The sequence below is a fragment of the Labrus mixtus genome, chromosome 16 (assembly GCF_963584025.1).
Source record: "Labrus mixtus chromosome 16, fLabMix1.1, whole genome shotgun sequence".
In the NCBI taxonomy this organism is placed as follows: domain Eukaryota; kingdom Metazoa; phylum Chordata; class Actinopteri; order Labriformes; family Labridae; genus Labrus; species Labrus mixtus.
The window spans coordinates 19,357,102-19,429,190 of record NC_083627.1 but is presented as its reverse complement, the minus strand read 5'-3'; the positions used below and the strand labels follow the sequence as shown (position 1 = coordinate 19,429,190).

At 40.3% G+C, this 72,089-nt stretch overlaps 4 gene segments (V, D, J or C); all 4 read left to right on the top strand.

The window, feature by feature from the left end:
* Positions 1 to 5,551: 5,551 nt before the first annotated feature.
* LOC132991004 (Ig kappa-b4 chain C region-like) lies at positions 5,552 to 5,986 on the top strand. The segment is given in 1 exon segment: positions 5,552 to 5,986. A coding segment is annotated over 1 exon segment (261 nt).
* Positions 5,987 to 22,402: 16,416 nt separating this feature from the next.
* On the top strand, positions 22,403 to 22,892 carry LOC132990866 (Ig kappa-b4 chain C region-like). The segment is given in 1 exon segment: positions 22,403 to 22,892. A coding segment is annotated over 1 exon segment (261 nt).
* Positions 22,893 to 27,116: 4,224 nt separating this feature from the next.
* LOC132991354 (Ig kappa-b4 chain C region-like) lies at positions 27,117 to 27,635 on the top strand. The segment is given in 1 exon segment: positions 27,117 to 27,635. A coding segment is annotated over 1 exon segment (255 nt).
* Positions 27,636 to 45,401: 17,766 nt separating this feature from the next.
* On the top strand, positions 45,402 to 45,950 carry LOC132990939 (Ig kappa-b4 chain C region-like). The segment is given in 1 exon segment: positions 45,402 to 45,950. A coding segment is annotated over 1 exon segment (261 nt).
* The last annotated feature ends 26,139 nt before the right edge of the window (positions 45,951 to 72,089 follow it).

Genomic DNA, 72,089 nt, shown 5'->3' with positions numbered 1-72,089 from the left:
AACCCCTCTATTTCAGCCCTGCTCAGAACAGGCTGTTTCTGTGTCTGTACCTTTAAATATGTAAATGAGCTGTGTCTGACCATCATGGTGAGGAAAGAGGGGGGAGAAGTGGGCTGAAAATGTTTGATATTTAAAAGATGGTGTGTTTATTCTCTTCACAGTGTGTGTGTGTGTGTGTGTGTGTGTGTGTGTGTGTGTGTGTGTGTGTGTGTGTGTGTGTGTGTGTGTGTGTGTCCTCAGTGAAGTGTGTCAGTCTCTGCAGAAACTTCCAGCTGCAACAGTCAGTTCAGTTTCTGTTCAGTCTGACTGAGGGAGGTTTTTGTACGATGCTTTTTCACTGTGTGAACACAGGTCCGCTGTGATAACTCTGACAGTAGTAAACTGCTGCATCTTCAGTCTGGACTCCACTGATGGTCAGAGTGAAGGCAGAGTTTGATCCACTGCCTGAAAAACGATCTGGAATCCCTGATGCTCGAGTGCTAGCATAGTAAATGAGGAGTTTAGGAGTTCCTCCATCTTTCTGTTGGTACCAGGCTAAATAGTGGTAGCTGCTATAATAAACATTCTGACTGGTCCTACATGAGATGGAGACGGAGGCTCCCAGAGCAGAGGTCACTGCTGCAGGCTGAGTCACTGTGACCTGTCCTCTGGACTCTGAGGATACAGAGACAAAAACAGAAAGCAGCATCAGGGTTTAGTGGGCTTCATTTCAGAGGGACGGATGTTCATAGAGGAGAGGAGTTTGATTCTCTGGACTTTACCTGTGAAGCAGCAGCAGAGGAGGAGAGTCCAGATGAGGACGCAGATCAAAGTCATGTTTTTGATGATGAGGACGAGGATTTCTGTTGTGATGAAGGACAGCAGTCAGTCATCCAGTGTTCAACTGTCAGGACTATAAACTCTCCCAGAGCACTGGAGCATGGTGCTGCTGATGCAAAGTGGCTCTCTATGGAAATGTTCTGAGAAAATGGCTGATTTTTAGCTCATTCAAAATGTGCTGAAAACAAATTTGAAAATGAGAAGTTTTTAGGTCATTCGAAACATACTGCAGAGATTTGTCAGCATACAAAGTCATTGTGTGTTTTCATACAAAGTTTTATCAATGTTACACTCATTTATTTAAGAAGTAGACAAATTACCGACTTTTATTTATATTCTACTCCACTTCTCATTCATTGTGTTCATCATTGATTTTAGATCATTCCTACACCTGCTGTTTAGACATCCTGCTAAAATATTTTTTTGCAAGAATGTGCTAAATGTTTGTTAATGTCACTTCTAAAGAGAGTTGTGTTTTTGCAGGTTTAAGGTCCTTTTAAAGGAAGCTTTCTGTGTTTCTCATCAGAGTAACATCATATGAGTTCACTGGAAGCCTCACAACAGTTATTGAAGGCTTTAAAGTTAGAGGAACATAGTTTAATGATTTATTTTGTCTTTCTATTATTTCAGGTCATGCTAGGCACTTCCTTCCATAATAATACATTTTATCTAAAGGCCCCTTTCAAGGCACTCAAGGTCACCTTAGAAAACAGAGATAAAAACAACAAAGTAACACTACATCGATAAAATGAACATTAAAAATAACATTTTACAGGATGTAGAAAATCATTGTGAGGAGGATTCATGAGACTGGATGGAGAATGATCAGACTGAATATGCCAGTTTAAAAAGATGTGTTTTCAGATTAGATTTAAAAATGGACAGAAAGTGAATATTACGGATGTGTGGTGGGAGGGAGTTCCAGAGGCTGGGACCAGAACGGCTGAATTCTCTGGACTCCAAGGTGGAGAGGCAGGCGGTTGTTGTGGTGGGTTGAATTGAAGAAGAAGACCTGAGAGTGCGGGTGGGTGCGTTGATGTGCAGGAGTTCAGAGAGGAACAGAGGAGCGAGGTTATGGATGGCCATAAAGGTGAGGGGTAGAATTTTGAAGTCAATGCGATATTTAACTGAAAGTCAATGAAGCTGCTGAAGGACAGGAGTGATGTGATTAACAGAGGGCGTTCTGGTGATGATGCGAGCGGCAGAGTTCTGGACCAGTTGAAGTTTGTGGATGGACCTGAGAGGGAAACCAAAGAGAAGGGAGTTGCAGAAGTCAATGCAGGATGTAACCAGGGTGATGACATGGATGGCAGTACTGTTGGGTGTGAGGGACGGGCGGAGGCGATTAATGTTACGAAGATGGAAATAACCAGACCGAGACATTATTGATGTGAGCTTGGAATCATAGTGTGCTGTTGAGGATGACACCCAGACTCTTAAACTGAGGGGAGGGAGAAACTGAGGAGTGGTCAATCGTGAGAGAAAACTGTCAGGTTTTGAAATTGTGGATTTGGTGTAAATGAGGAGAACCTCTGTGTTGTCACTGTTTCATTTGAGGTTTCAGAATAACCAGGATTTAATTTCTTGTAGGCAATCAGACAGGGAAGTAAACGGGAGGGAGGAGGTCGGTTTGGTGGACAAATAGAGCTGGGTGTCATCCGAATAGCAATGGAACTGGATGTTATATTTACAGAAGATATGGGCAAGAGGAAGGAGATAGTTGATAAACAGAAGAGGTCCCAGGACAGAACTCTGAGGACCACCTGTAGTGACTGGAAATGGCTGAGATTTGAAGTTTTTTTTTTTAAAGATTTATTTTTGGGCTTTTTTGTGCCTTTAATTGAGAGATAGGACAGTGGATAGAGTCGGAAATAAGGGAGAGAGAATGGGGAATAACATGCGGGAAAGGAGCCACAGGCCAGACACGAACCTGGGCCACCCACCTGGAAGACCACAGCCCCCACACATGGGGCGCGCGCACCAACCACTGCGCCACCAGCGCCCCAGGATTTGAAGGTTTTGAGTTGAATAAACTGAGCGCGACCAGAGAGTTAGGATCTAAACCAGTGCATGGGTGTGTTAGTCATTCCATTGGAGGCTATGTTTTAAGAGTTTTAGATAAAGTTTAGATTTCTTAAGGGGTATGTAGGGGTACATTTGGACCACCTTTGATGTTACAATCACGTGCGTATGTGTGTGTTAATGTCTGTGTGTGTGTGTGTGTGTGTGTGTGTGTGTGTGTATGTGTATATGTGTGTGCACGCGTGTGTGTGTGTGTTAATGTCTATGTGTGTGTGTGTCCTCAGTGAAGTGTGTCAGTCTCTGCAGAAACTTCCAGCTGCAGCAGTCAGTTCAGTTTCTGTTCAGTCTGACTGAGGGAGGTTTTTGTACGACGCTTTTTCACTGTGTGAACACCCACTGACTGTTGATATAGTGTGAACTCTGACAGTAGTAAACTGCTGCATCTTCAGTCTGGACTCCACTGATGGTCAGAGTGAAGGCAGAGTTTGATCCACTGCCTGAAAAACGATCTGGAATCCCTGATGCTCGAGTGCTAGCACGGTAAATGAGGAGTTTAGGAGTTCCTCCATCTTTCTGTTGGTACCAGGCTAAGAAGTCATTATTATAAACATTCTGACTGGTCCTACAAGAGATGGAGACGGAGGCTCCCAGAGCAGAGGTCACTGCTGCAGGCTGAGTCACTGTGACCTGTCCTCTGGACTCTGAGGATACAGAGACAAAAACAGAAAGCAGCATCAGGGTTTAGTGGGCTTCATTTCAGAGGGACGGATGTTCATAGAGGAGAGGAGTTTGATTCTCTGGACTTTACCTGTGAAGCAGCAGCAGAGGAGGAGAGTCCAGATGAGGACGCAGATCAAAGTCATGTTTTTGATGATGAGGACGAGGATTTCTGTTGTGATGAAGGACAGCTGTGAGTCATCCAGTGTTCAACTGTCAGGACTATAAACTCTCCCAGAGCACTGGAGCATGGTGCTGCTGATGCAAAGTGGCTCTCTATGGAAATGTTCTGACTGACTCCAACAGGGATCACTGTCATTACTCTGTTTATCAATCAATCAATTAATCATACAATTAATTAGAAAACTTTCAAAACAAATTTAATATGATTTCATGTTCACGCTTCTAGAAACATTTATTCTGATATAAATCACGATAATTAATAATATTCTTGAGAAAATTATTTAAAAATAATTTTAATATCTCAAAGAAAGACTTTCTTTAATTTGTTATAATCTTTTTAAATTCTGTTTTCTTTTGGTCTCAGAGGTCTTGCAGGCAGAGACTCATTCAGGTGTCTGTGTTTGTGTCAGAGTCAGAGAGCCGTGTGTCTCTACAGCGAGAGGTTTTTGTACGACGACTCCATCAGTTTGTATCACTGTGGTACACGTTCGGTGGAGGAACCAGACTGGATATTGGAAGTAAGTCACATATTCATCTTTTTATTCAATCAGTAAGTTATTCTGGTGTCTTTTGTCTTCATATTCAAGCCTGGAGGAAAAGAAAATACTGACCTTTAACTTTTAAATCGATTGTTTTAGAAAGAATAAAGACAACATTTGACTTTAAAGGATTTCAGTTTAAAACAGAAACAGACTGAATTTAAATGAAGGTAAAATGTTTGAAGCCAGAGTTTTTATTTGTTGGGAAATAGATTATTTTCACTCTCATGGTAAGGTGACATGTGGCGTTGTGGTAGTTTGAGTTCAGTGTGTTAAAGTCAGAGAGCCATGTGTCTCTACAGTGAGAGGTTTTTGTACGGCCGCTCAATGACTTTGTACCACTGTGGTGGACTTTTGGTGGAGGAACCAGACTGGATGTTGGAAGTAAGTTTCTGTATGAATATTAAACCTAATGTTAAAATACAGATTTTTATATTTGATCCACATAAATCACAATTTGACAACCTCAAAGACAGCTGCTAAATGATGTTCTATTCATGAGGTTTTTCTAACAATCGATATGGACGCCTTAATGACTGAAACAACTGAATGAAATTTATTTGTCATTAACATTTATTGAAAATGTTAAAGCAGCTGTCTCTCTGTTTATTTGTAATATTTGTCATCGTGAAACTCTAACTCTAATGAAATCGTGTTTTTATCAGTCCTGCTTTACCGTGAAGGTTCACTCAGGACAGTTTGATTTCTGTCACACTGAAACATAAACAGGTTGATATTTAACAAAGAGAAGTGTTTTAAATGTTTTCCTGAGATTCATTTTCTGACAACTCTTTAAGGTATTTATCTGAGTCAGTTGTTTGAATGAACCGAACAAAACAAACATAAAGAACGGTGTTTTAAAATGCATGTAATCTCTGATCTCTTTATGCGTCTAATTTAGACATTTTTCTGATTTGAATTCACATGAAGAACATTTGATTGTGTTCAGTTGATTCTCTGTTTTAGTTTGTTTTTTTTCTTCACCTACAAACTGTTTTAAAAATGTGTTGCAAAGTTTTTGGATTATTTTGATGGGGAATGTTTGTAATGTTTTTAATTTGATTCAGATGTAGTTTAAATATATTTCAGGTCGTTCTGTGTGATTCTCTCTCTGTGTGCTGATGTGCATGAGAGGCTTCTTAAAGGGAAGTGAAACAATGTGTGAGTGAGTGACCGGTGGAGCAGAAAGAAACATCTGACAGAAACTCCTAAAAAAAGAAAATCAACTCTCAGACATTAAAGGTGTCCTATAGGGTTTGGTGTTTGATTGACAGTTGTGTGCTCCCTGTCCTCTAATCTGATTGGTGTCTCCTATAGGTGATGTGCGTCCCACCCTGACGGTGCTGCCCCCCTCCAATGAGGAGCTGGAGCAGGGGAAGGCCACGCTCATGTGCCTGGCCAACAAGGGCTTCCCCTCAGGCTGGAGTCTGGCCTGGAAGGTGGACGGCAGCAGCAGCAGCAGCAGCAGCAGCTGGGAGGAGAGCAGGAGCCCTGCGGTGCTGGAGAAGGACGCTCTCTACAGCTGGAGCAGCACCCTGAGGCTCTCTGCAGACCAGTGGAGGAAGGTGGGCTCTGTGACCTGTGAGGCCACCCAGGGCGCCCAGGCTCGAGTCACAGAAAGTCTGAGTAGAGACCAGTGTTCCCAGTAATGACTCACTGGGACTCTGCTGCTGGTTTTACTGTGATACTGCTCTCACTCTGCACCTCTCTCTCTCATTATTTCATGTTTCTAAAGAATAAATATTAGCTTGTTGCTTCAGATGTGTGTGTATTGTTTCCTGATAATAAAAATATGTTCATTAAATCAATGAGAAATACACTTTTTGTCTTTTTTTTAATTTTTTCAAAGTTGTTAAAATGACTTTTCTTTAATCACAAACTGTCTTAAGATACTTCATCATAATGGAGCCAGTGACTACATTAAGAAATGCAGTTTCTCCATGATAACTTTACAAAGGACGAGTAAAAACACATCATGATGAGACATAAACACTGTTTTTAAAGTCAGATTGAGCTCCTCAATATGTTTGATGAGTGCCATCAGTGATCACAGAACTTCAAACGATATCATTTTTCATAATTTATATAAATTCCCAAATGACAGTAAACTTGTTTTGTGCTTTAGTCTCTACAATAGTCGGTAATAATGAACAAAACCCATGATAGCCAGCATGACAAGCCAAGACCAGAGTGCTCAGAGACCGAGATAAGATCAAGACCAAGGCAGGACAAGAATGAGACAAGACCAGGACAATGAATTTCACTGAAAAATCATCAACTTGTGTGCAGCTGGCGTGTCACTCACTCAGACTGTAACACCAGGAAGGTTGCAGCCGTAACTGGGGGATAAAAGTCAAACTACAAATGAATTGAAGTTAATCGTTGTTTCAAAAAGGGGCTTTTCTTTCTACCACAATCAATTAAGGAACAGGACTAGCACACAACCATCACCATCTCCTCACCTCTGGCATCCTGGTGGAAAACCCATAATATCACCAAGTCATCACTAGCACCATGTAGATTTTTTTATTTTACCAGGTAGTCTCATTGAGATTTTGTAATCTATTTTTCAAGAGAGACCTGGGTACATCAGTGGCAAATAAAATAATTAAAAAGAAAGAAGTAACAGACATCAAAAACACAAAGTAGATGCATGGCCAATACGCACAAAAACATCATACAAACACATTTAAAGTCAAGTCAGGTGTCCAAAGCAAGGCTATTAACATAGACAACTCCCAATTGATTTAAATTTGTGCTCTTTCAGCATCCCTTTAAATGCCACTAGAGCAGGGATGTCAGACATACCGTATCCGGCCCGACAGCAGGTTTCATCCGGCCCGCGAGACGTTTTGGGAAGGAGGAGGAAATGTATTGAAAAATATTTTGAGATTTTTTATAAATTAAATATTTGTAATACGTATTTCTCCCGAATTGTATTAAAACCTATGTATAATGAGCAACTTAAAGGTTGATATCATGATATGAAAATTAATTAAATGGGGCACTTTGAACTATCTTCTCAGCAGGGAGTATCATAAAAAAGACGAGTCGAGCGCACAAGCTGCTCCTGCATTACGCTAATCAGCAAACAGGCTGAACACCTGAGAGAGGTGACACAGAATGCAGGTTTTCAAGAGAGATCGAAGGAGCGATATTTCTTTAGTTTTATTTGGTCACAAGTTGCCAGAATTGTATCAAAGCTACGGGACTTAACGACAGGCACACCTCTGCACTGCGCGCGCATCCTGACAGTCTTCGGTTCTGTGCACACTTCTTTCCAGTTTCTCCTGTCTTCGATGATGAAAAACAAAAGTTTTGGCTGATAATAACAAAGCTTCCTATGGAGGTAGCCACAAAGAGCAGCTCGTGCAAATAAAAAACAATCATCTCCGCCATGCGTAACGGCCCAGACCGTCTCCACACATCCAGACAGAAGTGTAGGTTGCGGTCACCGGCGTTGAGCCTGATGCATCTCCCGACTAGTTTTACCTCTGGTTATTGTAAAAACAGTAAATTAAAATGAATATTAACTGATTTTTAATTACAGATGGTTCATTTTTAGGTCACCCAGAGGTGAACATGTTTTGTTGGTCACCTAAAAGTTTCAGCTCGACATCACTTCTAAATGCAGTAGCCTGCTGTTGCGACTTTATCACCAGCTTTCATCAGACCGTAAAAATATAACTATTACTGAACATTTCATTCTTATCCAAATACGATATCACACACAAGCTGCCCGAACATACAGAGGTCCGCGGGTTTAACCGTGGAGCAGCGCTAAAATGCTTCCTCGAATTGTGCACAGAGATGGCACAGATTCATGGTGCATAAAGTCAGTGACAGAGTTAGATTACGATAGTGCGGACACGTAGAAGAACGGACTGCCAGACTCATCAAAAGTCGTTTAACTGAGTTTACTTAGTTGAAAAACGTGCACTCCACACGGAGCTGATCAGACTGCAGTGCGCAACGCTGAAGGATAAATTCAAGTCTGTTCGTTTGGAAACATGTTATCATTTTATAATGCCTAACACTAAAATGCATGAAGATGACTTCGGTCTTTGCATCAAAGACACTCTGTGTGTTTGTGATAACTTATTCATGTGAGCAGGTTTAATCTGTAATGAACCTTAAGGAGTGTAAACTGTGCTGTGGCCTGACACACACATATCTAAAGTCTCTCTCTCTCCCTCTCCCTCTCTCTCTCTCTCTCTCTCTTTCTCTCTCTCTCTCTCTCTCTCTAATGCACTGATCCCAGGGCAGGTAGAATAACCTGTGTCAAAGTTTCTATAACCTTGAACAGCAATATTAAAACATAAAATAATAATCTCAAACAAAACATAATTATTGATGTTTGTGTTATGTGGTACATTTAAATATTTCCATGTGTCAACATGCAGTTTGCAATGACAGAGTTAACCCCTGCTTAATGTACTTTTACATTTTCTGCGTTAACATGCAGTTTTCTATACAAGTACCTTTTTTTGTCTTTTTTTCTAATCATACATTAGTCTATAAATCCATGTGTCAAGTTATAGTGATGTCTGCAAAATTAGTCCGGCCCACTTGAGTTCTCATTTGAACAAATCCGGCCCCCGACCCAATAGAACTTTGACACCCCTGCACTAGAGTGACCAGATCACTTCGACACAAGTCAGCCTGTAGTGCAGGGCTTTTGAATTAGTTTTTACTGAGGGCCAGATACCAAAAATGGATACCAAATGAGGGGCCTGAGGCTCGAAATATGGGTAATAATTTTTGAAGCTTTTTGAATACCATTGGGAACAACAACATATTGGAAAGTGCATACTGTATTTTTAAATGCACAACAGCAACATTGCATTGCATCATGACACAACATAAAAAAAAGTAATGTCTACATTCAAATGGCCATATAGCTTGAGCAATAGTCCGAGTGAGCAATACCAGACATTTAGAAATTTAGCCATTTCATTAACAGACAAGATGGGCTTAAGTGCACTCAATCTTAGCAACAAAAAGTTTTTGAGTCACAATCCATTATAACAATAAAGGTGCAAACTATCAAGGCAAATATTGCATCATCAGACACCTCAATAAACAGTCCATGTGAGCCATACCACATCTATGGCTAGATTATGTGCATAATATAACATTAAGTGAATATTAAGACACCTGAGTAACATTTAAATTGTAACAAACAACCTGCAAAACTTAATCCTAAATAGTAACAATACTGCTGCCTAGAAAAGTCTGCTCAGCCAGCAGTTGCTAACTATGGATAGAAATCCAACAATGACAGTGCAGAGTTTTTTTTTACGAGGAAAATCCTTCAGTATTGAAAATGCACCATTTATCAAAAATCTGTCCACACCAGTGGCCACATTAAGTGCATAATATTGCATTATTGATATAAAAGATTCAGCAGTAATATTCAAACTGGTGCAAACAACCTGCAAATATCAAAACGTGTAACTTACAACTGTTGTTTATCATGGAGCCAACATTTAATGAGAGAAATTAAAATTTTTTGATTTAGCAAGAGCACTGAAGTCAGGAGTGTAGGTTGTCAGAGCAATGCGCAGACAGTGGTGCAGATGCTGGGCAGTGAGTGATGCACGGTTAGTAGTCTTAATGGCATTCATGTGTGAGAATGAGGATTCACATGTGTAAGTTGAGCCAAACATAGTGAGGATGAAAAGCGCCAGACTCCTTGAATGAGGGAATTTTTCCTTGCTCACTGCATGAGTCCAGAACTTTTGAAAACTTGTCAGCTGGAATGACTGGCGCAGGTCATCAGATGACTGAATGTCAATCAGTTCAAGTTGCAAAGATGCCTCATCCAGTGAGGTGACCAGTTCCTTTGCATTAAATGCAAACTCTCTCTCGACATCCACACAGAAAGGGTCCTTCACAAATGTCATTACTTCTGTGGGGGATACTGAAATGTTCGAATGTTGAGGCAAAGTTTATTTTCAAAGCATCTATAAATCTCGTCATTGCCTCTGTGATAGGTAGGCCTGATTTACACAGTGTGGGGAAATGAAGCATTTTGCCTGCACATAGATCAGCAGAAAAAAGAGAGAGCTTTCTCTGAAAAGCATTAAGTCTCTCCACAAGCTGAATCGCTGTTTTATCCCTGCCTTGCAGCTCCGTGTTAAGGTGGTTCATGTGATGGACAATGTCGCACAAAAAGCAAACAGTAGCACAAAAGTCCTCGTTCTCCATAAGACACAGAAAAGTATTGGTCTTTTTCTGCTTTGAATTACGGAGAAACACCAGTATCTCCTCTCTGAGTTCACAAACTCTGCTGTAAGCTGGAGGTACAATGAATAAAATTAATTACTGCCATGATAGAGTCCATGGTTTCTTTTAACTCACCGCTTAGTTTAGCACACAGGAGACTTTGGTGGATCAAACAATGTAGTGATCTCAGCTGTGGAGAAACAACCGCCAACCTTGCTGACAGTCCCTGAGTCCTGCCCGCCATCGCGGTTTCCCCGTCCGTTACTAGCATGTTAATACGTCCCAAGTCTAAATTGTTCTCTTCAAAGAATGAGATAATTTTTTAAAATAATATCTCACCAGTCGTCTGACCTTCCAAAGGAATTAATCCAAGTAGATCATCCCGAAAACATTCACTGTCATAGAATCTGACATGAATACACAGTTGTGCTATATCACTGTTGTCCGTTGATTCATCCACAGCTAGCGACATCACCTCCGCTTTCCTCAGTTTGTCCAAAAAAAAAACTCGAAGACGTCCGATGCGAGGACCTCCACTCTCCTTATGGCTGAAGTGTCTGATAATGGATTTTTTTTGATTGAATCAATCAAACTGTTTTGAGTTTTCTCATCTGTAACCATCTCCTCAATCGATGCAAGCATAGACTCCTTGACAGTCTCTGCGTGTGTAAATGGCATTTTCTTTTTGCCTAATTTGCCATGCTACTCGTAGCGATGCTGATGAAGCTCTCTCTTGTTCGGTACAAGCCCAAAAAAGTGTGAGACGTCTTTGGTCATAACATGCAGTCAGCCCCGATATCTTCTGGTGGCGAGCATCAGACCCCAGCGGGAAAACCGTGTCAAAGTTTGCATGGGCCATTTTAAAATGTCTTCTCAAGTTGTATTCCTTGCACACCGATACGCACTCGTTGCATAGTAAACACACGGGCCTCATAGAAACAGAAATAAACGGATACTTTATGTCCATTCGGTGTTAAATTGTCTGTTTTCTGAGTCCACTTTTCGTTTTTTTAAAGTAGAAAGAGACATTATGAACAGCGCTAGCAAAAACCGGATCTCTGGTGCTGCTGATGAGTGCATTGAGACCGCGGCGATGAGAGCAGCGCATGCGTCAAGCAGGAACGAGAGCAGGAGATGGATAAACAAGAATTATTGCGACACCATGAGGTGAGTCCAGGGTGAGACACACAAATTGGGAAAAAAATCTGTGCCTCTGTCTCATGGTAATACGGATATCATACACGTCTGCAATTAAACAATAAATAAAACATACAGTGATACATTTTTAAGAGTAAAGACTTCTTAAAGGGCCACTAAAAATGACGTTGCGGGCCGGACTCGGCCCCAGGGCTGCCAATTGAATAGCCCTGCTGTAGTGTGTTCCAAGAAGAGGAGGCGGAGTACCTAAAGGCCATCTTATCTAATTCTTTGTGGACCTTAGGTACACATAGCAATAACAGGTCAGACGAGCGTAGGCTATAGCTACCGATGTTGCGTGAAATTAGAGCGCATAGATATGAGGGGAGTAGACCAAGAATGGTCTATAAATGTAAATAAATGTGAGTCAATGGGTGTGCCTCCACATAGCCAGAGAGGGCCAACCAGGTACAGTGATGTGTCAGAGCTTTGCAGCCAGTCACGGACCTCAATGTGTAATGATACACAGCATCAAGGGGTTTCAAGGCGGTGGGAGAGGCATGCATGTATACAATGTCACCGTAATCAAAAACAGGCATAATTGTAGATTGCACAATGGTTTTCCTACTGGCAGTGGAGAAGCAGGATTTGTTTCTGTATAAGAATCCTATTTTTATTCTAATATTTTCGGAAAGAGAGCCTATTGTCCAGCCAAATCCCTAGGTATTTATAGGATTCTACCCTCTCAATTTGGGAACCCTGAAGTGTGTGAATACCAATAGGAATATTGTTCACATAGGACCTTGAAAATAAAACACATTTTGTTTTATCAGAATTTAAGATATGCTTGTGATTAATGAGAGCTATATGAAAGGCATCAAAAGCTGACTGCAAAGTTTAAATAGCTAATTCACAAGAGGCGCTGGTGGCATACAGGATTGTGTCATCTGCATAAAAATGTACATCACAATGTGGGGAAGAGAGCACCATGTTATTTATATACAAAGAAAATAAAAGTGGACCTAAAATAGACCCTTGTGGGACACCTTAGCTAATTTCAAGAGAGCTCGATCTGATACCTTCAGCAACAACAGCTTGAGTTCTCCCTGAGAGATAATCATAAACAAGTTAACAGAGAGCTCATCAAATCCTATTGAAGATAGCTTATTTATTAAAATGCTGTGGTCGACAGTATCAAAGGCTTTGGATAAATCAATAAAGAGAGCAGCACAATGTTGACAGTTATCGAGATGATTAACTATCTTGTTTATCACAAGTGTTGCTGCTGTGATTGTGCTATGCCCTGTTCTGAAACCTTACTGCTGAGTTTGCAATATGTTGTTGGCCCCCAAGAAGGCCCTTAACTGAGAATGAACTAAATATTCAAGGATTTTGGCTAAGCAGCTTAATTTCTCATTAAGCTCATCCAAGACCAAAACAATGGATTTTTACTGCCAAATTTACAAATGCTTTCTCACTGTATGTCAGAACAGATAACATCATATTCTAAACCTAACTTATAGGCTAAAGCCAACATGAACAGCTGTTCATATTGTAGATTGAAACACAAATATATGATACTATTTTTTTCCATTTCTAATGAGAAACAGCTGATTGAAGTTATGCAAATACCTCGTTGGGCTGAAGGGAAAAGTATATAGAAACACAAAGAAAGTAAGAAAAATGCCTGCACGAGGGAGAGGAAGACAACCAGGACAAGGGAGAGGAAGAGGAGTACCAGGACAAAGGAGAGGAGTGGGACAAGGGAGAGAAGTGGGACAAGGGCAAGGTAGAGGAAGAGGAGTTAGAATGTGTGGTGGCGTTCAAAGAAGGACCAGAGCTAGGGTAACTGATGAAATAAGAGCTGCTATCATAGAGCATGTCATAAACCACAGACTATCATACAGAGAGGCTGGTGAACACATCTCAGCCGGGACCATAGACTGTAAATATTACTGGACAAACCCTGACCCGTCTGTTACATAAGCAGCAAATGAGTCCAATCGAGGGCTGCATCCATATTGGATTTGCAGTCTCAACCTAACTTTGGATCAACCTTGCAACAGCAGTAAGGCGGGACCGGCGGGACTTAACTCCGCCCATTGAGCGCGATGTTAGCAGTCCACTTGACAACATAGCTAACAGCTAGGCTGCTATCATCCCCTATTCCTGCTCGTCCTGAGAAAACTCTATAAACAGTAAGTTAACATTTAACTTTTCTACAACACAGTTAAAACAAATTATATTCAACCCAAATATTTAATTAAAGTCTTAAAACTACACTTTTTTTAAATATACAATTATGGTTATTAGTTATTTGTCAGAGAAGTTAGACTTTGTCAGTGTTAGCAGAGAAATACATTAGCAAAGTTTTATCCATAGACTGTAAATAAATATGTTAGACATCAAGAAGAAATCAATATTACAAAGCATACAGTTCATGTTACTGTTCTGACAAAAAGAGGAATGTCTGTGTCTTATATTTACTGATGTCAACAGCGATGTGGGTGAACATGACAATTGAAAAATAATTATTTAGTATTTATCATAAGACATTTGTTTTCTATAGAACCCTGTGAAGTCATGGAGTCTGTGGACAGTGTCAGCTTCACACCAAAAACTGTAAGTATTAGAAAAAATAGTGTTTAAGACTGGCATCTATTATTATGAGTTGCAGCTATCTTGTTCAATATTATTCCTGTAGATAAGGCTAATAACAAAAAAACACTCTGAGCTGTCACATGTAGTTAACTGTACATTTTGTCTTGTCTGAGGCATTAATTGAACACCTTTGTATTTCTCCTATAGACACAGTGTGGATTATTGGTGACTTGTCCGTCGAGGTGCCCAGAGAGCTGCAGAGACAGAGGAAGAAACCTGGGCCTCAACAACATCTGCATTTGTTGAAGTCTTCTGGGGTGGACTTCGGTTGCTTCTCTTCAACAGCTCGCTGCGAGGGAGGTCTCCCCCGGATGGCCTGAGTGATGACACCCACAGGCTGAAAGCTGGAGCTGAGGCGTGTTTTATGCCTCCTGACAAATCGTTACACCGCACCCGCCTGTCAAGCTGGTCAGCTACACGCCTTATTGTGAATAACTCTTATCCTTCATCAAATCAAACGACCCCCGTACAGTGTGTGTCGATCGAGACATGAGCTAATCAGACCTATTTGTTTGTTTTGTACCAAGCTGTAAACATGTTAATCTCTGCTGCTCGGCTTTTTGAATGTGGTTTTTCAGATTAAATAAATATTTCAATATAAATGCACTCCTTTATGTCTACTCATGAGTATACATTTCAGATTTGAATTGACAAGACTAAAATGTGCATTAATGCTAAACTCAATAGCTTAGTAAGTCTACTTTTACACAACTTTTTATTCTTTTGACATTTTTTTTGACCAAATACTAATGTAGTTCAAAATTTGCCCTTAAACACAGCCCCATTCTCAAATCAAGATACATGGAGAGTAAATAAGATCAATAACTTGTGAATAAAAACAGAGTTAAAAATGATTTAGAAATGTAGTCTTCCCAGATCAATATCACATAATATCAACTTCTCCCATCTAAACTGGACAAAGGGTTTTAAAATGGGAAGAAAATGGTTTGAATGCAAGTTGTTTGGAGGAGATCTATTTTTATTTGAACAGCTGAAGCATGATGCAATGTGCAAACCCTCTTCCTTCTTCTGAAGCCTGTGGATGATGTACTGCTGTCTTATCTGCTGGCCATCTTCTCTCACCAGAACTTCGACTGTTGAAAAGTCAGTCTGAAGAAGCTCGAGCATGTGACATGGATCCAGGAGAACATGGACTTTTAGTGCGGGGTCTTCAGGATCATAGTTTTGTTCTCATCTATTTTTCTGTATTCATCTGAGTATGAGAGCACATTTATAAATTCAACAGTGTACTACCCAGACAACAAAGATACAGTATTCAGGTAATCAACATCTATTCAAAGTTAAGAAGATAAACCTTATTGTAATCATGCTATTTTCAGCTCTCTCACTGACTTGCACAATGATATTCCACATCAAATTGTCTCAGATTTTGTGTGAGGAAACATTAAGCAATTTATTGTGGCTATTACTTCATCTTAACATGAAACAAATATAACCTGAATTATTTAAATCATTAACAGGTCCCAACTCTCTGTGCTTTAGTACAGAACATACAGTAGCTCATCTGTTATTAACATGAGCTCGGTACATGGCTGTATTCTTCAAACTATTTCTTGTACTTATTGCTTTATATCTTATTTTCATTCCATATGTTATTTATATTTTATATTTCTACTGCTATATTCTTTGTAAGAGCATCTGTAACGATTAAGAACTATATTAATAACCATATTAAAATTCCCTGAACTCATTTTTTTTAATTTGGTAACAGTTTGCACAAATCTTAAGACACTACGTCAACCATGTAACATTGATGTCATCCTCTATAACCTACACAGCATATTAGGTTCAGTTGAGTTAAGTTTATGTTAAGTACTGACGGATAATTACTACACAAAGTTTGTTTTTTAATGTCGACATTTACGTGGAGTATAACATTCATCATAACGTCAGATAACCATATTTACAGTCTGCGGTTAACCACCGAGGTGAACCTTTAGCTTCTAACATCACACAAACTCATTATTTTCAACAACAAACATTTCTAAACCATTGACCGTAAATAATGGGCTACACTGAGTACAGTTAGCCGACTGGTTTACAAGCTAACGCTAAACAAGCTAGGTCCGTAAATATGAATACCGACACATGAGTATGCAGTAAATATAACACTACTATATCACTTACCGAAAAAAACTGAAGCATCAACTTGTTGGATGGTCTGTTAACCGCACAGCAAGCCATGTATGTTGTCAGATATGTGTTAAACAAACTCTCCAAATGAAGTAAAAAAGACGAGAAATCAGACGGATCAAGCTGCTACCTAGCCTCCTGACCTGCTGCTGAACTGACAGACAGATGCAGCGTGCAGAGCTGTCAATCAAATCTGCCACATCCCTTATATGGGCATAGCCGTTTTCCTTAATAAAATCAAATCCTACGAGTTATAAAAAAATTCACCCCCCCCCCCCACAGTGGGAGGAGAAGGGGCCGTCAACTTATCAGATATATCTCGTTTTTTGAACCAGGCTGTAAACATGTTAATTCCTGTGGTAAAAACTGGCTTTTTTGGCTGTGGGCTTATGGCACTTCCGGCGCTTCTGCAGCCAGCCTCAAGCGGAACCTCGAGGAACTGCAGTGTTTTGTACTTCCGCATTGGCTTCATTTTTCGAGACCGGAGGTTGCCCCTTGGCCGGGACACAGCGGCATCCATTGTCCGGATTTTTCGACAAGCCAACAGGTTGGATATTTTACAAGGCTTCTCCTACTGCAAAGTGTAAATCAATTTACCATGTATTACAGGAACTGTATGCCTCCGGTCTCTCATATGTAACTGTGTTTTGTCTCTCTAAGGATTCAACATCTACCTCCCTCAGGGGTAAGAAGGAAGCTCCTAAATAAAGAGCAGGAACTTGCCATTGTCAACATGGTGATTTCTGACAATAAAATAAAACTGAAGGACATTCAGTCCAGAGTTGTAGAGGACAACCTTGTCTTAGGAACATTGTATCAATCAGCATAAATCCATTTCTCAGACTCTAGCTAATCACAGAAGCCATTTTCACATATGCACTCCGGATAATATCTAGATAATTACAGGAGGAACACTCCTGAGATTCTCCCGACCTAGCCGTTCACATGTGCTCCTCACAGCGGGGGACTATCCCTGTCAGAGGGGAGGGGGTGCGGGGGATTTCCCGAGGTGAGACGTGACGTAAATAAACAACGCGGAAGTAGCGGCCGTAGTAACAGAGTCCGCTACACGATGTTATAATGAGAATATTTGCCTTTATATCAATGCTATGTGTAATCCAATGGAATGACAACATCCACAACAGAGAGGAGAACAACATACTGACGAACAGAAAACATAATGCAGCCGTTTAATTACGTGCACGGAGATCGTAGTGGTGGCGTGCAGACACTTTAGGCAGTGACTGTATATAAACGTCATTCTCTTTCTATTGGCTCAAATTGAAATCTCTGGAGTATATGCTGATGCGTTCAGACATCAGCTCACTCGGACTTTCTGCGGATAAAATACTAGGAGTCTGGCCGGAGAAACTCCAGGTAAAGCCCGCGCGAAAAATGCGGCTGTTTGCTTTCACACATAGCCTAAAGAACCTCCGGGTAGCCAAATCTCCAGAGTTTTTCAGGAGTTTTCTGTATGTGTGAAAAGGGTTAGAGTCTGCAGTGTTTCCCCTAGGTTTAGAGCTCTGGGGGGGCGGGGTCCTGCGAGTTGTTCCTGCAACTCCCGTTTCTGAGCGCACCTGAATGCATCTCTCATTGTCTGAGTACCCCTGAAAGCAGCATGCTAACAGCACATCCCCTGAGTAACGGCAGAGAGAGAGACATGCCCAGAAAAGTCCAAAGTCAACTAAGCAGACTACTTTATTTTCTGATGCTTCTTACAGACTTTTTATTATTGCGTGTGTGTGTCTGTGTGTGTGTGTCTGTGTGTGTGTGTGTGTTCTATATGAAAGGTATCCTTATGACTTCTGTTGTGATCTCTCGCTATATAGAAAATAAAATGAACTTGACCATCATGGGGGGCGGGGGGTGCCGTTGGTTGGGCGGGCCGCCTCCCTAATATAACGGTAGGGGAAACACTGGTCTGAATGAAACAACTATACAAAGTTCATTTTGAAATAAACAGTGAGCGCATCAAAGAACTCTGTCGCCAGTACATCCAGGTAAGGTTATGCAATACAGTCATTACTGTACTATACATAGTGTGTTTGCAGTAACCTACTCTATAAACCTGGAGTACAGTAGGTCTACAGCAAAGCATTTACACACACTGTGTCTGATTACTTTCAGAGAGTCATGGAGAAGGAGGCCAATCAAGTCCCACATGAAATGATCTACATTGACGAGGCTGGCTTCAACTTGGCGAAAAGGCGTCGGCGTGGAAGAAACATAATTGGCAAAAGGGCCACAGTAACCGTCCTGGGCCAGAGAGGAGCCAACATCACCATGTGCGCTGCAATCTCCAAAAATGGTGCACTCCTGCATAAATGTGAGATTGGCCCCTGACCACCTTCTCCTGTTTTTAGACGACCTGCACAAAAGACTGGTGGCAGAGGCAGAAAGGGGACAGGTGGGAGACCAGTTGCCAATATATGTGATCACATGGGACAATGTGGTATTCCACCATTCCTGTGCATTCACAGCCGGGTTTGACACCCATCCGAGGACGATGTCCCTTTTCCTTGCCACTTACTCTCCTTTCCTCAACCCCATTGAGGAGTTTTTCTCAGCCTGGAGATGGAAGGTTTTTGACTGTCGCCCACAGGACCAAATGTCCCTCCTGGATGCAATGGATGCTGCATGTCAAGACATCACAGCTGAACACTGCCAGGGGTGGATAAGGCATGCCAGAAGATTCTTCCGAAGATGCCTTGCCAGAGAATATATCAGGTGTGATGTGGATGAGAACATGTGGCCAAATGCAGAAGACCGGGCAGATTTTTTTTCTTTCTTTATTCTTCTGTGGCTTTTTCTGTTTGTATATTTTGTATTTTCACATACAGTAATACAATATATGGCAGCTATATTGTATATTTTTGTTATTTTGCAGTAATGTCCTGTTGCAGATAAAGCCTTTACTGTAGCAATTCTGTCTCTGTCTTCTTTTCTTCATAAACAGTACATTCTATAAAGCTACTCTGAGATGGGTCATTCCTTTTTTGTATTACATTTCTGCAGCCAAAGAAACAAAATGCATGCATTTACTAAACCCAACAATACAAAATGTAAAGAGGCTTTAAAAGAAACTGCAGTGCTAAGCACAATCTATGATCAAATATGTCTATTGTATAAGGGCAGATCTGACACATGTAAAGTAATGTAGTTCCTGTAATTCCATCTGATGTTCATGTTGTTATGACATTGTGCTGTGATTAAATGTTTATGTTGGAAGAGGACATGTGTTAGTGTTTTGGAAGAATGATTCTATTTTGAGTGTAGTGTTTTGGTGGACATGGTGTAGTGTGTGAGTTTATTATTTTATTTTGAAAATTAGTGTTGGACTTAGTTTACAATGTGTGATTTTGAGCATGAAATGAACTGTTTTGCCATTTGTGTGTTGTAGGTGTGTTGGTGCATTAAGAGTTTAGGAAAGTTGTTAAAGTATTAGAAAAATTATGTGTGTGTGTGTGTGTGTGTGTGTGTGCGTGTGCGTGCGTGCGTGCGCGTGTGTGCGCGTGTGTGTGTGTCCTCAGTGAAGTGTGTCAGTCTCTGCAGAAACTTCCAGCTGCAGCAGTCAGTTCAGTTTCTGTTCAGTCTGACTGAGGGAGGTTTTTGTACGACGCTTTTTCACTGTGTGAACACCCGCTGACTGTTGATTTCATGATAACTCTGACAGTAGTAAACGGCTGCATCTTCAGTCTGGACTCCACTGATGGTCAGAGTGAAGGCAGAGTTTGATCCACTGCCTGAAAAACGACCTGGAATCCCTGATGCTCGAGTGCTAGCATAGTAAATGAGGAGTTTAGGAGTTCCTCCATCTTTCTGTTGGTACCAGGCTAAATAGCTACTAACATAAACATTCTGACTGGTCCTACATGAGATGGAGACGGAGGCTCCCAGAGCAGAGGTCACTGCTGCAGGCTGAGTCACTGTGACCTGTCCTCTGGACTCTGAGGATACAGAGACAAAAACAGAAAGCAGCATCAGGGTTTAGTGGGCTTCATTTCAGAGGGACGGATGTTCATAGAGGAGAGGAGTTTGATTCTCTGGACTTTACCTGTGAAGCAGCAGCAGAGGAGGACAGTCCAGATGAGGACGCAGATCAAAGTCATGTTTTTGATGATGAGGACGAGGATTTCTGTTGCGATGAAGGACAGCTGTCAGTCATCCAGTGTTCAACTGTCAGGACTATAAACTCTCCCAGAGCACTGGAGCATGGTGCTGCTGATGCAAAGTGGCTCTCTATGGAAATGTTCTGACTGACTCCAACAGGGATCACTCTCATTACTCTGTTTATCAATCAATCAATTAATTATACAATTAATTAGAAAACTTTCAAAACAAATTTAATATGATTTCATGTTCATGCTTCTAGAAACATTTATTCTGATATAAATCACGATAATTAATAATATTCTTGAGAAAATGATTTAAAAATAATTTTAATATCTCAAAAAAAGACATTCTTTAATTTGTTATAATCTTTTTAAATTCTGTTTTCTTTTGGTCTCAGAGGTCTTGCAGGCAGAGACTCATTCAGGTGTCTGTGTTTGTGTCAGAGTCAGAGAGCCGTGTGTCTCTACAGCGAGAGGTTTTTGTACGACGACTCCATCAGTTTGTATCACTGTGGTACACGTTCGGTGGAGGAACCAGACTGGATATTGGAAGTAAGTCACATATTCATCTTTTTATTCAATCAGTAAGTTATTCTGGTGTCTTTTGTCTTCATATTCAAGCCTGGAGGAAAAGAAAATACTGACCTTTAACTTTTAAATAGATTGTTTTAGAAAGAATAAAGACAACATTTGACTTTAAAGGATTTCAATTTAAAACAGAAACAGACTGAATTTAAATGAAGGTAAAATGTTTGAAGCCAGAGTTTTTATTTGTTGGGAAATAGATGATTTTCACTCTCATGGTAAGGTGACATGTGGAGTTGTGGTAGTTTGAGTTCAGTGTGTTAAAGTCAGAGAGCCGTGTGTCTCTACAGTGAGAGGTTTTTGTACGGCCGCTCAATGACTTTGTACCACTGTGGTGGACTTTTGGTGGAGGAACCAGACTGGATGTTGGAAGTAAGTTTCTGTATGAATATTAAACCTAATGTTAAAATACAGATTTTTATATTTGATCCACATAAATCACAATTTGACAACCTCAAAGACAGCTGCTAAATGATGTTCTATTCATGAGGTTTTTCTAACAATCGATATGGACGCCTTAATGACTGAAACAACTGAATTAAATTTATTTGTCATTAACATTTATTGAAAATGTTAAAGCAGCGGTCTCTCTGTTTATTTGTAATATTTGTCATCGTGAAACTAACTCTAATGAAATCGTGTTTTTATCGGTCCTGCTTTACCGTGAAGGTTCACTCAGGACAGTTTGATTTCTGTCACACTGAAACATAAACAGGTTGATATTTAACAAAGAGAAGTGTTTTAAATGTTTTCCTGAGATTCATTTTCTGACAACTCTTTAAGGTATTTATCTGATTCAGTTGTTTGAAAGAACCGAACAAAACAAACATAAAGAACGGTGTTTTAAAATGCACGTAATCTCTGATCTCTTTATGCGTCTAATTTAGACATTTTTCTGATTTGAATTCACATGAAGAACATTTCAATGTGTTAAGTTGATTCTCTGTTTTAGTTTTTTTTTTTTTAACCTACAAACTGTTTTAAAAATGTGTTGCAAAGTTTTTTGGGGAATGTTTGTAATGTTTTAGATTTGATTCAGATGTAGTTTAAATATATTTCAGGTCGTTCTGTGTGATTCTCTCTCTCTGTGTGCTGATGTGCATGAGAGGCTTCTTAAAGGGAAGTGAAACAATGTGTGAGTGAGTGACCGGTGGAGCAGAAAGAAACATCTGACAGAAACTCCTAAAAAAAGAAAATCAACTCTCAGACATTAAAGGTGTCCTATAGGGTTTGGTGTTTGATTGACAGTTGTGTGCTCCCTGTCCTCTAATCTGATTGGTGTCTCCTATAGGTGATGTGCGTCCCACCCTGACGGTGCTGCCCCCCTCCAATGAGGAGCTGGAGCAGGGGAAGGCCACGCTCATGTGCCTGGCCAACAAGGGCTTCCCCTCAGGCTGGAGTCTGGCCTGGAAGGTGGACGGCAGCAGCAGCAGCAGCAGCAGCAGCTGGGAGGAGAGCAGGAGCCCTGCGGTGCTGGAGAAGGACGCTCTCTACAGCTGGAGCAGCACCCTGAGGCTCTCTGCAGACCAGTGGAGGAAGGTGGGCTCTGTGACCTGTGAGGCCACCCAGGGCGCCCAGGCTCGAGTCACAGAAAGTCTGAGTAGAGACCAGTGTTCCCAGTAATGACTCACTGGGACTCTGCTGCTGGTTTTACTGTGATACTGCTCTCACTCTGCACCTTTCTCTCTCTCTTTATTTCATGTTTCTAAAGAATAAATATTAGCTTGTTGCTTCATATGTGTGTGTATTGTTTCCTGATAATAAAAATATGTTCATTAAATCAATGAGAAATACACTTTTTGTCTTTTTTTAATTTTTTCAAAGTTGTTAAAATAACTTTTCTTTTATCACAAACTGTCTTAAGATACTTCATCATCATGGAGCCAGTGAATACATTAAGAAATGCAGTTTCTCCATGATAACTTTAAAAAGGACGAGTAAAAACACATCATGATGAGACATAAACACTGTTTTTACACTCAGACTGAGCTCCTCAATATGTTTGATGAGTGTCATCAGTGATCACAGAACTTCAAACGATATCATTTTTCATAATTTATATAAATTCCCAAATGACAGTAAACTTGTTTTGTGCTCTAGTCTCTACAATAGTCGGTAATAATGAACAAAACCCATGATAGCCAGCATGACCAGCCGAGACCAGAGTGCTCAGAGACCGAGATAAGATCAAGACCAAGGCAGGACAAGAATGAGACAAGACCAGGACAATGAATTTCACTGAAAAATCATCAACTTGTGTGCAGCTGGCGTGTCACTCACTCAGACTGTAACACCAGGAAGGTTGCAGCCGTAACTGGGGGATAAAAGTCAAACTACAAATGAATTGAAGTTAATCGTTGTTTCAAAAAGGGGCTTTTCCTTTCTACCACAATCAATTAAGGAACAGGACTACCACAAAATCATCACCATCTCCTCACCTCTGGCAGCCTGGTGGAAAACCCATAATATCACCAAGTCATCACTAGCACCATGTAGATACACCCCAGTATGGCACAATCCAGACCTCCAGCTACACAACACCCCCATCCACTTTCCATCATGGCAACAAAAGGAAATCACTCACCTCCATCTCCTTAAAACGACCAATTTATATCATTCAATACATTCATCCAGAAATACGGGTTGGGAGGGACCAGTTCCTCCGATATCAACAATTTAAAAAAAATTGTTAAATCCAAAATTAATATAATCAACAACAATCCACAACCTTCTCAATCAAGTGAAAAAATCTAATCTAACCCGCCCAGTCTGTATCCTGATGTGGCTGTCAGCTGCTGCCGTGGGTCAGGTGGAGGGGGTCTCTTGCCTGACCCCCCGATGTCCCTGTGAGACCCCTCTTTTCAGTTCTTCTCAAATATTGCATGAGTGTGTATGAATGTATATGTATGTGTGTATACCTATGTGCATGTATGGATATAAATATTTTCCTCTTTGTTTCTATGATGGTCACATTAACACTATACCTTTAATTTGATTGTTTTATCATTTTTCTTCATACATATATATATTTTTGATTTATTCTTAGATTGTTTTCTCTTTACTTCCCACCTGACTCCTGACCTTGATGAATGAACTACAACTCACACCAGATCTAAAAATCTCATTTATTACCCTCCATCAACATAAAAAAGTTCAGAAGTCACCATATCTCATTTCAATCTATCGCCTGTATGATTGATGTGTTGTGTCTTTTCTAATGTTTCGCTGTTTTGACTTATTTGTTTCTGTTTTCTTGTTAGTTTGGTTATTGGTTTTTGCTTTTGCTGTTATTTCTATGTGCAAATATTTGTAGGTTTGTTTTTTTGTCCACGATATCACCAATAAAAAAACATGTTAGATTTAAAAAAAATCTTATTACCCATAATCCTCTGCTTGTAAAGAATGTGTAGTGTTTAAGTGCGTTTACAATGAGGTTTATAATCCAAACCAAATATGAGGGCTGATTGATTTTTAAGGTCTTTATCATGTCTGAGCTGCTTCAGTGAAGTGTGTCAGTCTCTGCAGAAACGTCCAGCTGCAGCAGTCAGTTCAGTTTCTGTTCAGTCTGACTGAGGGAGGTTTTTGTACGACGCTTTTTCACTGTGTGAACACATGCTGACTGTTGATATAGTGATAACTCTGACAGTAGTAAACTGCTGCATCTTCAGTCTGGACTCCACTGATGGTCAGAGTGAAGGCAGAGTTTGATCCACTGCCTGAAAAACGACCTGGAATCCCTGATTCTCGAGTGCTAGCATAGTAAATGAGGAGTTTAGGAGTTCCTCCATCTTTCTGTTGGTACCAGGCTAAAAGGTGGTCTGGCCTGCTATAATAAACATCCTGACTGGTCCTACATGAGATGGAGACGGAGGCTCCCAGAGCAGAGCTCACTGCTGCAGGCTGAGTCACTGTGACCTGTCCTCTGGACTCTGAGGATACAGAGACAAAAACAGAAAGCAGCATCAGGGTTTAGTGGGCTTCATTTCAGAGGGACGGATGTTCATAGAGGAGAGGAGTTTGATTCTCTGGACTTTACCTGTGAAGCAGCAGCAGAGGAGGAGAGTCCAGATGAGGACGCAGATCAAAGTCATGTTTTTGATGATGAGGACGAGGATTTCTGTTGTGATGAAGGACAGCTGTCAGTCATCCAGTGTTCAACTGTCAGGACTATAAACTCTCCCAGAGCACTGGAGCATGGTGCTGCTGATGCAAAGTGGCTCTCTATGGAAATGTTCTGACTGACTCCAACAGGGATCACTGTCATTACTCTGTTTATCAATCAATCAATTAATTATACAATTAATTAGAAAACTTTCAAAACAAATTTAATATGATTTCATGTTCATGCTTCTAGAAACATTTATTCTGATATAAATCACGATAATTAATAATATTCTTGACAAAATTATTTAAAAATAATTCAAAGATTTAAATATCTCAAAGAAAGACATTCTTTACTTTGTTATAATCTTTTTAAATTCTGTTTTCTTTTGGTCTCAGAGGTCTTGCAGGCAGAGACTCATTCAGGTGTCTGTGTTTGTGTCAGAGTCAGAGAGCCGTGTGTCTCTACAACGAGAGGTTTTTGTACGACGACTCCATCAGTTTGTATCACTGTGGTACACGTTCGGTGGAGGAACCAGACTGGATATTGGAAGTAAGTCACATATTCATCTTTTTATTCAATCAGTAAGTTATTCTGGTGTCTTTTGTCTTCATATTCAAGCCTGGAGGAAAAGAAAATACTGACCTTTAACTTTTAAATAGATTGTTTTAGAAAGAATACAGACAACATTTGACTTTAAAGGATTTCAGTTTAAAACAGAAACACAGACTGAATTTAAATGAAGGTAAAATGTTTGTAGCCAGAGTTTTTATTTGTTGGGAAATAGATGATTTTCACTCTCATGGTAAGGTGACATGTGGAGTTGTGGTAGTTTGAGTTCAGTGTGTTAAAGTCAGAGAGCCGTGTGTCTCTACAGTGAGAGGTTTTTGTACGGCCGCTCAATGACTTTGTACCACTGTGGTGGACTTTTGGTGGAGGAACCAGACTGGATGTTGGAAGTAAGTTTCTGTATGAATATTAAACCTAATGTTAAAATACAGATTTTTATATTTGATCCATATGAATCACAATTTGACAACCTCAGAGACAGCTGCTAAATGATGTTCTATTCATGAGGTTTTTCTAACAATCGATATGGACGCCTTAATGACTGAAACAACTGAATGAAATTTATTTGATTCATTAAAATTTATTGAAAATGTTAAAGCAGCTGTCTCTCTGTTTATTTGTAATATTTGTCATCGTGAAACTAAATCTAATGAAATCGTGTTTTCATCGGTCCTGCTTTACCGTGAAGGTTCACTCAGGACAGTTTGATTTCTGTCACACTGAAACATAAACAGGTTGATATTTAACAAAGAGAAGTGTTTTAAATGTTTTCCTCAGATTCATTTTCTGACAACTCTTTAAGGTATTTATCTGATTCAGTTGTTTGAATGAACCGAACAAAACAAACATAAAGAACGGTGTTTTAAAATGTAATCTCTGTTTTAAAATGTAATCTCTGATCTCTTTATGCGTCTAATTTAGACATTTATCTGATTTGAATTCACATGAAGAACATTTGATTGTGTTCAGTTGATTCTCTGTTTTAGTTTCTTTTTTTTTTCACCTACAAACTGTTTTAAAAATGTGTTGCAAAGTTTTTGGATCATTTTGATGGGGAATGTTTGTAATGTTTTAGATTTGATTCAGATGTAGTTTAAATATATTTCAGGTCGTTCTGTGTGATTCTCTCTCTGTGTGCTGATGTGCATGAGAGGCTTCTTAAAGGGAAGTGAAACAATGTGTGAGTGAGTGACCGGTGGAGCAGAAAGAAACATCTGACAGAAACTCCTAAAAAAAGAAAATCAACTCTCAGACATTAAAGGTGTCCTATAGGGTTTGGTGGTTGATTGACAGTTGTGTGCTCCCTGTCCTCTAATCTGATTGGTGTCTCCTATAGGTGATGTGCGTCCCACCCTGACGGTGCTGCCCCCCTCCAATGAGGAGCTGGAGCAGGGGAAGGCCACGCTCATGTGCCTGGCCAACAAGGGCTTCCCCTCAGGCTGGAGTCTGGCCTGGAACGTGGACGGCAGCAGCAGCAGCAGCAGCTGGGAGGAGAGCAGGAGCCCTGCGGTGCTGGAGAAGGACGCTCTCTACAGCTGGAGCAGCACCCTGAGGCTCTCTGCAGACCAGTGGAGGAAGGTGGTCTCTGTGACCTGTGAGGCCACCCAGGGCGCCCAGGCTCGAGTCACAGAAAGTCTGAGTAGAGACCAGTGTTCCCAGTAATGCCTCACTGGGACTCTGCTGCTGGTTTTACTGTGATACTGCTCTCACTCTGCACCTTTCTCTCTCTCTTTACTTCATGTTTCTAAAGAATAAATATGAGCTTGTTGCTTCATATGTGTGTGTATTGTTTCCTGATAATAAAAATATGTTCATTAAATCAATGAGAAATACACTTTTTGTCTTTTTTTTTATTTTTTCAAAGTTGTTAAAATGACTTTTCTTTTATCACAAACTGTCTTAAGATACTTCATCATAATAGAGCCAGTGACTACATTAAGAAATGCAGTTTCTCCATGATAACTTTACAAAGGATGCGTAAAACCACATCATGATGAGACATAAACACTGTTTTTAAACTCAGACTGAGCTCCTCAATATGTTTGATGAGTGCCATCAGTGATCACAGAACTTCAAACGATATCATTTTTCATAATTTATATAAATTCCCAAATGACAGTAAACTTGTTTTGTGCTTTAGTCTCCACAATAGTTGGTAATAATGAACAAAACCCATGATAACCAGCATGACTAGCCGAGACCAGAGTGCTCAGAGACCGAGATAAGATCAAGACCAAGGCAGGACAAGAATGAGACAAGACCAGGACAATGAATTTCACTGAAAAATCATCAACTTGTGTGCAGCTGGCGTGTCACTCACTCAGACTGTAACACCAGGAAGGTTGCAGCCGTAACTGGGGGATAAAAGTCAAACTACAAATGAACTGAAGTTAATCGTTGTTTCAAAAAGGGGCTTTTCCTTTCAACCACAATCAATTAAGGAACAGGACTACCACACAACCATCACCATCTCCTCACCTCTGGCAGCCTGGTGGAAAACCCATAATATCACCAAGTCATCACTAGCACCATGTAGATTATTTTATTTTATTTTTTAATTTTACCAGGTAGTCTCATTGAGATTTTGTAATCTCTTTTTCAAGAGAGACCTGGGTACATCAGTGGCAAATAAAATAATAAATAAGAAAGAAGTAACAGACATCAAAAACACAAAGTAGATGCATGGCCAATACGCACAAAAACATCATACAAACACATTTAAAGTCAAGTCAGGTGTCCAAAGCAGGGCTATTAACATAGACAACTCCCAATTGATTTAAATTTGTGCTCTTTCAGCATCCCTTTAAATGCCACTAGAGCAGGGATGTCAGACAATAAAATAAAATATTGAGATTTTTTATCAATTAAATATTTGTAATACGTATTTCTCCCGAATTGTATTAAAACCTATGTATAATGAGCAACTTAAAGGTTGATATCATGATACGAAAATTAATTAAATGGGGCACTTTGAACTATCTTCTCAGCAGGGAGTATCATAAAAAAGACGAGTCGAGCGCACGAGCTGCTCCTGCATTACGCTAATCAGCAAACAGGCTGAACACCTGAGAGAGGTGACACATGTAACGGGTGTGCCTGTCCTGCTGAAGTTCTAAACTTCACTGGATGCACATCTGTTACTGGTCGCGATATCTGCGTTGTGTTCTGGTGTTGCGTTGAAAGAAGAAGTACTCGGACCACGATCTGCTACTGGTTTCTCATTTATTGTGAACCGTGCTGGCTGCTGCATCTGCACAAGTCAAAAAGAAATACAAAAGTCTCAGTAACATGCAGTCTCTCTCACACACGCGGGTCTCCAGTCCCCTGTTAACAGATAAACACAAGGGAAACCCTGTAGCACTTGGAAACATGTGTCTGCTAATAAACTTCATAAAGTTCATTTACAAGTCTACATTTAAAACACAACTCTTCTGCATGTTCACCAACTTAAAGAGTAACCTCCAATTGCAAACTGCTGCACTTTACATTGTCTATAACAAGAAATAGTGCTAAACCATGAGCAGAGCAAACTATCCTTATCTTCTCTCAGTGAGCTTAGCGCGGACTGAGAGAAGCACAACACATGACGTCACGCACACTGCGACCTCTTAAAGTGACAGTACAGGTATTAACAGTTGAACTTCAGTGAGCCACAAAACACACATTAAACATGTTAAAACGAATATTTCTTCAATGTTTATCAGGATTTGGTGAAGTTTCAAATATAAAATAATAATAATAATAATGTTAACCTGGTTACACACAGAATGCAGGTTTTCAAGAGAGATCGAAGGAGCGATATTTCTTTAGTTTTATTTGGTCACAAGTTGCCAGAATTGTATCAAAACTACGGGACTTAACGACAGGCACACCTTTGCACTGCGCGCGCATCCTGACAGTCTTTGGTTCTGTGCACACTTCTTTTAAGTTTCTCCTGTCTTGACTGATGAAAAACAAAAGTTTTGGCTGATAATAACAAAGCTTCCTATGGAGTTATCCACAAAGAGCAGCTCGTGCAAATAAAAAAACAATCATCTCCGCCATGCGTAACGGTCCAGACCGTCTCCACACATCCAGACAGAAGTGTAGGTTGCGGTCACCGGCGTTGAGCCTGATGCATCTCCCGACTAGTTTTACCTCTGGTTATTGTAAAAACAGTAAATTAAAATGAATATTAACTGATTTTTAATTACAGATGGTTCATTTTTAGGTCACCCAGAGGTGAACATGTTTTGTTGGTCACCTAAAAGTTTCAGCACGACATCACTTCTAAATGCAGTAGCCTGCTGTTGCGACTTTATCACCAGCTTTCATCAGACCGTAAAAATATAACTATTACTGAACATTTCATTCTTATCCAAATACGATATCACGCACAAGCTGCCCGAGCATACAGAGGTCCGCGGGTTTAACCGTGGAGCAGCGCTAAAATGCTTCCTCGAATTGCGCACAGAGATGGCAAAGATTCATGGCGCATAAAGTCAGTGACAGAGTTAGATTACGATAGTGCGGACACGTAGAAGAACGGACTGCCAAACTCATATCAAAAGTCGTTTAACTGAGTTTACTTAGTTGAAAAACGTGCACTCCACACGGAGCTGATCAGACTGCAGTGCGCAACGCTGAAGGATAAATTCAAGTCTGTTCGTTTGGAAACATGTTATCATTTTATAATGCCTAACACTAAAATACCTGAAGATGACTTCGGTCTTTGCATCAAAGACACTCTGTGTGTTTGTGATAACTTATTCATGTCTCAAGTCTCTCTCTCTCTCTCTCTCTCTAATGCACTGATCCCAGGGCAGGTAGAATAACCTGTGTCAAAGTTTCTATAACCTTGAACAGCAATATTAAAACTTCACCGCTTAGTTTAGCACACAGGAGACTTTGGTGGATCAAACAATGTAGTGATCTCAGCTGTGGAGAAACAACCGCCAACCTTGCTGACAGTCCCTGAGTCCTGCCCGCCATCGCGGGTGCCCCGTCCGTTACTAGCATGTTAATACGTCCCAAGTCTAAATTGTTCTCTTCAAAGAATGAGATCATTTTTTAAAATAATATCTCAACAGTCGTCTGACCTTCCAAAGGAATTAATCCCAGTAGATCATCCCGAAAACATTCACTGTCATAGAATCTGACATAAATACACAGTTGTGCTATATCACTGTTGTCCGTTGATTCATCCACAGCTAGCGACATCACCTCCGCTTTCCTCAGTTTGTCCAAAAAACCATGAAGACGTCCGATGCGAGGACCTCCACTCTCCTTATGGCTGAAGTGTCTGATAATGTTTTTTTTTTGATTGAATCAATCAAACTGTTTTGAGTTTTCTCATCTGTAACCATCTCCTCAATCGATGCAAGCATAGACTCCTGGACAGTCTCTGCGTGTGTAAATGGCATTTTCTTTTTGCCTAATTGCCATGCTACTCGTAGCGATGCTGATGAAGCTCTCTCTTGTTCGGTACAAGCCCGAAAAAGTGTGCGACGTTTTTTGGTCATAACATGCAGTCAGCCCCAATATCTTCTGGTGGCGAGCATCAGACCCCAGCGGGAAAACGGTGTCAAAGTTTGCATGGGCCATTTTAAAATGTCTTCTCAAGTTGTATTCCTTGCACACCGATACGCACTCGTTGCATAGTAAACACACGGGCCTCATAGAAACAGAAATAAACAGATACTTCTTTGTCCATTCGGTGTTAAATTGTCTGTTTTCTGAGTCCACTTTTGTTTTTTTTAAAGTAGAAAGAGAGATTATGAACGGCGCTAGCAAAAACCGGATCTCTGGTGCTGCTGATGAGTGTATTGAGACCGCGGCGATGAGAGCATGCGTCAAGCAGGAACGAGAGCAGGAGATGGATAAACAAGAATAATTGCGACACCATGAGGTGAGACCAGGGTGAGACACACAAATTGGGAAAAAAATCTGTGCCCCTGTCTCATGGTAATACGGATATCATACACGTCGGCAATTAAAAAATAAATAAAACATACAGTGATACATTTTTAAAAGTAAAGACTTCTTAAAGGGCCACTAAAAATGACGTTGCGGGCCGGACCCGGCCCCAGGGCTGCCAATTGAATAGCCCTGCTGTAGTGTGTTCCAAGAAGAGGAGGCGGAGTACCTAAAGGCCATCTTATCTAATTCTGTGTGGACCTTAGGTACACATAGCAATAACAGGTCAGACGAGCGTAGGCTATAGCTACCGATGTTGTGTGAAATTAGAGCGCATAGATAGGAGGGGAGTAGAACAAGAATGGACTTATAAATAAATGTTAGCCAATGGGTGTGCCTCCACATAGCCAGAGAGGGCCAACCAGCCTTGGTGTACAAGGTACAGTGATGTGTCAGAGCTTTGCAACCAGTCACGGACCTCAATGCGCAATGATACACAGCATCAAGGGGTTTCAAGGCGGTGGGAGAGGCATGCATGTATACAATGTCACCGTAATCAAAAACAGGCATAATTGTAGATTGCACAATGGTTTTCCTACTGGCAGTGGAGAAGCAGGATTTGTTTCTGTATAAGAATCCTATTTTTATTTTAATATTTTCGGAAAGAGAGCCTATTGTCCAGCCAAATCCCTAGGTATTTATAGGATTCTACCCTCTCAATTTGGGAACCCTGAAGTGTGTGAATACCAATAGGAATATTGTTCACATAGGACCTTGAAAGTAAAACACATTTTGTTTTATCAGAATTTAAGATATGCTTGTGATTAATGAGAGCTATATGAAAGGCATCAAAAGCTGACTGCAAAGTTTAAATAGCTAATTCACAAGAGGCGCTGGTGGCATACAGGATTGTGTCGTCTGCATAAAAATGTACATCACAATGTGGGGAAGAGAGCACCATGTTATTTATATACAAAGAAAATAAAAGTGGACCTAAAATAGACCCTTGTGGGACACCTTAGCTAATTTCAAGAGAGCTCGATCTAATACCTTCAGCAACAACAGCTTGAGTTCTCCCTGAGAATCATAAAACAAGTTAACAGAGAGCTCATCAAATCCTATTGAAGACAGCTTATTTATTAAAATGCTGTGGTCGACAGTATCAAAGGCTTTGGATAAATCAATAAAGAGAGCAGCACAATGTTGACAGTTATCGAGATGATTAACAATATTGTTTATCACAAGTGTTGCTGCTGTGATTGTGCTATGCCCTGTTCTGAAACCTTACTGCTGAGTTTGCAATATGTTGTTGGCCCCCAAGAAGGCCCTTAACTGAGAATTAACTAAATATTCAAAGATTTTGGCTAAGCAGCTTAATTTCTCATTAAGCTCATCCAAGACCAAAACAATGGATTTTTACTGCCAAATTTACAAATGCTTTCTCACTGTATGTCAGCACAGATAACATCATATTCTAAACCTAACTTATAGGCTAAAGACAACATGAACAGCTGTTCATATTATAGATTGAAACACAAATATATGATACTATTTTTTTCCATTTCTAATGAGAAACAGCTGATTGAAGTTATGCAAATACCTCGTTGGGCTGAAGGGAAAAGTATATAGAAACACAAAGAAAGTAAGAAAAATGAGGGAGAGGAAGACAACCAGGACAAGGGAGAGGAAGAGGAGTACCAGGACAAAGGAGAGGAGTGGGACAAGGGAGAGAAGTGGGACAAGGGCAAGGTAGAGGAAGAGGAGGTAGAATGTGTGGTGGCGTTCAAAGAAGGACCAGAGCTAGGGTAACTGATGAAATAAGAGCTGCTATCATAGAGCATGTCATAAACCACAGACTATCATACAGAGAGGCTGGTGAACACATTTCAGCCGGGACCATAGACTGTAGATATTACTGGACGAACCCTGACCCGTCTGTAGGCAGCCAATGAGTCCTAAACCTAGCAACAGCAGTAAGGCGGGACCGGCGGGACTTAACTCCGCCCATTCAGCGCGATGTTAGCAGTCCACTTGACAACATAGCTAACAGCTAGGCTGCTATCATCCCCTATTCCTGCTCGTCCTGAGAAAACTCTATAAACAGTAAGTTAACATTTAACTTTTCTACAACACAGTTAAAACGAAATTATATTCAACCCAAATATTTAATTAAAGTCTTAAAACTACACTTTTTTAAATATACAATTATGGGTATTAGTTATTTGTCAGAGAAGTTAGACTTTGTCAGTGTTAGCAGAGAAATACATTTGCAAAGTTTTATCCATAGACTGTAAATAAATATGTTAGACATCCAGAAGAAATCAATATTACAAAGCATACAGTTCATGTTACTGTTCTGACAAAAAGAGGAATGTCTGTGTCTTATATTTACTGATATCAACAGCGATGCGAACATGACAATTTAAAAATAATTATTTAGTATTTATCATAAGACATTTGTTTTCTATAGAACCCTGTGAAGTCATGGAGTCTGTGGACAGTGTCAGCTTCACACCAAAACTTTAAGTATTAGAAAAAATTGTGTTTAAGACTGGCATCTATTATTATGAGTTGCAGCTATCTTGTTCAATATTATTCCTGCAGATAAGGCTAATAACAAAAAAACACCCTGAGCTGTCACATGTAGTTAACTGTACATTTTGTCTTGTCTGAGGCATTAATTGAACACCTTTGTATTTCTCCTATAGACACTGTGTGGATTATTGGTGACTTGTCCGTCGAGGTGCCCAGAGAGCTGCAGAGACAGAGGAAGAAACCTGAACCTCAACAACATCTGCATTTGTTGGTTCTTCTGGGGTGGACTTCGGTTGCTTCTCTTCAACAGCTCGCTGCGAGGGAGGTCTCCCCCGGATGGCCTGAGTGATGACACCCACAGGCTGAAAGCTGGAGCTGAGGCGTGTTTTATGCCTCCTGACAAATCGTTACACCGCACCCGCCTGTCAAGCTGGTCAGCTACACGCCTTATTGTGAATAACTCTTATCCTTCATCAAATCAAACGACCCCCGTACAGTGTGTGTCGATCGAGACATGAGCTAATCAGACCTATTTGTTTGTTTTGTACCAAGCTGTAAACATGTTAATCTCTGCTGCTCGGCTTTTTGAATGTGGTTTTTCAGATTAAATAAATATTTCAATATAAATGCACTCCTTTATGTCTACTCATGAGTATACATTTCAGATTTGAATTGACAAGACTAAAATGTGCATTAATGCTAAACTTAATAGCTTAGTAAGTCTACTTTTACACAACTTTTTATTCTTTTGACATTTTTTTTTACCAAATACTAATGTAGTTCAAAATTTGCCCTTAAACACAGCCCCATTCTCAAATCAAGATACATGGAGAGTAAATAAGATCAATAACTCAGTTAAAAATGATTTAGAAATGTAGTCTTCCCAGATCAATATCACATAATATCAACTTCTCCCATCTAAACTGGACAAAGGGTTTTAAAATGGGAAGAAAATGGTTTGATTGCAAGTTGTTTGGAGGAGATCTATTTTTATTTGAACAGCTGAAGCATGATGCAAGGTGCAAACCCTCCTCCTTCTTCTGAAGCCTGTGGATGATGTACTGCTGTCTTATCTGCTGTCCATCTTCTCTCACCAGAACTTCGACTGTTGAAAAGTCAGTCTGAAGAAGCTCGAGCATGTGACATGGATCCAGGAGAACATGGACTTTTAGTGCGGGGTCTTCAGGATGGCAAAGAAAGAGAGAAAATATCAGTTATTCATTAAATCATTGTTTTGTTCTCATCTATTTTTCTGTATTCATCTGTGTGTAAGAGCACATTTATAAATTCAACAGTGTACTACCCAGACAACAAAGGTACAGTATTCAGGTAATCAACATCTATTCAAAGTTAAGAAGATAAACCTTATTGTAATCATGCTATTTTCAGCTCTCTCACTCACTTGCACAATGATATTCCACATCAAATTGTCTCAGATTTTGTGTGAGGAAAGATTAAGCAATTTATTGTGGCTATTACTTCCTCTTAATATGAAACAAATATAACCTGAATTATTTAAATCATTAACAGGTCCCAACTCTCTGTGCTTTAGTACAGAACATACAGTAGCTCATCTGTTATTAACATGAGCTCGGTACATGGCTGTATTCTTCAAACTATTTCTTGTACTTATTGCTTTATATCTTATTTTCATTCCATATGTTATTTATATTTTATATTTCTACTGCTATATTCTTTGTAAGAGCATCTGTAACGATTAAGAACTATATTAATAACCATATTAAAATTCCCTGAACTCATTTTTTTAAATTTGGTAACAGTTTGCACAAATCTTAAGACACTATGTCAACCATGTAACATTGATGTCATCCTCTATAACCTACACAGCATATTAGGTTCAGTTGAGTTAAGTTTATGTTAAGTACTGACGGATAATTACTACACAAAGTTTGTTTTTTAATGTCGACATTTACGTGGAGTATAACATTCATCATAACGTCAGATAACCATATTTACAGTCTGCGGTTAACCACCGAGGTGAACCTTTAGCTTCTAACATCACACAAACTCATTATTTTCAACAACAAACATTTCTAAACCATTGACCGTAAATAATGGGCTACACTGAGTACAGTTAGCCGACTGGTTTACAAGCTAACGCTAAGCAAGCTAGGTACGTAAATATAAATACCGACACATGAGTATGCAGTAAATATAACACTACTATATCACTTACCGAAAAAAACTGAAGCATCAACTTCTTGGATGGTCTGTTAACCGCACAGCAAGCCATGTATGTTGTCAGACATGTGTTAAACAAACTCTCCAAATGAAGTAAAAAAGATGAGAAATCAGACGGATCAAGCTGCTACCTAGCCTCCTGACCTGCTGCTGAACTGACAGACAGATGCAGCGTGCAGAGCTGTCAATCAAATCTGCCACATCCCTTATATGGGCATAGCCGTTTCCCTTAATAAAATCAAATATATATCAGATATATCTCGTTTTTTGAACCAGGCTGTAAACATGTTAATTCCTGTGGTAAAAACGGGCTTTTTTGGCTGTGGGCTTATGGCACTTCCGGCGCTTCTGCAGCCAGCCTCAAGCGGAACCTCGAGGAACTGCAGTTTTTTGTACTTCCGCATTGGCTTCATTTTTCGAGACCGGAGGTTGCCCCTTGGCCGGGACACAGTGGCATCCATTGTCCGGATTTTTCGACAAGCCAACAGGTTGGATATTTTACAAGGCTTCTTCTACTGCAAAGTGTAAATCAATTTATCACTTATTACAGGAACTGTATGCCTCCAGTCTCTCATATGTAACTGTGTTTTGTCTCTCTAAGGATTCAACATCTACCTCCCTCAGGGGTAAGAAGGAAGCTCCTAAATAAAGAGCAGGAACTTGCCATTGTCAACATGGTGATTTCTGACAATAAAATAAAACTGAAGGACATTCAGTCCAGAGTTGTAGAGGACAACCTTGTCTTAGGAACATTGTATCAATCAGCATAAATCCATTTCTCAGACTCTAGCTAATCACAGAAGCCATTTTCACATATGCACTCCGGATAATATCTAGATAATTACAGGAGGAACACTCCTGAGATTCTCCCGACCTAGCCGTTCACATGTGCTCCTCACAGCGGGGGGCTATCCCTGTCAGAGGGGAGGGGGGTGCGGGGGATTTCCCGAGGTGAGACGTGACGTAAATAAACAACGCGGAAGTAGCGGCCGTAGCAACAGAGTCCGCTACACGATGTTATAATGAGAATATTTACCTTTATATCAATGCTATGTGTAATCCAATGGAATGACAACATCCACAACAGAGAGGAGAACAACATACTGACGAACAGAAAACATAATGCAGCCGTTTAATTACGTGCACGGAGATCGTAGTGGTGGCGTGCAGACACTTTAGGCAGTAACTGTATATAAACGTCATTCTCTTTCTATTGGCTCAAATTGAAATCTCTGGAGTATATGCTGATGCGTTCAGACATCAGCTCACTCGGACTTTCTGCGGATAAAATACTAGGGGTCTGCTAAGAGAAACTCCCGTTAAAGTCTGCGCGAAAAATGCGGCTGTTTGCTTTCACACATAGCCTAAAGAACCTCCGGGTAGCCAAATCTCCGGAGTTTTTCAGGAGATTTCTGTATGTGTGAAAAGGGTTAGAGTCTGCAGTGTTTCCCCTAGGTTTAGAGCTCTGGGGGGGCGGGGTCCTGCGAGTTGTTCCTGCAACTCCTGTTTCTGAGCGCACCTGAATGCATCTCTCATTGTCTGAGTACCCCTGAAAGCAGCATGCTAACAGCTCATCCCCTCAGTAACGGCAGAGAGAGAGACATGCCCAGAAAAGTCCGAAGTCAACTAAGCAGACTACTTTATTTTCTGATGCTTCTTACAGACTTTTTATTATTGTGTGTGTGTCTGTCAGACAACCACACACACACACAGGTCTCCGCTGGTGAGAGTGTGCTCACATATGTGCGCACAAGTGTCTGTGTGTGTGTGTGTGTGTGTGTGTGTGTGTGTGTGTGTGTGTGTGTGTGTGTGTGTGTGTGTGTGTGTGTGTGTGCATCGGGGTGAAACTCTGCCGTGCACGACACCGAGAGCAGAGGAGAATTGTAAACGCGCGACCATGTAGAGACAGAAATGACATGACGTCGTGTAAATAAGATAAAGAACAAAAGGCTATTAAGTTTGTTTAATAAAAGGACGAGGTATAGACCTGTTCTATATGAAAGGTATCCTTATGACTTCTGTTGTGATCTCTCGCTATATAGAAAATAAAATGAACTTGACCATCAAGGGGGGCGGGGGGTGCCGTTGGTTGGGCGGGCCGCCCCCCTAATATAACGGTAGGGGAAACACTGGTCTGAATGAAACAACTATACAAAGTTCATTTTGAAATAAACAGCGAGCGCATCAAAGAACTCTGTCGCCAGTACATCCAGGTAAGGTTATGCAATACAGTCATTACTGTACTATACATAGTGTGTTTGCAGTAACCTACTCTATAAACCTGGAGTACAGTAGGTCTACAGCAAAGCATTTACACACACTGTGTCTGATTACTTTCAGAGAGTCATGGAGAAGGAGGCCAATCAAGTCCCACATGAAATGATCTACGTTGACGAGGCTGGCTTCAACTTGGCGAAAAGGCGTCGGCGTGGAAGAAACATAATTGGCAAAAGGGCCACAGTAACCGTCCTGGGCCAGAGAGGAGCCAACATCACCATGTGCGCTGCAATCTCCAAAAATGGTGCACTCCTGCATAAATGTGAGATTGGCCCCTGACCACCTTCTCCTGTTTTTAGACGACCTGCACAAAAGACTGGTGGCAGAGGCAGAAAGGGGACAGGTGGGAGACCACTTGCCAATATATGTGATCACATGGGACAATGTGGTATTCCACCATTCCTGTGCATTCACAGCCGGGTTTGACACCCATCCGAGGACGATGTCCCTTTTCCTTGCCACTTACTCTCCTTTCCTCAACCCCATTGAGGAGTTTTTCTCAGCCTGGAGATGGAAGGTTTTTGACCGTCGCCCACAGGACCAAATGTCCCTCCTGGATGCAATGGATGCTGCATGTCAAGACATCACAGCTGAACACTGCCAGGGGTGGATAAGGCATGCCAGAAAATTCTTCCCAAGATGCCTTGCCAGTGGCTTTTTCTGTTTGTATATTTTGTATTTTCACATACAGTAATACAATATATGGCAGCTATATTGTATATTTTTGTTATTTTGCAATAATGTCCTGTTGCAGATAAAGCCTTTACTGTAGCAATTCTGTCTCTGTCTTCTTTTCTTCATAAACAGTACATTCTATAAAGCTACTCTGAGATGCGTCATTCCTTTTTTGTATTACATTTCTGCAGCCAAAGAAACAAAATGCATGCATTTACTAAACCCGACAAAACAAAATGTAAAGAGGCTTTAAAAGAAACTGCAGTGCTAAGCACAATCTATGATCAAATATGTCTATTGTATAAGGGCAGATCTGACACATGTAAAATAATGTAGTTCCTGTAATTCCATCTGATGTTCATGTTTTTATGACATTGTGCTGTGATTAAATGTTTATGTTGGAAGAGGACATGTGTTAGTGTTTTGTAAGAATGATTCTATTTTGAGTGTAGTGTTTTGGTGGACATGGTGTAGTGTGTGAGTGTATTATTTTATTTTGAAAATTAGTGTTGGACTTTAGTTTACAATGTGTGATTTTGAGCATGAAATGAACTGTTTTGCCATTTGTGTGTTGTAGGTGTGTTGGTGTATTAAGAGTTTAGGAAAGTTGTTAAAGTATTAGAAAAATTATGTGTGTGTGTGTGTGTGTGTGTGTGTGTGTGCGTGTGTGTGTGTGTGCGCGCGTGTGCGTGCGTCTGTGTGTGTGTGTGTATGTGTGTGTGTGTGTCCTCAGTGAAGTGTGTCAGTCTCTGCAGAAACTTCCAGCTGCAGCAGTCAGTTCAGTTTCTGTTCAGTCTGACTGAGGGAGGTTTTTGTACGACGCTTTTTCACTGTGTGAACACCCACTGACTGTTGATGACATGATAACTCTGACAGTAGTAAACTGCTGCATCTTCAGTCTGGACTCCACTGATGGTCAGAGTGAAGGCAGAGTTTGATCCACTGCCTGAAAAACGATCTGGAATCCCTGATGCTCGAGTGCTAGCATAGTAAATGAGGAGTTTAGGAGTTCCTCCATCTTTCTGTTGGTACCACGCTAAGCGGTGGTAGATGCTCGAGACATAAACATTCTGACTGGTCCTACATGAGATGGAGACGGAGGCTCCCAGAGCAGAGGTCACTGCTGCAGGCTGAGTCACTGTGACCTGTCCTCTGGACTCTGAGGATACAGAGACAAAAACAGAAAGCAGCATCAGGGTTTAGTGGGCTTCATTTCAGAGGGACGGATGTTCATAGAGAGGAGTTTGATTCTCTGGACTTTACCTGTGAAGCAGCAGCAGAGGAGGACAGTCCAGATGAGGACGCAGATCAAAGTCATGTTTTTGATGATGAGGACGAGGATTTCTGTTGTGATGAAGGACAGCTGTCAGTCATCCAGTGTTCAACTGTCAGGACTATAAACTCTCCCAGAGCACTGGAGCATGGTGCTGCTGATGCAAAGTGGCTCTCTATGGAAATGTTCTGAGAAAATGGCTGATTTTTAGCTCATTCAAAATGTGATGAAAACAAATTTGAAAATGAGAAGTTTTTAAGTCATTTCAAACATACTGCAGAGATTTGTCAGCATACAAAGTCATTGTGTGTTTTCATACAAAGTTTTATCAATGTTACACTCATTTATTTAAGAAGTAGACAAATTACCGACTTTTATTTATATTCTACTCCACTTCTCATTCATTGTGTTCATCATTGATTTTAGATCATTTCTCCACCTGCTGTTTAGACATCCTGCTAAAATATTTTCTTTCAAGAATGTGCTAAATGTTTGTTAATGTCACTTCTAAAGAGAGTTGTGTTTTTGCAGGTTTAAGGTCCTTTTAAAGGAAGCTTTCTGTGTTCCTCATCAGAGTAACATCACTGGAAGCCTCACAACAGATATTGAAGGCTTTAAAGTTAGAGGAACATAGTTTAATGATTTATTTTGTATTTCTATTATTTCAGGTCATGCTAGGCACTTCCTTCCATAATAATACATTTTATCTAAAGGCCCCTTTCAAGGCACTCAAGGTCACCTTAGAAAACAGAGATAAAAACAACAAAGTAACACTACATCGATAAAATTAACATTAAAAAGAAAATTTTACAGGATGTATAAAATCATTTTCAGGAGGATTCAGGAGACTGGATGGAGAATGATCAGATTGAATATGCCAGTTTAAAAAGATGTGTTTTCAGATTAGATTTAAAAATGGACAAAAAGTGAATATTAAGGATGTGTGGTGGGAGGGAGTTCCAGAGGCTGGGACCAGAACGGCTGAATTCTCTGGACTCCATGGTGGACAGGCAGGCGGTTGTTGTGGTGGATTGAATTGAAGAAGAAGACCTGAGAGTGCGGGTGGGTGCATTGATGTGCAGGAGTTCAGAGAGGAACAGAGGAGTGAGGTTATGGATGGCCATAAAGGTGAGGGGCAGAATTTTGAAGTCAATGCGATATTTAACTGAAAGCCAATGAAGCTGCTGAAGGACAGGAGTGATGTGATTAACAGAGGGCGTTCTGGTGATGATGCGAGCGGCAGAGTTCTGGACCAGTTGATGTTTGTGGATGGACATGAGAGGGAAACCAAAGAGAAGGGAGTTGCAGAAGTCAATGCAGGATGTAACCAGGGTGATGACATGGATGGCAGTACTGTTGGGTGTGAGGGACAGGCGGAGGCGATTAATATTACAAAGATGGAAATAACCAGACCGAGACATTATTGATGTGAGCTTGGAATCATAGTGTGCTGTCGAGGATGACACCTAGACTCTTAACCTGAGGGGAGGGAGAAACTGAGGAGTGGTCAATCGTGAGAGAAAATTATCAGATTTTGAAATTGTGGATTTGGTGCAAATGAGGAGAACCTCTGTTTTGTCACTGTTTCATTTGAGGTTGCAGAATAACCAGGATTTGATTTCTTGTAGGCAATCAGACAGGGAAGTAAGCGGGAGGCAGGAGGTCGGTTTGGTGGACAAGTAGAGCTGGGTGTCATCCGAATAGCAATGGAACTGGATGTTATATTTACAGAAGATATGGGCAAGAGAAAGGAGATAGATGATTAACAGAAGAGGTCCCAGGACAGAACTCTGAGGATCACCTTTAGTGACTGGAAATGGCTGAGATTTGAAGTTTTTTTTAAAGATTTATTTTTGGGCTTTTTTGTGCCTTTAATTGAGAGATAGGACAGTGGATAGAGTCGGAAATAAGGGAGAGAGAATGGGGAATAACATGCGGGAAAGGAGCCACAGGCCAGACACGAACCTGGGCTGCCCGCCTAGAAGACCACAGCCCCCACACATGGGGCGCGCGCACCAACCACTGCACCACCAGCGCCCCAGGATTTGAAAGTTTTGAGTTGAATAAACTGAGCGCGACCAGAGAGTTAGGATCTAAACCAGTGCATGGGTGTGTTAGTCATTCCATTGGAGGCTATGTTTTAAGAGTTTTAGATAAAGTTTAGATTTGTTAAGGGGTATGTAGGGGTACATTTGGACCACCTTTGATGTTACAATCACAGTGTGTGTGTGTGTGTGTGTGTGTGTGTGTGTGTTAATGTCTGTGTGTGTGTGTGTGTGTGTGTGTGTGTCCTCAGTGAAGTGTGTCAGTCTCTGCAGAAACTTCCAGCTGCAGCAGTCAGTTCAGTTTCTGTTCAGTCTGACTGAGGGAGGTTTTTGTACGACGCTTTTTCACTGTGTGAACACGTGCTGACTGTTGATATAGTGATAACTCTGACAGTAGTAAACTGCTGCATCTTCAGTCTGGACTCCATTGATGGTCAGAGTGAAGGCAGAGTTTGATCCACTGCCTGAAAAACGACCTGGAATCCCTGATGCTCGATTGCTCGTATAGTAAATGAGGAGTTTAGGAGTTCCTCCATCTTTCTGTTGGTACCATTGCAAATAGCTACTGCTATCAACATTCTGACTGGTTCTACATGAGATGGAGACGGAGGCTCCCAGAGCAGAGCTCACTGCTGCAGGCTGAGTCACTGTGATCTGTCCTCTGGACTCTGAGGATACAGAGACAAAAACAGAAAGCAGCATCAGGGTTTAGTGGGCTTCATTTCAGAGGGACGGATGTTCATAGAGGAGAGGAGTTTGATTCTCTGGACTTTACCTGTGAAGCAGCAGCAGAGGAGGAGAGTCCAGATGAGGACGCAGATCAAAGTCATGTTTTTGATGATGAGGACGAGGATTTCTGTTGTGATGAAGGACAGCTGTCAGTCATCCAGTGTTCAACTGTCAGGACTATAAACTCTCCCAGAGCACTGGAGCATGGTGCTGCTGATGCAAAGTGGCTCTCTATGGAAATGTTCTGATTGACTCCAACAGGGATCACTCTCATTACTCTATTTATCAATCAATCAATTAATTATACAATTAATTAGAAAACTTTCAAAACAAATTTAATATGATTTCATGTTCACGCTTCTAGAAACATTTATTCTGATATAAATCACGATAATTAATAATATTCTTGAGAAAATGATTTAAAAATAATTTAAATATCTCAAAGAAAGACTTTCTTTAATTTGTTCTAATCTTTTTAAATTCTGTTTTCTTTTGGTCTCAGAGGTCTTGCAGGCAGAGACTCATTCAGGTGTCTGTGTTTGTGTCAGAGTCAGAGAGCCGTGTGTCTCTACAGCGAGAGGTTTTTGTACGACGACTCCATCAGTTTGTATCACTGTGGTACACGTTCGGTGGAGGAACCAGACTGGATATTGGAAGTAAGTCACATATTCATCTTTTTATTCAATCAGTAAGTTATTCTGGTGTCTTTTGTCTTCATATTCAAGCCTGGAGGAAAAGAAAATACTGACCTTTAACTTTTAAATCACTTGTTTTAGACAGAATAAAGACAACATTTGACTTTAAAGGATTTCAATTTAAAACAGAAACACAGACTGAATTTAAATGAAGGTCAAATGTTTGAAGCCAGAGTTTTTATTTGTTGGAAAATAGATGATTTTCACTCTCATGGTAAGGTGACATGTGGCGTTGTGGTAGTTTGAGTTCAGTGTGTTAAAGTCAGAGAGCCGTGTGTCTCTACAGTGAGAGGTTTTTGTACGGCCGCTCAATGACTTTGTACCACTGTGGTGGACTTTTGGTAGAGGAACCAGACTGGATGTTGGAAGTAAGTTTCTGTATGAATATTAAACCTAATGTTAAAATACAGATTTTTATATTTGATCCACATAAATCACAATTTGACAACCTCAAAGACAGCTGCTAAATAATGTTCTATTCATGAGGTTTTTCTAACAATCGATATGGACGCCTTAATGACTGAAACAACTGAATGAAATTTATTTGTCATTAACATTTATTGAAAATGTTAAAGCAGCTGTCTCTCTGTTTATTTGTCATCGTGAAACTCTAACTCTAATGAAATCGTGTTTTTATCGGTCCTGCTTTACCGTGAAGGTTCACTCAGGACAGTTTGATTTCTGTCACACTGAAACATAAACAGGTTGATATTTAACAAAGAGAAGTGTTTTAAATGTTTTCCTGAGATTCATTTTCTGACAACTCTTTAAGGTATTTATCTGATTCAGTTGTTTGAATGAACCGAACAAAACAAACATAAAGAACGGTGTTTTAAAATGCACGTAATCTCTGATCTCTTTATGCGTCTAATTTAGACATTTTTCTGATTTGAATTCACATGAAGAACATTTGATTGTGTTCAGTTGATTCTCTGTTTTAGTTTTGGTTTTTTTTCACCTACAAACTGTTTTAAAAATGTGTTGCAAAGTTTTTGGATCATTTTGATGGGGAATGTTTGTAATGTTTTAGATTTGATTCAGATGTAGTTTAAATATATTTCAGGTCGTTCTGTGTGATTCTCTCTCTGTGTGCTGATGTGCATGAGAGGCTTCTTAAAGGGAAGTGAAACAATGTGTGAGTGAGTGACCGGTGGAGCAGAAAGAAACATCTGACAGAAACTCCTAAAAAAAGAAAATCAACTCTCAGACATTAAAGGTGTCCTATAGGGTTTGGTGGTTGATTGACAGTTGTGTGCTCCCTGTCCTCTAATCTGATTGGTGTCTCCTATAGGTGATGTGCGTCCCACCCTGACGGTGCTGCCCCCCTCCAATGAGGAGCTGGAGCAGGGGAAGGCCACGCTCATGTGCCTGGCCAACAAGGGCTTCCCCTCAGGCTGGAGTCTGGCCTGGAAGGTGGACGGCAGCAGCAGCAGCAGCAGCAGCAGCTGGGAGGAGAGCAGGAGCCCTGCGGTGCTGGAGAAGGACGCTCTCTACAGCTGGAGCAGCACCCTGAGGCTCTCTGCAGACCAGTGGAGGAAGGTGGGCTCTGTGACCTGTGAGGCCACCCAGGGCGCCCAGGCTCGAGTCACAGAAAGTCTGAGTAGAGACCAGTGTTCCCAGTAAAGACTCACTGGGACTCTGCTGCTGGTTTTACTGTGATACTGCTCTCACTCTGCACCTTTCTCTCTCTCTTTATTTCATGTTTCTAAAGAATAAATATTAGCTTGTTGCTTCATATGTGTGTGTATTGTTTCCTGATAATAAAAATCTGTTCATTAAATCAATGAGAAATACACTTTTTGTCTTTTTTTAATTTTTTCAAAGTTGTTAAAATAACTTTTCTTTTATCACAAACTGTTTTAAGATACTTCATCATCATGGAGCCAGTGACTACATTAAGAAATGCAGTTTCTCCATGATAACTTTACAAAGGACGAGTAAAAACACATCATGATGAGACATAAACACTGTTTTTAAACTCAGACTGAGCTCCTCAATATGTTTGATGAGTGCCATCAGTGATCACAGAACTTCAAACGATATCATTTTTCATAATTTATATAAATTCCCAAATGACAGTAAACTTGTTTTGTGCTTTAGTCTCTCTACAATAGTCGGTAATAATGAACAAAACCCATGATAGCCAGCATGACCAGCCGAGACCAGAGTGCTCAGAGACCGAGATAAGATCAAGACCAAGGCAGGACAAGAATGAGACAAGACCAGGACAATGAATTTCACTGAAAAATCATCAACTTGTGTGCAGCTGGCGTGTCACTCACTCAGACTGTAACACCAGGAAGGTTGCAGCCGTAACTGGGGGATAAAAGTCAAACTACAAATGAATTGAAGTTAATCGTTGTTTCAAAAAGGGGCTTTTCCTTTCTACCACAATCAATTAAGGAACAGGACTAGCACACAACCATCACCATCTCCTCACCTCTGGCAGCCTGGTGGAAAACCCGTAATATCACCAAGTCATCACTAGCACCATGTAGATTGTTTAATTTTATTTTTTAATTTTACCAGGTAGTCTCATTGAGATTTTGTAATCTCTTTTTCAAGAGAGACCTGGGTACATCAGTGGCAAATAAAATAATAAAAAAGAAAGAAGTAACAGACATCAAAAACACAAAGTAGATGCATGGCCAATACGCACAAAAACATCATACAAACACATTTAAAGTCAAGTCAGGTGTCCTAAGCAGGGCTATTAACATAGACAACTCCCAATTGATTTAAATTTGTGCTCTTTCAGCATCCCTTTAAATGCCACTAGAGCAGGGATGTCAGACATACGGCCCGGCCCGTTGGCCGGATCCGGCCCGACAGCAGGTTTCATCTGGCCCGCGAGACATTTTGGGAAGGAGGAGGAAATGTATTGAAAAATATTTTGAGATTTTTTATAAATTAAATATTTGTAATACGTATTTCCCCCGAAATACGTATATAATAATATGTATAATGAGCAACTTAATAGTTGATATCATGATACGAAAATTAATTAAATGGGGCACTTTGAACTATCTTCTCAGCAGGGAGTATCATAAAAAAGACGAGTCGAGCGCACGAGCTGCTCCTGCATTACGCTAATCAGCAAACAGGCTGAACACCTGAGAGAGGTGACACATGTAACGGGTGTGCCTGTCCTGCTCAAGTTCTAAACTTCACTGGATGCACATCTGTTACTGGTCGTGATATCTGCGTTGTGTTCTGGTGTTGCGTTGAAAGAAGTACTCGGACCACGATCTGCTACTGGTTTCTCATTTATTGTGAACCGTGCTGGCTGCTGCATCTGCACAAGTCAAAAAGAAATACAAAAGTCTCAGTAACATGCAGTCTCTCTCACACACGCGGGTCTCCAGCTTAGCGCGGACTGCTTTTTAATTCATACATGCAAATAATGCATTTTTAACAAAGGTCAAATTCTGTTTTAAACAGCATTAATGTCTTTAAATAAAATGTAACACTAAATGAAATTAAATTATTTCAATGCTAAATGCATTTGCAGCACATGAATTACAACCAGCATAATTATTTATAGAAACAGTGAACATATAAAACACACATAAAATGCACATACCTGCACAAGTCAAAAAGAAATTGGAAACATGTGTCTGCTAATAAACTTCATAAAGTTCATTCACAAGTCTACATTTAAAACACAACTCTTCTGCATGTTCACCAACTTAAAGAGTAACCTCCAATTTCAAACTGCTGCACTTTACATTGTCTATAACAAGAAATAGTGCTAAACCATGAGCAGAGCAAACTATCCTTATCTTCTCTCAGTGAGCTTAGCGCGGACTGAGAGAAGCACAACACATGACGTCACGCACACTGCGACCTCTTAAAGTGACAGTACAGGTATTAACAGTTGAACTTCAGTGAGCCACAAAACACACATTAAACATGTTAAAACGAATATTTCTTCAATGTTTATCAGGATTTGGTGAAGTTTCAAATATAAAATAATAATAATAATAATTTTAACCTGGTTATGCACAGAATGCAGGTTTTCAAGAGCGATCGAAGGAGCAATATTTCTTTAGTTTTATTTGGTCACAAGTTGCCAGAATTGTATCAAAGCTACGGGACTTAACGACAGGCACACCTTTGCACTGCGCGCGCATCCTGACAGTCTTCGGTTCTATGCACACTTCTTTCCAGTTTCTCCTGTCTTCGATGATGAAAAACAAAAGTTTTGGCTGATAATAACAAAGCTTCCTATGGAGTTAGCCACAAAGAGCAGCTCGTGCAAATGAAAAACAATCATCTCCGCCATGCGTAATGGCCCAGACCGTCTCCACACATCCAGACAGAAGTGTAGGTTGCGGTCACCGGCGTTGAGCCTGATGCATCTCCTGACTAGTTTTACCTCTGGTTATTGTAAAAACAGTAAAAATGAATATTAACTGATTTTTAATTACAGATGGTTCATTTTTAGGTCACCCATAGGTGAACATGTTTTGTTGGTCACCTAAAAGTTTCAGCGCGACATCACTTCTAAATGCAGTAGCCTGCTGTTGCGACTTTATCACCAACTTTCATCAGACCGTAAAAATATAACTATTACTGAACATTTCATTCTTATCCAAATACGATATCACGCACAAGCTGCCCGAGCATACAGAGGTCCGCGGGTTTAACCGTGGAGCAGCGCTAAAATGCTTCCTCGAATTGCGCACAGAGATGGCACAGATTCATGGCGCATGAAGTCAGTGACAGAGTTAGATTACGATAGTGCGGACACGTAGAAGAACGGACTGCCAGACTCATATCAAAAGTCGTTTAACTGAGTTTACTTAGTTGAAAAACGTGCACTCCACACGGAGCTGATCAGACTGCAGTGCGCAACGCTGAAGGATAAATTCAAGTCTGTTCGTTTGGAAACATGTTATCATTTTATAATGCCTAACACTAAAATACATGAAGATGACTTCGGTCTTTGCATCAAAGACACTCTGTGTGTTTGTGATAACTTATTCATGTGAGCAGGTTTAATCTGTAATGAACCTTAACGAGTGTAAACTGTGCTGTGGCCTGACACACACATATGTAAAGTCTCTCTCTCTCTCTAATGCACTGATCCCAGGGCAGGTAGAATAACCTGTGTCAAAGTTTCTATAACCTTGAACAGCAATATTAAAACATAAAATAATAATCTCAAACAAAACATAATTATTGATGTTTTCTTCTGTAATGTGGTACATTTAAATATTTCCATGTGCCAACATGCAGTTTGCAATGACAGAGTTAACCCCTGCTTAAAGTACTTCTACATTTTCTGCGTTAACATGCAGTTTTCTATACAAGTACCTTTTTTTGTCTTTTTTTCTAATCATACATTAGCCTATAAATCCATGTGTCAAGTTATAGTGATGTCTGCAAAATTAGTCCGGCCCACTTGAGGTCTCATTTGAACAAATCCGGCCCCCGACCCAATAGAACTTTGACACCCCTGCACTAGAGTGACCAGATCACTTCGCCGCAAGTCAGCCTGTAGTGCAGGGCTATTGAATTAGTTTTTACTGAGGGCCAGATACCAAAAATGGATACCAAATGAGGGGCCTGAGGCTTGAAATATGGGTAATCATATTTAAAGCTTTTTGAATACCATTGGGAACAACAACATATTAGAAAGTGCATACTGTATTTTTAAATGCACAACAGCAACATTGCATTGCATCATGACACAACATAAAAAAAGTCATGTCTACATTCAAATGGCCATATAACGTGAGCAATAGTCCGAGTGAGCAATACCAGACATTTAGAAATTTAGCCATTTCATTAACAGACAAGATGGGCTTAAGTGCACTCAATTATAACAATAAAGGTGCAAACTATCAAGGCAAATATTGCATCATCAGACACCTTAATAAACAGTCCGTGTGAGCCATACCACATCTATGGCTAGATTACGTGCATAATATAACATTAAGTGAATATTAAGACACCTGAGTAACATTTAAATTGTAACAAACAACCTGCAAAACTTAATCCTAAATAGTAACAATACTGCTGCCTAGAACAGTCTGCTCAGCCAGCAGTTGCTAACTATGGATAGAAATCCAACAATGACAGAGCAGAGTTTTTTTTACAAGGAAAATCCTTCAGTATTGAAAATGCACCATTTATCAAAAATCTGTCCACACCAGTGGCCACATTAAGTGCATAATATTGCATTATTGATATAAAAGATTCAGCAGTAATATTCAAACTGGTGCAAACAACCTGCAAATATCAAAACGTGTAACTTACAACTGTTGTTTATCATGTAGCCAACATTTAATGAGAGAAATGACATTTTTTTGATTTAGCAAGAGCACTGAAGTCAGGAGTGTAGGTTGTCAGAGCAATGCGCAGACAGTGGTGCAGATGCTGGGCAGTGAGTGATGCACGGTTAGTAGTCTTAATGGCATTCATGTGTGAGAATGAGGATTCACATGTGTAAGTTGAGCCAAACATAGTGAGGATGAAAAGCGCCAGACTCCCTGAATGAGGGAATTTTTCCTTGCTCACTGCATGAGTCCAGAACTTTTGAAAACTTGTCAGCTGGAATGACTGGCGCAGGTCATCAGATGACTGAATGTCAATCAGTTCAAGTTGCAAAGATGCCTCATCCAGTGAGGTGACCAGTTCCTTTGCATTAAATGCAAACTCTCCCTCGACATCCACGCAGAAAGGGTCCTTCACAAATGTCATTACTTCTGTGGGGATACTGAAATGTTCAAATCTTGAGGCAAAGTTTATTTTCAAGGCATCTATAAATCTCGTCATTGCCTCTGTGATAGGTAGGCCTGATTTACACAGTGTGGGGAAATTAAGCATTTTGCCTGGACATAGATCAGCAGAAAAAAGAGAGAGCTTTCTCTGAAAAGCATTAAGTCTCTCCACAAGCTGAATCGCTGTTTTATCCCTGCCTTGCAGCTCCGTGTTAAGTTGGTTCATGTGATGGAAAATGTCGCAAAAAAAGCAAACAGTAGCACAAAAGTCCTCGTTCTCCATAAGACACAAAAAAGTATTGGTCTTTTTCTGCTTTGAATTACGGAGAAACACCAGTATCTCCTCTCTGAGTTCAAAAAAACGTTTCAATGCGTTTCCTTTGCTGAGCCATGGGGTTTATGGGTAAGCAAGTCATTATATTGTGATGACATGTCCATCAACAACTGTCTGAAAACTGTCCATGGTTTCTTTTAACTCACCGCTTAGTTTAGCACACAGGAGACTTTGGTGGATCAAACAATGTAGTGATCTCAGCTGTGGAGAAACAACCACCAACCTGATGATGAAGCTCTCTCTTGTTCGGTACGAGCCCGAAAAAGTGTGCGACGTCTTTGGTCATAACATGCAGTCAGCCCCAATATCTTCTGGTGGCGAGCATCAGACCCCAGCGGGAAAACCGTGTCAAAGTTTGCATGGGCCATTTTAAAATGTCTTCTCAAGTTGTATTCCTTGCACACCGATACGCACTTGTTGCATAGTAAACACATGGGCCTCATAGAAACAGAAATAAACAGATACTTCTTTGTCCATTCGGTGTTAAATTGTCTGTTTTCTGAGTCCACTTTTCATTTTTTTAAAGTAGAAAGAGACATTATGAACGGCGCTAGCAAAAACCGGATCTCTGGTGCTGCTGATGAGTGCATTGAGACCGTGGTGATGAGAGCAGCGCATGCGTCAAGAAGGAACGAAAACAGGAGATGGATAAACAAGAATAATTGCGACACCATGAGGTGAGACCAGGGTGAGACACACAAATTGGGAAAAAAATCCGTGCCTCTGTCTCATGGTAATACGGATATCATACACGTCGGCAATTTAAAAATGAATAAAACATACAGTGATACATTTTTAAGAGTAAAGACTTCTTAAAGGGCCACTAAAAATGACGTTGCGGGCCGGACCCGGCCCCAGGGCTGCCAATTGAATAGCCCTGCTGTAGTGTGTTCCAAGAAGAGGAGGTGGAGTACCCAAAGGCCATCTTATCTATTTCTGTGTGGACCTTAGGTACACATAGCAATAACAGGTCAGACGAGCGTAGGCTATAGCTACTGATGTTGTGTGAAATTAGAGCGCATAGATAGGAGGGGAGTAGACCAAGAATGGACTTATGAATAAATGTGAGCCAATGGGTGTGCCTCCACATAGCCAGAGAGGGCCAACCAGGTACAGTGATGTGTCAGAGCTTTGCAGCCAGTCACGGACCTCAATGCGCAATGATACACAGCATCAAGGGGTTTCAAGGCGGTGGGAGAGGCATGCATGTATACAATGTCACCGTAATCAAAAACAGGCATAATTGTAGATTGCACAATGGTTTTCCTACTGGCAGTGGAGAAGCAGGATTTGTTTCTGTATAAGAATCCTATTTTTATTCTAATATTTTCAGAAAGAGAGCCTATTGTCCAGCCAAATCCCTAGGTATTTATAGGATTCTACCCTCTCAGTTTGGGAACCCTGAAGTGTGTGAATACCAATAGGAATATTGTTCACATAGGACCTTGAAAATAAAACACATTTTGTTTTATCAGAATTTAAGATATGCTTGTGATTAATGAGAGCTATATGAAAGGCATCAAAAGCTGACTGCAAAGTTTAAATAGCTAATTGACAAGAGGCGCTGGTGGCATACAGGATTGTGTCGTCTGCATAAAAATGTACATCACAATGTGGGGAAGAGAGCACCATGTTATTTATATACAAAGAAAACAAAAGTGACAGCTGATTGAAGTTATGCAAATACCTCGTTGGGCTGAAGGGAAAAGTATATAGAAACACAAAGAAAGTAAGAAAAATGCCTGCACGAGGGAGAGGAAGACAACCAGGACAAGGGAGAGGAAGAGGAGTACCAGGACAAAGGAGAGGAGTGGGACAAGGGAGAGAAGTGGGACAAGGGCAAGGTAGAGGAAGAGGAGTTAGAATGTGTGGTGGCGTTCAAAGAAGGACCAGAGCTAGGGTAACTGATGAAATAAGAGCTTCTATCATAGAGCATGTCATAAACCACAGACTATCATACAGAGAGGCTGGTGAACACATCTCAGCCGGGACCATAGACTGTAAATATTTCTGGACGAACCCTGACCCGTCTGTTACATAGGCAGCAAATGAGTCTAATCGAGGGCCGCATCCATATTGGATTTGCAGTCTCAACCTAACTTTGGATCAACCTAGCAACAGCAGTAAGGCGGGACCGGCGGGACTTAACTCTGCCCATTCAGCGCGATGTTAGCAGTCCACTTGACAACATAGCTAACGGCTAGGCTGCTATCGTCCCCTATTCCTGCTCGTCCTGAGAAAACTCTATAAACAGTAAGTTAACATTTAACTTTTCTACAACACAGTTAAAACGAATTATATTCAACCCAAATATTTAATTAAAGTCTTAAAACTACACTTTTTTAAATATACAATTATGGTTATTAGTTATTTGTCAGAGAAGTTAGACTTTGTCAGTGTTAGCAGAGAAATACATTAGCAAAGTTTTATCCATAGACTGTAAATAAATATGTTAGACATCCAGAAGAAATCAATATTACAAAGCATACAGTCCATGTTACTGTTCTGACAAAAAGAGGAATGTCTGTGTCTTATATTTACTGATGTCAACAGCGATGCGAACATGACAATTTAAAAATAATTATTTAGTATTTATCATAAGACATTTGTTTTCTATAGAACCCTGTGAAGTCATGGAGTCTGTGGACAGTGTCAGCTTCACACCAAAAACTGTAAGTATTAGAAAAAATAGTGTTTAAGACTGGCATCTATTATTATGAGTTGCAGCTATCTTGTTCAATATTATTCCTGCAGATAAGGCTAATAACAAAAAAACACTCTGAGCTGTCACATGTAGTTAACTGTACATTTTGTCTTGTCTGAGGCATTAATTGAACACCTTTGTATTTCTCCTATAGACACAGTGTGGATTACTGGTGACTTGTCCGTCGAGGTGCCTAGAGAGCTGCAGAGACAGAGGAAGAAACCTGGGCCTCAACAACATCTGCATTTGTTGGTTCTTCTGGGGTGGACTTCGGTTGCTTCTCTTCAACAGCTCGCTGCGAGGGAGGTCTCCCCCGGATGGCCTGAGTGATGACACCCACAGGCTGAAAGCTGGAGCTGAGGCGTGTTTTATGCCTCCTGACAAATCGTTACACCGCACCCGCCTGTCAAGCTGGTCAGCTACACGCCTTATTGTGAATAACTCTTATCCTTCATCAAATCAAACGACCCCCGTACAGTGTGTGTCGATCGAGACATGGGCTAATCAGACCTATTTGTTTGTTTTGTACCAAGCTGTAAACATGTTAATCTCTGCTGTAAAAACAGGCTTTTTGAATGTGGTTTTTCAGATTAAATAAATATTTCAATATAAATGCACTCCTTTATGTCTACTCATGAGTATACATTTCAGATTTGAATTGACAAGACTAAAATGTGCATTAATACTAAACTCAATAGCTTAGTAAGTCTACTTTTACACAACTTTTTATTCTTTTGACATTTTTTTTGACCAAATACTAATGTATTTCAAAATTTGCCCTTAAACACAGCCCCATTCTTAAATCAAGATACATGGAGAGTAAATAAGATCAATAACTTGTGAATAAAAACTCAGTTAAAAATGATTTAGAAATGTAGTCTTACCAGATCAATATCACATAATATCAACTTCTCCCATCTAAACTGGACAAAGGGTTTTTAAATGGGAAGAAAATGGTTTGATTGCAAGTTGTTTGGAGGAGATCTATTTTTATTTGAACAGCTGAAGCATGATGCAAGGTGCAAACCCTCCTCCTTCTTCTGAAGCCTGTGGATGATGTACTGCTGTCTTATCTGCTGGCCATCTTCTCTCACCAGAACTTCGACTGTTGAAAAGTCATTCTGAAGAAGCTCTAGCATGTGACATGGATCCAGGAGAACATGGACTTTTAGTGCAGGGTCTTCAGGATGGCAAAGAAAGAGACAAAATATCAGTTATTCATTAAATCATTGTTTTGTTCTCATCTATTTTTCTGTATTCATCTGTGTGTAAGAGCACATTTATAAATTCAACAGTGTACTACCCAGACAACAAAGGTACAGTATTCAGGTAATCAACATCTAGTCAAAGTTAAGAAGATAAACCTTATTGTAATCATGCTATTTTCAGCTCTCTCACTCACTTGCACAATGATATTCCACATCAAATTGTCTCAGACTTTGTGTGAGGAAAGATTAAGCAATTTATTGTGGCTATTACTTCATGTTTACATGAAACAAATATAACCTGAATTATTTAAATCATTAACAGGTCCCAACTCTCTGTGCTTTAGTACAGAACATACAGTAGCTCATCTGTTATTAACATGAGCTCGGTACATGGCTGTATTCTTCAAACTATTTCTTGTACTTATTGCTTTATATCTTATTTTCATTCCATATGTTATTTATATTTTATATTTCTACTGCTATATTCTTTGTAAGAGCATCTGTAACGATTAAGAACTATATTAATAACCATATTAAAATTCCCTGAACTCATTTTTTAAAATTTGGTAATAGTTTGCACAAATCTTAAGACACTACGTCAACCATGTAACATTGATGTCATCCTCTATAACCTACACAGCATATTAGGTTCAGTTGAGTTAAGTTTATGTTAAGTACTGACGGATAATTACTACACAAAGTTTGTTTTTTAATGTCGACATTTACGTGGAGTATAACATTCATCATAACGTCAGATAACCATATTTACAGTCTGCGGTTAACCACCGAGGTGAACCTTTAGCTTCTAACATCACACAAACTCATTATTTTCAACAACAAACATTTCTAAACCATTGACCGTAAATAATGGGCTACACTGAGTACAGTTAGCCGACTGGTTTACAAGCTAACGCTAAACAAGCTAGGTCCGTAAATATAAATACCGACACATGAGTATGCAGTAAATATAACACTACTATATCACTTACCAAAAAAAACTGAAGCATCAACTTCTTGGATGGTCTGTTAACCGCACAGCAAGCCATGTATGTTGTCAGATATGTGTTAAACAAACTCTCCAAATGAAGTAAAAAAGACGAGAAATCAGACGGATCAAGCTGCTACCTAGCCTCCTGACCTGCTGCTGAACTGACAGACAGATGCAGCGTGCAGAGCTGTCAATCAAATCTGCCACATCCCTTATATGGGCATAGCCGTTTCCCTTAATAAAATCAAATCCGACGAGTTATAAAAAAAATTCCCCCCCCCCCCACAGTGGGAGGAGAGGTGGCCGTCAACTTATCAGATACATCTCGTCTTTTGAACCAGGCTGTAAACATGTTAATTCCTGTGGTAAAAACAGGCTTTTTTTGGCTGTGGGCTTATGGCACTTCCGGCGCTTCTGCAGCCAGCCTCAAGCGGAACCTCGAGGAACTGCAGTTTTTTGTACTTCCGCATTGGCTTCATTTTTCGAGACCGGAGGTTGCCCCTTGGCCGGGACACAGTGGCATCCATTGTCCGGATTTTTCGACAAGCCAACAGGTTGGATATTTTACAAGGCTTCTCCTACTGCAAAGTGTAAATTTACCAATTTACCATGTATTACAGGAACTGTATGCCTCCGGTCTCTCATATGTAACTGTGTTTTGTCTCTTTCAACATCTACCTCCCTCAGGGGTAAGACGGAAGCTCCTAAATGAAGAGCAGGAACTTGCCATTGTCAACATGGTGATTTCTGACAATAAAATAAAACTGAAGGACATTCAGTCCAGAGTTGTCTTAGGATAACTCCTGAGATTCTCCCGACCTAGCCGTTCACATATGCTCCTCACAGCGGGGGGCTATCCCTGTCAGAGGGGAGGGGGGGGCGGGGGATTTCCCGAGGTGAGACGTGACGTAAATAAACAACGTGGAAGTAGCGGCCGTAGCAACAGAGTCCGCTACACGATGTTATAATGAGAATATTTGCCTTTATATCAATGCTATGTGTAATCCAATGGAATGACAACATCCACAACAGAGAGGAGAACAACATACTGACGAACAGAAAACATAATGCAGCCGTTTAATTACGTGCACGGAGATCGTAGTGGTGGCGTGCAGACACTTTAGGCAGTAACTGTATATAAACGTCATTCTCTTTCTATTGGCTCAAATTGAAATCTCTGGAGTATATGCTTATGCGTTCAGACATCAGCTCACTCGGACTTTCTGCGGATAAAATACTAGGAGTCTGGCCGGAGAAACTCCAGGTAAAGTCCACGCGAAAAATGCGGCTGTTTGCTTTCACACATAGCCTAAAGAACCTCCGGGTAGCCAAATCTCCAGAGTTTTTCAGGAGATTTCTGTATGTGTGAAAAGGGTTAGAGTCTGCAGTGTTTCCCCTAGGTTTAGAGCTCTGGGGGGGCGGGGGATGGGGTCCTGCGAGTTGTTCCTGCAACTCCCGTTTCTGAGCGCACCTGAATGCATCTCTCATTGTCTGAGTACCCCTGAAAGCAGCATGCTAACAGCTCATCCCCTGAGTAACGGCAGAGAGAGAGACATGCCCAGAAAAGTCCGAAGTCAACTAAGCAGACTACTTTATTCTCTGATGCTTCTTACAGACTTTTTATTATTGCGTGTGTGTCTGTCAGACAACCACACACACACCCAGGCCTCCGCTGGTGAGAGTGTGCTCACCTGTGTGCGCGCAAGTGTGTGTGTGTGTGTGTGTGTGTGTGTGTGTGTGTGCATCGGGGTGAAACTCTGCCGTGCACGACACAGAGAGCAGTTGTTTGGTTGGGCGGGCCGCCCCCCTAATATAACGATAGGGGAAACACTGGTCTGAATGAAACAACTATACAAAGTTCATTTTGAAATAAACAGCGAGCGCATCAAAGAACTCTGTCGCCACTACATCCAGGTAAGGTTATGCAATACAGTCATTACTGTACTATACATAGTGTGTTTGCAGTAAACTACTCTATAAACCTGGAGTACAGTAGGTCTACAGCAAAGCATTTACACACACTGTGTCTGATTACTTTCAGAGAGTCATGGAGAAGGAGGCCAATCAAGTCCCACATGAAATGATCTACGTTGACGAGGCTGGCTTCAACTTGGCGAAAAGGCGTCGGCGTGGAAGAAACATAATTGGCAAAAGGGCCACAGTAACCGTCCTGGGCCAGAGAGGAGCCAACATCACCATGTGCGCTGCAATCTCCAAAATGGTGCACTCCTGCATAAATGTGAGATTGGCCCCTGACCACCTTCTCCTGTTTTTAGACGACCTGCACAAAAGACTGGTGGCAGAGGCAGAAAGGGGACAGGTGGGAGACCACTTGCCAATATATGTGATCACATGGGACAATGTGGTATTCCACCATTCCTGTGGATTCACAGCCGGGTTTGACACCCATCCGAGGACGATGTCCCTTTTCCTTGCCACTTACTCTCCTTTCCTCAACCCCATTGAGGAGTTTTTCTCAGCCTGGAGATGGAAGGTTTTTGACCGTCGCCCACAGGACCAAATGTCCCTCCTGGATGCAATGGATGCTGCCTGTCAAGACATCACAGCTGAACACTGCCAGGGGTGGATAAGGCATGCCAGAAGATTCTTCCGAAGATGCCTTGCCAGAGAATATATCAGGTGTGATGTGGATGAGAACATGTGGCCAAATGCAGAAGACCGGGCAGATTTTTTTTCTTTCTTTATTCTTCTGTGGCTTTTTCTGTTTGTATATTTTGTATTTTCACATACAGTAATACAATATATGGCAGCTATATTGTATATTTTTGTTATTTTGCAGTAATGTCCTGTTGCAGATAAAGCCTTTACTGTAGCAATTCTGTCTCTGTCTTCTTTTCTTCATAAACAGTACATTCTATAAAGCTACTCTGAGATGGGTCATTCCTTTTTTGTATTACATTTCTGCAGCCAAAGAAACAAAATGCATGCATTTACTAAACCCAACAAAACAAAATGTGAAGAGGCTTTAAAAGAAACTGCAGTGCTAAGCACAATCTATGATCAAATATGTCTATTGTATAAGGGCAGATCTGACACATGTAAAATAATGTAGTTCCTGTAATTCCATCTGATGTTCATGTTTTTATGACATTGTGCTGTGATTAAATGTTTATGTTGGAAGAGGACATGTGTTAGTGTTTTGGAAGAATGATTCTATTTTGAGTGTAGTGTTTTGGTGGACATGGTGTAGTGTGTGAGTGTATTATTTTATTTTGAAAATTAGTGTTGGACTTTAGTTTACAATGATTTTGAGCATGAAATTAACTGTTTTGCCATTTGTGTGTTGTAGGTGTGTTGGTGCATTAAGAGTTTAGGAAAGTTGTTAAATATTAGAAAAATTCTGCGTGTGTGTGTGTCTGTGTGTGTGTCCTCAGTGAAGTGTGTCAGTCTCTGCAGAAACTTCCAGCTGCAGCAGTCAGTTCAGTTTCTGGTTTTTGTACGACGCTTTTTCACTGTGTGAACACATACTGACTGTTGACGACAAAACTCTGACAGTAGTAAACTGCTGCATCTTCAGTCTGGACTCCACTGATGGTCAGAGTGAAGGCAGAGTTTGATCCACTGCCTGAAAAACGATCTGGAATCCCTGATGCTCGAGTGCTAGCAAAGTAAATGAGGAGTTTAGGAGTTCCTCCATCTTTCTGTTGGTACCAGGCTAAGTAGTGGTTACTGTCATAGACAAAAACATCCTCACTGGTCCTACATGAGATGGAGACGGAGGCTCCCAGAGCAGAGGTCACTGCTGCAGGCTGAGTCACTGTGACCTGTCCTCTGGACTCTGAGGATACAGAGACAAAAACAGAAAGCAGCATCAGGGTTTAGTGGGCTTCATTTCAGAGGGATGGATGTTCATAGAGGAGAGGAGTTTGATTCTCTGGACTTTACCTGTGAAGCAGCAGCAGAGGAGGAGAGTCCAGATGAGGACGCAGATCAAAGTCATGTTTTTGATGATGAGGACGAGGATTTCTGTTGTGATGAAGGACAGCTGTCAGTCATCCAGTGTTCAACTGTCAGGACTATAAACTCTCCCAGAGCACTGGAGCATGGTGCTGCTGATGCAAAGTGGCTCTCTATGGAAATGTTCTGAGAAAATGGCTGATTTTTAGCTGATTCAAAATGTGCTGAAAACAAATTTGAATATGAGAATCTTTTGGTCATTAGAAACCAACTGAGCATCATCAGCATACAAGGTCATTGTAGGTTTGTCTGCAGGTTTAAAGAAGCTCCCTGTGTCCCTGTGAACATCATGTGAGTTCACTGGAAGCTTTGTGAAGAGTTTTTTTTTATAGTTAAGGTGAAGAATAGCTTTCAGTGTAAATGCATTATTGGGCAGTTTTGGTGCATGAGGAAGGAAATGTGCTTTTTATTTTTTTATATGGTTTCAGGTCATGCTTGGCCCTTCATTCGATGACATAATTTTAAAGGTTTTAGACAATGTTTTGGTTTTAACGGATATGCAGGGGATAATATGGACTATGTATGTGTTATATAGTCCAAAATATTATCATTATTATTTTTATTATTATTAATTGTGAGCCAGTAAAGATGGATGTAAATATGTGTCTCTAAAGGTTTAATGACTTTAGAAATTACTTCTTTATGTAATGTGGTTGCTTGTCAGTCCCCGGTAGAGGCTATATAAGGGTGACGTAATCAAGCGCTCGCCCTGTCTTACCTGTGTGTAGAACAAGGAAGTGCAGCGTGAGGTGAACTGATTACAAACAATTGCTAGTGGTAAGTGATCTGTTGAACTTAAAACGTAACTATCCACACAGTATGAAAGCACATGCAAGAACAGGGCTAAAGTTAAATTTATTCACTCTTGTAGATCGTGGATTACAACAAGTAGGAGGACGACTGGACTCTGTAGTGACTCATTGTTTTAACGGTATGAGAGTCCTCATGTTGTGCTGTGAATGAAATCATCTCTGTTGGGCTTTAATAATTAGTTTGTATTTTATTATCGCTCTTAATCATCAGCGGCAGCAACGGGAGTAAACTTGTTGATTATTATTGTGCAAAATTAATGTATCAAATTATGTGACACTATGTAATTATTTTCTTATATATTTTTTTAGTATATTAGTATATTAGCTCATCACAACATTAAAAGCACACTGCTGGTCTGGGTGCTAAGTTGATGAATTAAAGGTATGCTATTTTGGGTTGACACTTTAAAGAAATGTAATTAATATGTTTTTGATATTGATTGATTTAAAGTCTTGTTTATTTCTCTAGGACTTGGAATTAACTAAAAACTGTCACTGTTTTTCCCCACTTTAATATTTACTTAATTGTTCATTTTTAGAAGTAGTTTAAAATTAGATACTTTGACGGGCCGCGTGCAATAGACTTTATGGGCGAAGTGCAATTCATGAATTCATAGTAAAGCTATAGGGGCAAGGGTAGTAGCTCTGAAAGCCTTGATCCCTTTTGCTGTGTGTATTAATTTGTAGTGTTATGCATGAATTATTTGCTGTGTGAGCAGGTGAAGTTAATGATTATTAGGGAGTGTTGTTAAATGTATCAGTTGGATCTTGAGTGTGATTAGGAGCAGCTATTTTTCCCTGTGTACCTTCTTACTATGGGGATCAAGTGATTCATCAGTCATCCCTGCACAGTGCCACAGTAATGTATGTGTGCCTTGTCTAGTGAACTGCGTATATTTATAAAGCTACTGTGTCACGTGTATTGGTCATTCATTTTAACTTGTTTAACGTTGTGTTACATTCTTAAATAAATACTATGTTGTTAAAACTACCATCCTCTCGTCTACTTAATTGAGACACCAACCGGTTAATTTTTGGTGAAACATCTGGTGTAGTGGTAGCTACTTTAGTCCTATAGACGGTAAAAGTGCTACATTTATTTTCTCATTTTAATTACGTGTTTTTTTTATAGTTAAAATGTGCTCAAATATATGAACTATACTGGAATAATACTGGAACGATGCAGCTTATCAGATAAAGTAAAGAATAAAAGATAAGCAAAGTATGATATCATCAGCATATAGAATCTTCAATGTTTTAGTACCAGCATTATGACCTCGACATATGGAACAACTGATGTTTCTTTAATGAACATATGCCACTCACAATCATGTCATGTGTTTAGTTAAGCTAAAGACTACACATTATGCTCTGAATGTATAGAACAGGAACATGATGTTTGAAAACCTCCAAAAATAATCTGTAAAAAAGTATGAATCTAAGTGTTGTTAACGTTTGGGTCCTTTTATAAACGTGTTCACTTTGCAGCTTATCTTCAGTAAATGTAGTTTGTTCAGACTTATTTTTTTAATGCTCTTTTCAAACAAATGTATCAATAAACAGAGTTATACTATAAACTGTTCTCTGTTTTATGGACCTAGTTAGCAGACAAAGTTGTAAAGTGCATCTGTTACTCTGCAGCTGTTCAGTCAGATCAGTTCCTCTACAGCTGACGGAGGTTTTTGTAAGATGTTGTATCACTGTGTGAACGGGTAGCTGCTACCCTGCTGACAATAATAATCTCCTGAATCTTCAGTCTGGACTCCACTGATGGTCAAAGTAAAGTCAGTTCCAGACTGACTCCCACTGAAACGATCTGAAACTCCAGACTAACGGTTGGAAGTCCACCTAATCAGGAGCTTAGGGGCTTCTCCATGTTTCTGAAGATAACAGTCTACCTCATTGTCCACATGTGAACTTGCTTTACATCTGATAGAGACAGTTTGTCCTAGAACAACAGACAGAGATCCAGGAGTCTGAGTCAGGAGGATGTCTCCTGAGGAACCTGAAGAAACATGAAAAAAGAGGAGAAGGATTATTGAGACAAATCCAGCTCAGAGAGAGATGATCATCATCCAAACAGAAGAGTCTCATTCTGTAAATTCTGCAGCAGCACATCAATTCAATGAACCTGGTTACACCATGAGGAAAACTTTTCAGATAAGAGTCTGACCCTGAACAAGGAGCCCCAGGGTGACCGTCAGTATAACCAGTGACATCATGCTTGTGCTGCAGGTGTGTCAGAGTCCGTGAAAGGTGTGGACAGACACTGATCAACACTGGAGAGCAGAGAGGCTGAACCCTTATATGCAAACACACAGAGTCACTGAACTGTAGCTGTACTCAACTGATCAAGATGTTTCTCCCTGACAGATTTGACCAGTTCAACATTTAAATTCTTCATAGGCTGTAGAAGAACGGTAAAAGATTTAAGTTAAACAAAATAATCCTGTGCGGATTTGTGTTAATTCAAAAATGGAAAAAAAATGTGTAAACATTTTATTTTGGAAATTAAACTTTTGAGGCAGGACATTTATTCTGATTGAAACATTTAATCACACTGCAGATATTTATCCTTTTACAGACGAGGACAATGGATTGTGTTTCAACGGGTTTTCTCTTATTCCTTCAAGTAACGGACATCTCACCTGCACACCACATAGGACTGTACACCAATAAAACAATTCTGGCATGACATCACTGACCACCTCTCTGTACTCTTGAGCTGCCACATCCCATGTTCACCCACACTCTGAAAAAGAGAAAAAACAGAAAGAACAGCACAGTAAGGACAGACTAACAGACATTGCAACATTACACACAAATCATAAAGACAACAACAATAAAGGTAAAACTACAGAAAACAGGAAATACATCACAATCATACATTAAAAGCTTGTTTGAAGAGGTGAGTTTTGATCAGTGATTTGAAAGTAGGAGGGTCGGTGCAGTGTTGAATATGTGTAGGGAGTGAGTTCCAGAGGGAGGGGGCAGCTATGGAGAAGGCTCTGTCCCCCCAGGTTCGGTACTTGGTTCTAAGAGGGGGAGATAGGAGGTTTTGAAGAACGGAGGCTGCGTGCAGGAGTGTGAGGGTGAAAGAGAGCCGTGAGGTAGGAGGGGGTCTGGTGGTTAAGGGCTTTATGTGTGAGGAGAAGGATTTTGAATTGGATACGGTAAGGGACAGGGAGCCAGTGGAGATTTTGCAGGACAGGGGTGATGTGTTCGCGTGTTCGGGTGTGGGTGAGCTGTTGAATCAAATCACAACACTCAGAGGTTCTTCAATAAACGACTCGCAGTGAGCTGGAATAAAAACAACATTTCAATCCTGATGTGGATTTTATTAATGCACCACTCTCTACACCTGTAGAGCCCCGTCCTCCCTTGTTCTTCATCTGTCTATGCGAGCGACAGAGAGGATAATAGAAACAGGGTATCAGGGTAAAAATGGCGCCCTGCATCACACACGAGCAGTTAGGACCCTCCAATAGGAAACTATAGAATCAGGCTGATCATGTCGCTGACGCTTGTTAGGACACGTTGTAACAGTAGAAATGTTTTTTCAAATCTGATAAAAATGAATGTTTAAGATTACTGTGAAATATCCTCTACTGAAAACATACTAAAGAAATACAAAATAGAAACATGTAAAGATTTTCACTCTTTCAGTTTAAGGTGGGTTAGAAACTAAACTTCAAATAAAGTACAGCCCATTATTGATTCTAAAACCCTACTACTACTTTCATGCTGGATTGTCATTGGAAAAAAACATTTGTATTGTATTAATTAGATGAAAACATATTTTCTTTTATCTCAAACAGGAAATGAGACGTCAGGGACTGGAGTCACAGGAACAGAGACGGTTAAAGGTAAATTCTATTAGTTATGTAATGAAATATGATTTCAATTACTCTTTCACAGTCTGTCGCTCTAAAAATGCATTTTAAAATTCATACAAGTGTAATTATGTGTTATAGGCAATTGAGGCAAGACAAGACAGAATGGAAGCTTTTGAAGAGCCTACTGATGGTGTGCTGCTCAAATTTAAGTTTCCTAATGGATTGGAGAGGACGAGGAAGTTTGTCTTGTCTGAATCTATTCAGGTTATCACTTTACCTGTCTTAATGTTAACCTCTGAGAAGGAGTTCACCTCTGATGTTAAGTTTTGCTCTGGGTTGTGCATAGTATGATAATTCATAGATGTAAAGTCCTGTTTCTGTTCTCTGCTTTAGACATTGTTTGATTTTGTTGGGCAAGAGGAAATGGCCAGTGAGGTTTTTTGTCTTAGAGAAGCAGCATCAACCAAAGTACTGGAAAGCACACTGTCAGGATCCATTGAGCAGTGAGCATGTGACCCGAGCAATGCTTGCCCTGCCATAGACCAACAGAGCCCTTCACCTGCTCCTTCTTCTCCTCCTCCTCCTCCTCCTCCTCTTCCTTCTCCTCCTCACCAGTCTCCTGTACGATCACTGCCTCTTCAGCCAACTCTTAGAACAATAGTGGAGAATTCTCAAACTTCAAAGTTGTCTTTTGTCATCTAAGTTTTATATTTGTTTTTATGTTACAGAATTGATCTGCAAACTGTCTTGATGAAGCTCCTCAGCAAAGTGGATCTCACCTGTAATCACACAAGCAATCAAATAAATGTTTGCAGAGACTACATCTTGCAGGGTAGCCTTCAAGCGTTTAAACGACGGCGCTTTGACCCAGGAGCAAAGCTGGATGTGATATTTGTCGACAGTGAGGGGGAAGGAGAAGGGGCTGTGGATGACGGAGGGCCAACCAGGGAATACCTGCGGTTGCTAATGAGGGCTGTACAGCACTCAAAGATATTTGATGGGCCTGAGAATGATAGGCTGTTGGCTCTTGATACTCATTGTAAGTAATTATTTTAAAAGAAGTGTAACCTGTATAAAACAAATTATTTGAATCTTTACATAAATGTTTGTTTTTCAGATCTTGAGACTGGACTGTACACCCTGATTGGAAAGATGGTGACCGTGTGTATAATCCATGGTGGAGTTGGCCCATCCTTCTTTTCTAAGCGTCTCTTTCTCCAGCTTTGTGGTAGATCTCCACCTCCTGCTTCATTGGATGAAGTGGGAGACCAGTCTTTCAGAGAAAAGTTATTAAAGGTGTGTATTGCACAGTTTTTGAAGCCTGGTCATTACATTTTCACTGTAGATTTTTTCCCCTAAACAGGACTACTCTCATTATTGTGTTTTTTTAGATAAAAGAAGCTCAGACTGTCCATGAGGCAAATGATGCAATCACAGATGCAGAAGATAGTCTGAGCATGATGGGAACTCTGAGATACATCACATCCTTGGAGCAGAGGGATTCCCTGGTCCAGTCTGCAGCACATTATTTTGTTGATGGGCGGATGCACGTGGCATTGAGACAGTGAGCAGTTTATCCATCAGGGCAAAACTGAGGGGTGTGAAAGGGTAAACTTGTTCATATAACATTGATTTGTAATGTTCTAATTTATGTGTTTTTTTTTTCAGGTTTGAGGAAGCTTTCAAAACTCTGGGTTTCCTTGATGAGCTTAGGGCTCACCGTGGAATCTTTGAGGACCTGTTCACCAGTGCACCGAAACCACTGGAGGCCAAAGACTTGTCTACTTTGTTTGAAGTTGATTTCTCAGTCCCTGGAAGTAACAGACGACCCCTGGAAAATCAGACCATCTGTTTCTGGAGAGACTGGTTAATCGATATTGAGGGTACGATATTTCAATGGCATGTGTGTTTTTGGCTGGACCACTGAGCCAGCCCTAGGAATTTGAATCAGGTTAGGTTGATCTGTCAGTCATTTGTGTCTTATTGTGCAATTATAGTTTCATCAGTTTCATGTAGATGCAGTTGTACAATACTTGAAGCTTATTAGTGTGACAGGCATTTATATTTCTTTCCATGTGAGCTATAATTTCCTTTGCTCATGTCTTTGTAGAAGGAGAATGCAGCCCCTTGACGCTGGAAATGGTGCTGGAGTTTGCCTCTGGAGCTTCAGCAGTGCCTCCCCTGGGCTTCCCACAGCATCCTGTCATTGAATTTCTCCACGATGAAGACACTAAAATCTTTCCAGAGGCAAACACATGTGCCATAGTGCTCAGACTGCCCATTCACAAACAATATGAGAAATACAAAAGCTGTATGACAGAAGGAATTCTGCAGACTCCAGGTTTTGGCATTACATAATGTAACCAGGGTCCTAGATAAACACTCTCTAAAATCTCAGCATTGTTTCAAAACAACCTCCCAAAACCTGAGCATTTTCTGAAAAACTGCAGTATGTCAACATTTCCTAAAAAAACATTTCTCAGCCTCTGCAGGAAATAAAAATGGATTAAAATCAATGAAAAGCTTACTTGACTTTAACTGTAGCGCATTACCTTTGTCCTAAAATGATAAAGATTTTTTTTTAATCTTTAAACTAGTGTTGTAGTCAAGACCACACTAACCGTGACAAAGACCTCTCCGAGACCAGAGAGCTCCGAGTCAAGACCAAGACAATAAAAATATCAATAAAATATCCCAGAGGTTGAAAGAAATATTTAAAAAATCCATTGTTTAATTGAAGTTTGTGTCTAAATAAATCTGACAGCGACAAACAAGGTCTCTGCAATTTGTTTTCAGTGCAGCATTCTGTAGACCAAAGGTTGAAGTCAGTTCAGGCTTTAAAGTACAAGTTCATTACATTCTAGGGCAAAGCCCTCCTCAGACTTCTGTAACGTTGCTGCAATTTTCTTCAAATTAAAACAGCTTTTTCAGTGCATTTGTGTAAAGTAATTATAACTGAACACAAGAATAATTAGTAGTTTTAGTATGGTTATACTATTAAGAGAGGTTAATATTTGGGAGTCAAATATTTCAGAACTGATATGACGTTTACTGATATTTCCATGTTAAAGTACAACTCGCACCTTTTTTTCCCCCTCAAATTTGGTTATCAATGACATGTTCCAATGTTATGCAATGGAGGCAGGACATTTTGCAGTTGTACAATAAAATTTTAATTGTATTTTTCAAGAAAAAATATGCAGTGTCTTTGATTTCTGAGGTAAAATGACAGTGTGTAAAGTGGTGTACTGCAAGAAGTAGTCTTATTATTGGTCATTAGACAAAATATTACATTACTTAACTATGATCATATAGAGGGTACTTTAAATAAAAGAATGAGCGGATTCCTCACCTGCCTTTAATATTTGTTAAAACAATATTATAATAGTAAAACATTGTCAGTGAATATTTACTATACAATGTCTAAATGCAGGAGTATTTTCAGTGTGGTAATACCACTTTTGCTTCTGTACAGGAGCAGAATACTTCTTCCATCATAAGGTATGGTATATGGTAATTTATACAACAGTTAGTTCTGACCAAGCAATATGATTGGATCAGAGGCATTACATGAGTGACGATATAGGACACAACATCACTGGGACTTTTCACAACATGTATCACTCCACCTCAGCCAGGAGCTTTGAATACTTTGAATTGACACTTACACCTGACAGTTTTTATCTATTCATCATCTCAAACAACAGACTCTAATTTCAATGGTTTCATGATAAAATTCATTTCTTTTGGGAGGCTGTGGCTCAGTTGGTAGAGTCGTCACCTCTCAACCGGAAGTGTGGTGGATTCTGGGTTCTTCCACAACAACAGCTGGGAAATGGTCATCATCATCAAGACTGGGGAAAGTGCCAATCCCATGGTGTGCCAAAAGGGCCTCCAAACTTTGTTCACTGTAACGGTCCTCATCAAACACATTGTTGATGGCTGTGCTGTCCATCTCCATATTGGCCAGCATTCCTGCAATCCAGATTTGGACAGGTGTTCTGTTGTTTTCTGTGCGCAGACTGTGGTTATTCCAGGCATTTCTGAAGTTCTGAAGTCTTTTCTGAATTTCTGGCAGAAAGACAATTTGCAGTGCCATTTTGTGGAGTTCATCCTCAGGATCAAGAAGCTCAGAATTCTCAAGAGAGTAAAATGTATCATAGAAAGATTGTAGAACATGCAGAAAAACATCTCTCCAAAGACGTTCTATTCTTTGGTTATGGACAGACTCGCCTGTGATGTGACTCCTCCTCTCCACACCTTGAACAAGGTTCATGAACAGTGCAACTTGTGAATTCTCACCTCCATAGTCTGATCTAACTCTGGAAGGAAGGCCATACATGCAGGTTGCTTTTACAAACTGTGTCAGTACAGTGGAGGCACGATTATTTGTGTTGCAATTCAAGTATGTGATCAGTCGAGAGTGTCCATCAATGGCTCCATGGACCACCAAACCCCACCTTGTGATAAACATAAAGGAGAAAGGTACATTTGATTATCAATCTAACAGATTGGTGGAGTTGTTTTTTTTCCTCTAGATTATAGTACATTGACATTACATTTCGCCAAGTAAAAATATATTTGTAACGTGTAAAATGGTTTTACAGATATCTTGAATTAACATTTCAACATGTTGAAATGTAATTTCCACTGGTGAAAACTAAATTGCTACTTGTCAGCCAGACTGTTTTAATGTTAAAAGGACTTGCCATAGCTTCTGTCTGCCAACGCACGTACTGCTGCAACTCTGTAATTCACTGTAACATCATCTAAACCCCCAGACACACCAATCTTTTTTACCTTTTGGGGCCATCTCCTAAAAACTTCTACATGTCTCCACCTCTCCGCTCTCGTCCTGATACACCAATCGGATGTCCTTATATGGAGAGATGGGGGTGTGGTAGTATGCTGCCGATTTAGAATGATTCTGATTCACTCACATACGCCTGGTGGTGAGAACAAAATATGCTGGTACGCACGTGTCATGAATCTGACGGTTATTTTGCGTATGCACTTATTTAATGCGCAGAGTAAGAACATTTCTACACACATATTAGTGAATGAGGACCAATGAGAGGGAGGGAGACAGTGGGACAGACAGAAGTCTTAGAAAAACCCTAAATGTTGCATAAAGCTCTTAAGACTAACAAATGGAGTCGATTTGCCCTGTACAACATCAGGAAGATCAGACCTTACCTGTCAGAACATGCTACACAGCTCCTGGTACAGGATCTAGTGATATCACACATCGACTATTGCAACTCTCTACTGGCAGGTCTTCCTACATGCACTATCAAACCCCTGCAGATGAAACAAAATGCAGCAGCACGACTGGTCTTCAACCTTCCTAAAAGAGCACATGTCACTCTGCTGTTCATCTCCTTACACTGGCTCCCAGTTACTGCTCGCTTACAAAACAGACACAAAAACGGCTCCTCCTTACTTTAACTCTCTCATCCAGGTCTACACTCCCTCCCCCCACTACGCTCTGCCAATGAAAGGCGTCTGATCCAACCTTCACAACAGGGTGCTAAAACGCTAAATAGACTCTTCTCCTCTGTCGCCCCCTGGTGGTGGAATGAACTTCCAAACTCCATTCGATCTGGAGAGTCCCTCTGCACCTTTAAGAAAAAGCAAAAGACCCAGCACTTTATAAGTACCTACGACCTGATGACGACGGTTTAGATATTGTTGTTGATGATGATCATCTCGGACAACTGTGTGTGAGATTGAAAGGTTTCCATGGTGATATGAATTCAAAGGGACTGCTGTAATTTAATTCTGGGGAATTTAGTTGGATTTAACCTCTGAAACTCCCGATCTGTGTCCAAAGAAAATCAGCACATCACAACATATCTAACAGTTATGTGAGAATGTAGCTTGCTTCTCATCGTTTTAAATCAACACTAACAATAAACTACACAAACCATATTTGTGTAAGCGGACTTGTAGATCAAGATCAATTTGATGAAGTCCAAGGCAAATTTCCCACTGGGACAATACAGTTCATCTTGTCTATCTTATCTTGTCTTATCTTATTAACTTAATATGACACGTTTCAGCTTGTGAACTTTGATGACCCTGCTGGAGGCTACAAGCTGAATCATGTTGGTCTTAAAAAGTTCATGAAGTTGATCTTCATCATACGAGTGTTGATTAATTCAAATGGTTGTTTAATTCTGATTTTTTATTGATCTTATTGGCTGATATTTCTTTCTCTTATCAGCCCTGATTGGTGAAATCTTAAGTATTTTTATTATTTTTATCTTCTTTATTAATATATTTTATAGGCTTTTTTATCATGTTGGTCTGTTATTTCTTATCTGACAATCGTGTCCATTTTTGTTTGTAAAAGTGTCTGTGAGTTCTTTTGTTTGCTGTCCTGTAATTGTAAATGTATTTTATGTTTTTTGTTCGTACCTGCCTTTAGGGACTACAGATGAAATGTAGCTTTTGTGCTAATTCCGGCATATTGACTTTGATGGGATTTGCTGATTCATGTGCAATGTCCTAATTCAATAAATACAATTTAAATTGTTGACCTTCTCTTCACTGTGTTGTTTCTTGTTACATCTGTTTCATATTGTGTTTCATGATGGACGTCGCTTTGCTGGCTGCAAAACAAATCTGCCCACAGATACAGTCACCTGAACCTGAACCTGAAGTCCTAGTTTGGTTGTCATGAAACCAGAATTTTTTACTTGGATAAGTTATCAGTTAAAATCAAACAAAATTGGTCGCAGCTGGCGTAGTGGTTAATGCGCTCGCCCCATGTACGGAGGCTGTTGGCCCAGGTTCGAAGCCAACATGTGGCTCCTTTCCATCATATTGTTTCCATGATTTCTAACTTTATCCACTTTCCTATCTCTACAATAAAGGCACATAAAGCCCACCTGCCAAAAAAAGTCAAACAATATTGGTACCTGTTTCAAGTTTTACTTTATGCTCCCCCAAAACACAACATCCTCTTTTAAGTTCACATATTCTCCTCCTCTTCCCCTGTGTGTGAAGTTTCTTGTTCTAAATCCACTCTGATCCTGTATTTGATCATGCCTATAAATCCCTCTATTTCAGCCCTGCTCAGAACAGGCTGTTTCTGTGTCTGTACCTTTAAATATGTAAATGAGCTGTGTCTGACCATCATGGTGAGGAAAGAGGGGGGAGAAGTGGACTGAAAATGTTTGATATTTAAAAGATGGTGTGTTTATTCTCTTCACAGTGTGTGTGTGTGTGTGTGTGTGTGTGTGTGTGTGTGTGTGTGTGTGTGTGTGTGTGTGTGTGTGTGTTTGCGCGCGTGTGTGTGTGTGTGTGTGTGTGTCCTCAGTGAAGTGTGTCAGTCTCTGCAG